The sequence below is a fragment of the Lagenorhynchus albirostris genome, chromosome 8, assembly GCF_949774975.1.
Source record: "Lagenorhynchus albirostris chromosome 8, mLagAlb1.1, whole genome shotgun sequence".
NCBI lineage: Eukaryota > Metazoa > Chordata > Mammalia > Artiodactyla > Delphinidae > Lagenorhynchus > Lagenorhynchus albirostris.
Genome location: NC_083102.1, coordinates 26,243,658 through 26,315,746, shown reverse-complemented (window position 1 = coordinate 26,315,746; position 72,089 = coordinate 26,243,658). Strand labels below are relative to the sequence as shown.

Genomic DNA, 72,089 nt, shown 5'->3' with positions numbered 1-72,089 from the left:
AAGTAAATAGGCAATTACAATATAATGTGATACTAAGTGTTGTGAAAAATAAATTAAGGTGCTATGGGAACACATGCAGGATTTAAGATCAGGTAGAGTTTTCCCACTTTTTCTGATTACACTGACCATCATTTAAATTCAAACTCAAGAGTCACCTTCAAGAAGCTTCTTTGGGCTCCCCCAACCCCCTCCCTAGTTTAAGTTAAGCCTTCCCTGCTCTATGTCCTCATTAATTACAGGGGAGCAAGAATGAAGGCAAAGATTCTATTTCAAAAGCTTCTTGAGGGACTTGAATAATCAATTATAAAGGCCAGAACCAAGAATCTGCCAGCATTTTTGGAGAAAAGAAAGGAGATTGGCTGTGAGTAGGCAAAGGGGATTGCCAGATTTGCCATGAACAAGATGCTAAAATGCTCTGAGCTTAGGGTCCTCACTGATGAAAACGAGGAGTTGGTGAAGCAATATTCCTTAAGACTTTTTGCAGACTGAAAATTCTATGACAAGTACAAGACAAATTAAAAATGCACATGTTATGAGTCATTTTGCCGTGACGTATAATACCTTAGCCTTGACAGTCAATTTTTTTATTCTGCTGGGGAAAATCCAAAATCAATTTAGAAATGAATACTTTAAGAGAAATTCCAACTGATTGGAAAGCGTAATTTTGAAAAAAAATTTTAGGGCCTTTAATTTTGGAGGAGACAATGATTGAACAGAAAAACTTCTTGAGTCTATTCTGGAATTGTCTCTATCTACATTACTACCGGTATTCGTAATAGCCATCAGTATAATAATACTTCCTTAAGTAGTATGAGAACAAGGCAATAAGGTGACTTTCAAGAACACAGAAAGAAGAAAAATCAAGTTGCCCTTTGAACTTTAGCAAATTCAAACAACAGATGTGACTATTATGAGAATTAACTAAATAGCTGTCTTTGAAAGTGTCTTAAGAGTTTGGAAACAAGTAAAACTCCAATGAATTTGATCTGAATGTAATTACAGAAAGACAAGTCTGAAATGTGTTTGCAGATACTAGGCAAAAAAGAAAGAAACTGCATTTCATCCTGCCCGGAGAAAGACTGAACAGAAAGAGGGATTGTTAACCTGGAACATGGAAGAGGAAAGCTGAAACAGACAGCAGTTGGCAATGTTTATCCAGTCACCAAATAGTTTCCTACTGTTGGGGAGGTGAAGGGGATTCACTGGGTCTATCATAGCCTGGATAAAATATCTTTTAGAAGAACCACTGCACTGTTTAAGCAACCACTTAAAATTTACCATCACTGCAGCCTGAAAATGGTTCAAGCAAGAATCATGAGTGTATGATAAATAGTGAGGGAAAAGTTTAATGAGGAGCAAAATATGGTCTTAAAGTGTCTCCCCATAGATTGCTTATGAGTGCCAAGGGGACAATAGTATCTCTCCAGTGGAAAAACAAAGTAACAACTTGGCCAGGTGATCAAAATTAGTATCACCAATGAGGGTTACCTCCACATATTATGTCCTGAGGACACTATTATCAGTAATGGCATGTAGATTCATGCCAGACACACATAACCTTAATATAGTCATGAGCAAACATCAGATAAACCCAAATGAAGATCATTCTCTAAAAAAATCAAAAGAAATAAGGAAGAAAAATCTGGCCTGTGTTCATAAAAAATGTCCATGTCAAGAAGGACAAAGAAAGGCTGAAGAACTGTTCCAGATGAAAGGAGACTAAAGAAACATGACAACTAAATGCAATCTGTGATCCTTGACTGAAGGAAAAAAATATATTTAAAAGTTTACTATTGGAACAATTGACAAAATTAGAGTATGAATAGTAAACTATTGTATCAATGTTAAATTTTTTGAATTTGATAACTGTACCAAAGATTATGTCACAGAATATAGTTGTTCTTAGAAAATATACACTAAGTATTAAGGAATAAAAGGTCATGATGTATGTAACCTACGCTCAAATGGTTTAGAAAAAATTTTATATACATATGTATGTGTGTATATAGAGAGAAAATGAATAATAAAAACAAGTAGCAAAAGGGTAGAAAAAAAAAAAACCAACCACACTCTAATGTATTTTATAAGTGAAGAAAGTCATTTTCTCTTTACAAAGTTCCCATGCCTGTATCCTGCCTGACATCAGGAAGCTGATGTGCTGGAGAGGAAGCATGAGAATTCTGGTCATTAAAATTTAGGAATTTTCTTCCTGGTTTATAGATCCGTAGGTTTTGAGTTCAGTCAGTTCACCTGAGTTCAAACCAATCAGAGTTTCTCCCTAGGCAAAGACTGAGAACTAAACCCTCTATCACGGTGAATTTACCTATGTACTGACCCCGAAGTCTCTAGAAAACTGAACACGTATCCTCCCCTGGATACAACCTTACTTGCCGCTATACCTTGCATAAGTCTCCCTCCCAATATCACCATGAAATTGTAAAATATTTTATAATTTAAAGAACATCTTCACATAGGTCATCTCCTTTGATATTCAGAAATCCTGCAAAGAAAGCAAAACCTATACCATCTCCATTTTAGTTATAAACTGAGAGGCAGAAACCTTAAGTTGGCCAACTTAGTTGCAGGGAAGTTAGTTGCATACCGGTCTTTTAAGTCAGCAATCGTTTACCTGAAACAATAATGCTTTTTCATTATACACTATCATTCACATTTAAGAAGATGAATCAGAAGCAGTCAAGATCATGCAACAAAAAGGGTTAAACTGCAACTACTATAATTAGAGTAGAAAAGCAAATTAATGTATATTAAGTGAGTTTCTAGTGTCGAAGATAAATTCTGCTTAACTATGAAATAATTAGGAAACGTTCATAAATATGTTTGTAGCATGTTGGCTTTACAGAATTTCTGCTTGAATGAGGAAATATAGTTTATGTTTCCTACATTTGTAGAACTCACCCTGCTTGAATGGGAGGCAGCATGGAATGGAGCCTAGAGGCCTGGGTATTACGGCACACTCTGTATGTAAGCACCGGGGTTACTAGTACAGATGACAATCCGTCTTCTCCATCATCAGTCCACAAATTATTAATATTAAAAGATTGAACTAGGTGATTTCATGTGCTTTTCGGGTACAACATTCTCCAGCCAAACAGACACACTCTTTTAAACTCTGATTCTGGTCTCCTTGATGACCTGAGGTTTCACTTAAGTGATAACAAAAATTTTTTTATTAAATCTCCTTGTGGTGAACTGTGCCAATAGTGTAGGCACATCAAAAGATAAAATCATCTTTTTTATAAAAGGAAACCAAATGGAAAAATTGTGGAGATAAGAAAACACAAGCTAGCCTGCAGTTTGGGAAAGGGAGCAAAAAATAAACTTTCAAAGAATATCACTTAAAAGGTTAAAGTTCTTTTATAAAAGTGAATTTGGTTCATTACTACTTATTGAAAATAAGTTACTTAAAATAACAGAGAGAGAAAAAATTTCCAGACAGTTGTCTCCACACGAAACTTATTTTATTCCTTATTAAAATTACGTGGCCCCAAAGAGATGCCCATAATAGAAATTTTACAGTTTCCTCTTGAAATGCTAAAACTAGCACATGAATTCATGGGCCAGGAAATCTTGAGAATATAGAGGAGCAAATTTATAGGAAAAAAAACATTAAGGAGTCTGAAAATCTTTTTATAATTCCTTGGCATCATAGTATTTTCTCACAAAATACCCACTCAGGCTTATTGTCTGCAACAGATACTTCATACGATAGTATTTTTTGCAATGAAAGAATATTAAACCTGTTTCTCAAGTCACTAAACACCCTCCTGCCACAGCTATTCCCAAAGCTTGCACAGATATTTTGTTGTACTTTAAAAAATCTTTTTCTACTGTTAATCCCTTTGCCAATGTTTTATCCTTAAAAAGGAGGAAGTGATGTAGAGATCATAGCTTCCAATGAAGAAAAGTATGCCTGGAGAGTAAGGTCATCTGCCTCATCTTCTTTATCGTTCAGCCAATGTTAGTTATGTGTCAGACACTTTTCCGTATATAGTCTAACTTGATGCTCACAATGACCCTCAGAGGTGAGCATACTCATTATCCCCATTTCACAACTTAATATATAAGAGAGAGAAAGGATTTGTGATGGTGGTCCTAGGAGGTGAAGGAGGAGAAGTCTTCGGGTCTGCTGCCATAGGAGGAGGGGTGCCTTTTCTCCCATAAAGAGAGGAAAGAAAAGAGAATATGCTGATGTGGTGAGTCATGGAGGTGAAAGAATAGGATTCAAGGAGTTCCTCTCTGATTAATTTCTCTTTGAAGTAAGAGGCAATTTCATCTGCTTAGAGTAACAGGGTAGGAGGGAGGGCAAGAGGTTTGGGAGCAAAGAGTTGGCTGAGTGAATTGAACACAGAAGTGTTGTAGGATCGGCAGGCAGTACTAAAGGTACATTTGCGTTGGATGACCCTGTCGTGTGCCATTCTTAACGGATTAGGTTGCTTGGGTAGGTAAGTAAACTTGATTCAGTGTTGGTGTTGGGGCATATAATGATCTGTCTTTTACTAACTGTAAGGTCTTAGGCAAGTTATTTACCCTCACCATTTCCTCATTTGTAAAATTGGGAAGAATAAATCCCACACCTATAAGATTATTTTGAGGATAAAATGAGATTATATTTGAAAAAACACTTAAGGTCCCTGGTATGCACTAAGGCTCAAAATTTATAATAGCTGTTATTATTGTCATATTATATACTGATTGAGATATCTTACATATTTGAATATATAGTTATATACATAGTATTATTATATATTATATTATTATTGTTACTGTTTCACTCTTATTATATTTAGGCTTGAGGCTAAACCATACCTGATATCTAGTAGGTATCTGAAAATATTGTTCTACTGAAAGTCACTTGAGGTAAATGATGAAAAAGCCACCATTTACGATGATAGAAATATCTCTAGAGAATCATCAGAAAAACCGTACCTATGAATCTTAAAAAGGAAGCCAATTCCTATCAGTGTCAATCTCAAGAAGCCAGAAGCTATGTGCACTCAAACTCTGATGAAAATAGAACTACATTACATTTTTTCTTTTCCAAAATTGCCATTGGAGTGGATATGTTGAGCATTTGAACATACGTTTCTTCAAAGAGGTAGCGTCAAAGAAAAAAAAAATCTGGCAGTATTTCACGTTGGTGTATTTGATTTCATGTATTTATAATTAATGTTGTTGTCACTTCCTTTTTGTTGTCGAACATTCAAGATGAGTTTATCATGTACAAACATGAAAGTCTTCGCCCCAAGGGCATTCAGTGTAAGCTGACCCCCTGTGATCCTGAGTACCATACACTGCACAGACTTCCTTTCAGTGTTTTTCTTTGTTTTCATGTCCAAGTAGTACATCTTGTGGCACTTTCCACTGGAGCCAAATACGTCTCCTTTTCTCTCTACAGGACAGAGTACTGAATTTCAACAACATCCTTTATCATTCAATTAATTGTGCCATTGTCCCAACTATTACTATATAAAACATTTCAGAGTTACACAATTAATAGCCATCTGAAAAGGGAAAGAAAAACCAGTAAATTCCTATATCATCCTCAGTTTTCGTGTCACGTAAATATATTAATTGTTTACTTGGGTAGCAAATTATGCCTTAAAGGCAGGTAAAAAACATAAAACTAGGTTTTAATTTCAGGAGCATATTTGCGTTTTGTGGTCTTGCACTTCACTCCCTCAGAGCTCTGCTCATCCAACTTGAAAATAGCTGAGGACATAATATTATGATATGTGATTTTTTAAATTAGCATTTAGTCATTGCAATTGAAATGTGTCCATATTCCTACACTTCTCTCTGCCTTTGGCAAAGTTACAAGATCCATGCTTGCAGAAAAGGGCATCCACGTTCTCCACTTAGGTTACTTTTCCTACTCTCTCCATCTTGCTGTATAGGCTACAACACAGATTTTACAAGAGGAAAGAATCTAGTCTTCAAATCTTACCTAACATAATCTTTTTGTTTCTTTGAACCACAGCTTACTCCCAGTTCAAGCAGAGAATATCTAAAATGTAGCCAACAGCTAATATAACACTAAAGAAAAATTTAAGAGACACTCAAGACAGTTGTATCTTAAGTCCTCAGAGAGTAAGCATTGTCATTCCAGGGGTAGAGTCCCATTGTGGACTTTTGAAAGTTCTGTGCCCTACCTCTCGCCTTTTTCCTTGTACCTTTCTCTTTTCCAGCATCTATTATGTAGGAAACAGATGTTAGGAAAGGCTCTCACTGGAAGGCTCAGAATCATCCCATGACCCATCCCATGGCAACCCTGTCTGAAGCAAGAGATAGCCATGAGATATGCCCTTTCTACCCTTTTTCTAAAAATATATACATCACAGAGTATAATTACCAAACAAAACAGACTAATTGTCACTGTCTCAGGTCCAATCATGGTTATAATTAACATAATTATAATTAATCAGACCAGTTTTACTTGCTGCCAACCTTATATTCAGTCATAGTTCCCAGTCTGAATCCTAATTCTCTCTTCCCTAAACTCCTACACCAACTCTAGCTTGGTGGCTGGGGACATTGGAGATCTGCTTTCTTTTTGCAGATTTGGACCTGGAGCCAACAACCTCTAGACACATCTTAAGGACAGTGGTGTGCTAGCTGACTCTTGAGTACCAGCCATTATTTTGCTCCACCTGTCTGACTGGAAGCAAGAACTGAACACACATGGAGGCCTGACTCTCAAGGCTGTGCTTCTACAGTCAGCCTCTGCTGTTGGTCAGTTCCATCAACATTGGTACTCACGCCTCAGTCCAGGCATCCCATGGTGCCCTTTCTTTCCTGCTTCACAAGTCCTGCCTTAGCTACAATGCAAATGAAGCAGCTACAATAAGGGTTCCTTGGAGCCTGGAAGAAAACCTGTATTCCTTCTCCCATGTAAATCATGAGAGAATTGCCTCAAAGTAGACCAAACAAAGAAACCATGTTTAACCTTTGGAGGTTGTTATGAGAACAAGGGTAAAACTTTCTAATCATAATCTATAGCCAACTACTATGATTAAATTGATAGAACTTATTGTTGTCATTATTATCTTTATAAGCAACATCTTGTAGACAGGCTGAAATTGAATTAAAAAGGACTATTTCTCTCATGATTCCCCAAAAATTAATGAACACAGGAAAATAAGAGGGAATATTAAACTACCAAATTGAAAATTTTTAACCTTTATTTCCAGGGGAAAAATATTTTCTTTAACCATATTGTACAAATTACAATTTTAGCTATATGGATGCCATCGGAGGGAAATCTTGCTTTCATATCCTTTTTAACTACAAGGCCATTATTATAAGAGGCTCCCTGCAGAGGCATAAGAGGATTCTTATTTTGTTTTTGAATAATCATACAGAGATGTTGCAATAAACTTCCCTGCAGTTTTCAAACAGAGGTCTTAAAAGCCTACTCAAAATATGGCATGTTTTCCCCCCATTTTCCTAGTGCTTAGTGATTTCTTCCTTAATGCCCCTTTATGAAACTTTGACCTAGCCTTTTGAATAACTTACCGACAGTCAAAAGGCAAGAAGGATTAATTATCCACTCCGACACCTCAGTTTGCATCCAATAAGGAGTCTGCCAATGAGATGTCAGAAATATTTATAGGAAAATCCCAACATTTCTGAGAGCTGTAAAGGAAGGTAATTTGGACTAATATAATCTTGTTGGAGTCTGGTATCATTTGGATACAGGTATTTAATGAAGTGTTGTGAAGGCTGACATTGTGTTCCCACAGCCAGTCATAGCTATAGCCCCCTTTCAGAAAACTTTTTCTATATGCACAAAATGAGTTGTTCACTCCAGTCCAAGACTTAATAGAGAGATATCAAAGACTTTAAGAACTGCCACTGAATTTGCAGTTAAATCATAGCCTGTAGGACTAAGTACACAACACGTTAAAAGTTTATAGGTCTAGGGTGACTGGCCTCCTTCATAAGACCAGGAAAATGTTTACTAGAGGTAGGAGGTATGGAAGTCCAACTAGTCTTTGTATTCAAGAAAAATGACTTTACTGTTCTTGTTTAAAGTAATAAGTATGTAGAAGATGAAATTAATCAGATAAAGGATGTGCAGTTCTTAGTATAGTGTCTAATATAAATGGACACGGCATAACTGCTAATTAACTTTCTGTACCCTAAATTGCTTTTAAGTAATGGTGAATCCACCTCTTTACTGTTCCGCTTTTACAGATTCCAATCTATATGATCACATAACTAACCCAAACAGGGATTAAAATCGGAGCTTCGTTAGTAGATTTTGTATAAATGGACACAAGAATTTCAGACCTCCAAGAAACTAAACCTTTTCTTAAAGGGAGGATGGATAACCTATCTCTTTGAGCAGAATAGGAGAAAACTTGATGTGCTTATATTAATAAACAAGGCCTCAAACAAGGAGTCTGATGAGATTGCGTTTAATAAAGGAAGAACACTTAAGTCTTATGACTCAGTAAATGTGAACACTACCAGGTAAGTCTATTGCTTTTCTAACCACTCTCCTAAGGGGCTAACAATGTGAGGAATGACTTTTCTAGTGGCCTTAGAAGTAAGAAATCATGGGCGATAATGAATGACCTCAGTGGGAGAGACCAATTTTTCCCCAATCATTCATTGTGACTATAGCTGCCCTGGGAGATGACAGGATGACTTCCTTATCACTCACATATGCAGCGCTAAATAGAAGACATTAAACTCAGACAGGCTCGAGCGTCCATAATGCCTTCAGTACTTTCTCTCCTAATAGGAAATTCAAGACCTTTTCGGTGAACAGATAAATCCTAAGGAAGGATTGTTTAAATTATTAAAGTTTTTTCTTTTTCCTGGTGTTTTTAAAGGAAGCTTTACTCGGTGGATCGAATGAACTGGGAGTTATATTCACTCCTACTAATTCTATTATTTCAATTACGAAAAGTAGTGGCTTTCTCTCTGCCTACTATATGAAAGTGTCTAAGACTTTTATTCATAGGGTTCCACATTTAAACCAAGAATTTTGGAATTCAATGTAAAGACATACAAATAGGTGAGACCAAATTTTTCAGTGGTCTCAGTTAAACTTTACGTATTGGTTTTCTACCTGACAGCTAAGATTATAACAGTGAATTGTGGACAGATCTAGCTAATTGCCAAACACAGTAAAATGGCAAGTGATCATTTAGTACCTTCATTTTTATAATATAAATAATTGCTTGTATAACAAGAAGGCACACCTTGGTAGCTGGCCTATAAATTATCTTGCTTCCCAGAAAGAAACAGTATATATGAAACACAGCATTGATGTTGAGTTACAATGCAATTGATGTCTTCATACCACAAAGAGGAAAATGTCATAAGAAGAATTATTGAAGCATTACCATATTCCTAGCACTGTACAATGCTCTTCAGATGTCTTAACTTACTTCATCCTCACAGAACGCTATTGTACCAAATTAAGTTTAAGCACAAATAAATAAAATAATTTATGTGAGGTCACACAGCCAGAAGTTGTAAAGCCAAGATTCAAATCTAGACTTTCTGAATCCAGAGGCTATATATTTTATCCATTCATTCATTCATCCAACCATTTATTTATTTATACATGGATGTAGGTCTTTGTATTGCATTATAATTTACATACAGTGAAATACACGGATATTAAGTATGCAGTTAAATGGGTATTGAAAATGTGTACACCTGGGCCACCACCTGCCCAATCAAGATAAGGAATATTTCCATTACCCCCAGAAAGTTCCTTTGTATCCATTGCTTATTATTTCCATACCACCGCCCCCCACCAGAGGCAATTACTACTCTAATTTCTAACACCATAGATTAGTCTTGCATGTTTGTAATCTTCATGTAAATTGAATGTTATAGTATGTGCTATTTTGTTTCTGGCTTCTGTAACTCAACAGAACCTCTGTGCAATCCATCGTGTAGTAGTCTCCTGTTCTTTCCATTGCTGTATAGTATTCTGTTGCATGATTATATCTCAATTTGTTTGTCTATTTGCTTGTTTCTTTTTATTGCTGAGTAGTGGTCTATTATATAGATATACCTCAGCTTGTTTGTTGATGAAAATTTGGGCTGTTTTCTGGTTTTCTTGTTAAAAAAAAGCTCTCTTAACATTCTTGCACAATTTTTTGGACATATTTTCTTGTATGTTAAGTAAATTTTTGTACGTGGAGTAGAATTGCTGGGTACTATATGTTTAACTCTATGAAGCTATTGTCCGAAGTGGCAGTACCACTTTACACTCCCAGTAGCAGCATATATGAGTTCTAGTTGCTTCATATCCTCAATAATATTTGATGTTGCAGAGATTGCACTGCTGCCAATTGATTCTGCTGAAAACATGAGATGACATTATACATGAACATATAAAAATCATGTCAGGGAATAATCATCTGGTGAAAATCTCTGTGGCCACTTAGGCTTTATTTAATATCCTAATTCCAAACTTTGATATCTATTGCTTAGTCATCCACAAATTAATTTCTTATCCCCATCTATCTTAAAAAACTCTAGACAAAGAATAGAAAAAGAATAAAACTTGGGACCAAGTTATGGAGCACAGTTTAGGAGTTATTTCAAAGCTACTGACTTGAAGCTGTACAGGGAGCATTTCTACATCAACACTTTTTGCACAATTATAAAATGAAGCTCAAAACAACTCGTACTAAATTCCAGAGTAGATAATCGACCAATAGAGCATAAAGATATAGGGGGTAAAAATATACATTTGAAAACTTTTGCTTCAGAAGGAGATATCATATGAATACTGATTATATAAGCAGTTTGGCTAGTAAATATACTTGATATAAGGACAAAACTATGTGGGTGTTCAGATTCCCATGGGGCTTTTGGTCATAGGTAATAAATACAATTGTCTCAAACTAGTGTTCACTTTGAATACACCTAGATAAATTTGGCTAAAACATATACTTTTGCAATTATTTCAGAAAGGAAATAACTAATAAATGAAATTTTTTCCTTAAGTTGACCAAATCTACCCTGAAAGAATGATACATAGGTTGATATAAAAGGTTTTCTAATTATGTCAGAAAACCACTATGACTTTTCATTCCAAGGTTCAAAAGAACATAATTCAGGCTGGCAGCTAAAATTTTGAAGTCAATTTGCAAAAGGCATTTAACTAGCAGTTAATAATCACTGACAGGATCTTTGATTCTTCATAATATCAGTAATAAATTTTTTTGTCTTACTTGACCATATTATAACATCTTCCTTTTTATAGAAAATAGTAACATTTTAATGATCTTGTTAAAAATGATGTTTTAATGTTACACACACCAAAACTTCCACAAGAAATGAACAAGTTTTCATGCATTATATATACTCTCCCTGTCATTTGCTGCAAATTCTTGAGTACTCAGGGAATAAAAATAATAGTTTGCTATAATCTAATATTCTAGAATATGTCAATTTATATGTTCATGTAAATAAGTTTTAGTACTTATTAATGGTGTTTTAACAATCGACAGTTTAATTAGCAAAATAATGCTTCTGATCAGCCAAAAAGAAATCCTATTTTAAGTATCTAACTTGCCTTTTAAATTAGAAAACATTATTATATTTTCAGTATCCTGGGGCACACACTGCATCAACGGCACCCTATGGACCTTGCTAATTAGCCCCTAAAGGTAATAGTGATTGACTCCACAACTGCTTCCTCAGATGGAACTCCAATTCATCATCTTTCTCATTTTCTTTCAACTCTCCATGCTCTACTACGGCCTTATTGATGTTTATAGTTTCTATACAGCCATGTTGAGCATATATCTTGGCATATGAATGCAGAAAGCTTTTCTTTTTAGAATAATCATATCCTATATATGTTTGTGTGAATGAAATACATATTATGAAAGGATGATGACGCAGACATTAACCTACCTTTGTGTTACCTTTCAGTTAAATTGGTCCCTTACAGAGAGTAGCTGCTAAGTGGGTCGGTTATATTTCTATTTAATTGCTGAAGAGTCCTTAAAGAGACTCCACTTTGAGCATTAATGGAGAGTTAAAAGAAAATAAGAGCTATATAATTTTCACCTATCTTTCCCACACTAAAACTTCTACATTTTTAAAAACACACTGAAACAAGTGAGGATTTTGTTGGTTTACTTGCTGGTTTTTCTAGAGACAGGAAAGGATGATGGGCAGGGAATTGCTTTAGCAATCTGTGATAATGGATTGAATGAGCCTAGTGTCCTGTCTCTTCCAGGATGTAACTAGTGGTTCATTGATTAAATTAACCACCTGAAGGTTTTGTGTATAGATAAGTTTCTGAAAGCCCTCTCCCATGATTCTGATTCTGTATGACTGAAGTGAGACCCAGGAGTCTGCATTTTTAACAGTCTCCCGGGTGACTATAATCAGGGTGATTCACAGCCATAATTGAAAACACTGATTTTATCTGTAGTATTGGCACAGACAAGATAGAGTAACTGTACGAACTAACTGGCTAGAGATAGATATAAGGGGATGAGGAGAGAGGTTACTGTGATGTCCAGGACACCATTCTGGATTCTTCCTGCCCTCTATTTCTGGCTCACTTTCCCTTTGCCATTCCTAAAATTCACCCCTCTCTTGTGTCTTAAGTAGGGGGGTGGGAGTAAATGGTAAATGTCTCAGGACAAGCGCTAAGTGGTGAAGTTAGGAAATAGACAAAAGGAAGCACCCATTTTGTGATAAGGAAGTGGTTATGGCTATTGGTGGATACACAGGTACATATGTAGGTTGGGGGAGAGGTGCTGAAGATGAGAGAAAGGGCAGCAAACACCCCCAACCGGGACTGGTCTGAATGGAAAGGGCAGGCAGGCAGGGGGTGTCAGCAAGGGGAATCCAGTAGTTGTGAGTCCTAAAATTGGGTCTCTACTCTGCACAAGTAAACAGAAAAATACCATACAAAAGGGACGAGTTATATTTTTACTTCTTATCACAGTTAGTATTTGACCACAATTTGATTTCTCCCAGAGCTCACCTGAATTTCAGGTCTTGTGATTGCAAAAGGATGTAAATATACACCATTAAAATGGACTAGTAAATTCATAAAGTGACCCTTTGGCCTTCTAGCTGAGTCTGTAACCACCATCCCCTTGATTTTCCTACTCCCAAGTTAATGCCTCTGCCATCCAATTAACACCTCATTTAACTATACACCTGAGGCTTTTGCTTCAGAACTCTATTTTGAAACAATTAGCCATCTACTGCATAGTGTAGTGTGATTATAATTAGGTGGGAGACAAAGAACAGTGTGATTAAGCCTTTGTGAAAATTCCCTTAATGCAAGTGGGGGTCACAATAAAGAGAAACAAATGAAGTTAGGATAAAGGCAACTTGCTTTTAAACTGTGGGATGTTCCGTACACAATATTACTTACCTTACTTATATTATTTTATCAACGCATAGAAAAATAAATCTCCTTATATATCACCTCCAGGCATGAGGACCTTTAATGTGTTGTTTGAAATTATTATCATATATCTTGGTCAAATGAAACCCTGTAAATAGCGTTACCTCTGAATTTCAATTTTCCCTGGAGACAGTTGGGATTATCTGTAATGAAAATACTGTGGTTTTTATAAAACGGAGCGATTTTTACATGTAAACATAAATCTAATGTCCCTGTAAGTTTTGGAAATTAACCAATCAAAAACATGTATTTATATCTTCACACCTATATGGATTTTTTTTTTTTTTTTTTCGGTACGAGGGCCTCTCACTGTTGTGGCCTCTCCTGGAACACAGGCTCGGGACGCGCAGGCTCAGCAGCCATGGCTCACGGGCCTAGCCGCTCCGCGGCATGTGGGATCTTCCCGGACCGGGGCACGAACCCGTGTCCCCTGCATCGGCAGGCGGACTCTCAACTACTGCGCCACCAGGGAAGCCCTATATGGATATTTTATTCTAGTCTTTTTTCATATTAATCCTTTTTACAGCAGAGTTTCTCAAACTTTAGTGTGCATAAGAATTGTTTGGGGATGTTTTTAAAATGCAGAAGCTGATTTATTAGCCTTTAACTTTGCATTTCTAACAAGCTCCTGGATGATGCCCATGTTGCTAGTTCAAGGACCACACTGAGTAGCAAGGCTTTGTCTGGAATATACCTCTTAAGTAGCCAAGATAGGTTTTCATCGAAGAGAAATATTTTAGTTTAAATTTTATATTTATGAATTATGAATTATCATTGCAACAGAATTGACGTTACATTAACATAGAAGAAATAGATACATTAGAGACCTTTGAAAGTATCTAAACTTTACAACACATGGTATCATCAAACTGAGTTCAAATTTTTCTCATACTGTACATGAAAAAGCTTATCACTCTTGCTATTTCAGATGATATGCTTAATTAGAATTAAAGAAATACAAATAACTTGACCATTCATCCTCTCACTTCCAAGCTGTAATCATCTTAACAGCAAAACCCATAAAATATTTATTTGGTCACTGAGATGTAGAAACGAGTGCGGAAAGACCCTTTTTATGCCCTTAAATTTGCTAGTAGTCATTACACAAATATGTCTTCTCTAGGAAAGAAACGGCTCAAATGTGCTGATTTGTAAAGGGTAAGACACTTGGTTAACTGGCCAATACAGAAAATGAATAGCAAGAGAGAGAAAAGAGAGAAATAACCCACACATGGTCATAAAAATGCAGGAGGAAAAAAAAAAAAGAGGAAGAGTGAACAAGAGGAAGCCAAAAGTGAGAGCCAGTGAAACAGAAAACACTGGGGGTTTCTAATCCCATGGGGCCCGCATAGGTGTATGTGTAGGAAGTGTGGGAATTTAAGAACTTACTTATTCTACTTTCTCTACCCTGGAGAAATAAAAAACCAAGGGGACGAAAACTGGTTTTTTCGGTGACCAGGAGAGTTTAGGGGAAGAGCTTAAATCTGGTTTGGAGGTAAAACAAAGAGGCTCTGAGAAAACATAGTTCAAAGAAAACCAAGAAAACACGGGACTTCAGCTGGGGAGAGGCAAGACTGCAGCGTCTGGACAGAGACTTCCCAAGCCTAAGAATAAGAAGGAGGAATGACTCTGTGCTGGCCATCCCTGGACCATGTCGACCCCGTATCAGTGTGTGTTACATAATCAATTCCTGGAAAATTACGTCACTGTTTATTTATGCTTTTATAGTGTGGACACTTTGTGCAGGAAGAGACATTCAGAATCACCCAGTCCAGTTCTTCCAGGCTGTAATTTAGTGAATTAGTTCCCCAAAAGGCTAGATGACTGGTCCAAGGTCATATTTAAGGCAGAGCTAATTTTGAAACCCAGTTTTCCACACTGTTAGTCTTGGCTTGTGCTGCAACATCAGAAAACTCTGAACTGTGCTCCACTCAAGCATGAGATGAGGCAGAGGAAAGATGAAGAAGAGAGAACCACATTTGCAGGAAACCCCTCAAATTCCCACCCCCGTCCCCCCCTTTGTCTTAGAAATGGACCATATAAGATGGCATGAGCTGGCTTGTCATCTTAGTATGGCCTTCAGTGCTTACAAGGAAACTGTAATTAAAGAGATAGAGATACAACAGTTAAGACGAGCTTCTATCATTCTCTTTTTCACTGAGATCTCAGTCAGATTTTAAATCATTTTACATACTTGCAAGAGTTAGATGTGAATATGTACATGTAAACATTTGCTATTAGTGAGGGTACATTTTTCCTTTACAAAGACTTTTTCTTAACAGTATGATCAACACTTTCAGTAGTAAAGATATATGTTTCATTTCACAGAACATTCTTATTTTCAGAACACATCTTAATATATGTGCAATTTAGGAGAGTTCTAGTCAACAATTCAAAAAGCAAAGCTTTGTTCCAGTATGATGTAAGACATCGTGTATTAATGACGGGCATATTTGTTGGTTCCAATACTTGCTTCCCCCAAACAATACAAAGCTGTATTCATTTTGAACACAATTATAATAAATGAGAAGAGCTAAATTACAGATGAGGAAAACTTGTGGCATTTTTTTTTCCAAAAGACAAAAGTAATTGTTCCACCAATAGCAATTAATGAAGAGCATATAAATTCATATATTAAACTTTACATCATAGGCTACATTTTCTATTCAATTTATGGGATAACTGACTAGGCTTAAAGAAACTTCAGACTTTAAATCTGCTATTATTTAACATATTAAGGGTTTAACAGAAAAGTACCTAAATCTCTCCATTTAGGTACTTAATATGTGCACCTCTTCTTTTTATAAAATCATTTCATATACTTTTTCCTCCAGTAAATCCTCTAAAGAGCGAAACCCTCTGAGGCAGAGATGATTCATCAACATTTAGCCTTAGAAAGTTCAAGTGGCCCAAGATGACAGAATTATCCTGGACATCTCCTCACTATACATCTTTTGTGAAAACTGATAAATATACCAGGATATTCAGAACAGCTGACTCTCACAAATGTCAAGTTTTCTTTCCTGTATTAACAGGCAGAAATCTAACATTTAGATTTTTCCATGGAATAGCCAGTTTTTTGGAAAGGTAAAAGAAAGACGCCAATGTTAACAGGTAGGAGAGTATTTATAAAAACTAGAAAAAAACCACACAACTTTAAAAGGAACCAGATATATTGAACATCACCCACAAGAACACAGAAGAATCCCATCAGTTATATTAACCATATTCTGATGCAGAGTTCAATAGGGCATCAGCATTGGAAAAGAAATAGTTATCGATTTATGAAAATCTAGAACTATGAGACATAACCCAGCTTAAGGGGTAAAGATGTGCATTCTGGAATCAGACCTCTAGTTTAAATCCTGGTGTTGTCACTCTCTATGTGACTGTGAACAAGTTACTATGCAGAAAATAATGGCACATACCTTGATGGCAGAATAATGTCTCTCTAGAAGATGGGAAGATGGAAGCAGAGGTCAGAGTGATGCAGGTTCATGAGCCTAGAAATGTGGCTTATGAGACAGGAAAAAAAGTCAAGCCTCCAGAAACAGAAAAAAGGCAAGGAAATGGATTCTCCCCTAGGGCTTCTAGAAGATACACAGCCCTGTTGACACCTTGATTTTAGCCTAGTGAAACTGATTCTGACCTCCAAAACTGTAAGATAATAAGCTGTGTTTGTTTTTTATCATCTTTATTGGAGTATAATTGCTTTACATTGTTGTGTTAGTTTCTGCTGTATCACAAAGTGAATCAGCTATACATATACATATATCCCCATATCTCCTCCCTCTTGCGTCTCCCTCCCACCCTCCCTATCCCACCCCTCTAGATGGTCACAAAGCACCGAGCTGATCTCCCTGTGCTATGCGGCTGCTTCCCACTAGCTATCTATCTTACATTTGGTAGTATATATAAGTCCATGCCACTCTCTCACTTCGGCCCAGCTTACCCTTCCTCCTCTCTGTGTCCTCAAGTCCATTCTCTACATCTGCGTCTTTATTCCTGTCCTGCCCCTAGGTTCTTCAGAACCTTTTTTTTTTTTAATTCCATATATATGTGTTAGCATACGGGATTTGTTTTTCTCTTTCTGACTTACCTCACTCTGCAGACAGTCTCTAGGTCCATCCACCTCACTACAAATAACTCAGTTTTGTTTCTTTTTATGGCCGAGTAATATTCCATTATATATATGTGCCACATCTTCTTTATCCTTTCATCTGTCGACGGATACTTAGGTTGCTTCCATGTCCTGGCTATTGTAAATAGAGCTGCAATGAACATTGTGGTACATGACTCTTTTTGAATTATGGTTTTCTCGGGGCATATGCCCAGCAGTGGGATTGCTGCATCATATGGTACTTCTATTTTTAGTTTTTTAAGGAACCTCCACATACCGTTCTCCATAGTGGCTGTATCAATTTAGTAATTTGTTACAGCAGCAATTGGAAAATAATATACTACCTTATAGGGTTATGGATGTAGTAAATATATATAAACATTAAGCACTTAGAATGGTGCCTAGAATATGCTAGGTGCTAAGTAGCATCAGCTATTTTTAACATAAATCAGATGTTTAACTTCTCTGCTTAAAAACCTGCTCTCTTCCCTATACCCTGTGAATGAAATTAATTTGCTGAATTATGTCCTCTGAAGTGTTTGTATGCTTTAGTTTTTGCTGATCTCTCGAAACCTTTCACTGCCACCTTCCACCTCACTCACTACTGGCTAGCCACACTAACCTTCTTTCAGTTCCTCCAAAAACCAAGTGCCTTTGAACCTCAGGATCTTTGTAACAGCTGTGCTCCCAGCATGAGGAGTTCTTTCTGTCATCCTCATTCCAGCTAAATCCTACTTACATTTCATATTTATTAAAATAACTTGTCCTCAGAAAGGCCTTCCCTGAAAATAAATATTCTCAGAATAGACTATTCTTAATGGCCAATAAGCAAATGAAGAGATGCTCAATATTATTAGTCACCAGGGAAATGCAAACCAAAACCACGATTAGACCCCACTGTATACCAACTGGGAAGGTTAAAATATAAAACAGACAATAACAAGTGACAGCGAGGATGTAGAGAAGCTGGAACCCTTATATACTGTTGGTGGGATTGCATACGGTGCAGCCACTGTGGAAAACAGTTTGGCGGTTTTTCAAAATGCTAAACTTAGAGTTATCATACGATCTAGCAATTCCACTCCTAGGTATAAACACAAGAGAAATGAAAGATATATGTCCACACAAAAACCGGTACATGAGTGTTCACAGCAGCATTATTCACAACAGCCAAAAGTTGTTAACAACCCAAATGTGTATCAACTGATGAATGGTTAAACGAAATGTGGTATATCCATACAATGGAATATTATTCAGCAATAAGAAGGAATAAAGTACCGATACATGCTACAATGTAAATTAACCTTGAAAACACCATACTAAATGAGAAAAGCCAGCCACAAAGGCCACATATAGTATGGTTCCATTTATATGAAACGTCTAGAGTAGACAAATCCATAGAAGCACAAAGAGGATTAGTGGTTGCCTGGGGATAAGGGGAGTAAGGACTGAGTGACTAGGTGCTGGAGTGTTTTGGGGTTGTCAAAAATAGTCTCAAATTCTGGAAATGGTTGCATAACTCTGCGACTATACTAGAAAACGCTGAAATGTATACTTCAAAACGGTCAACTTCATAGTATGGGAATTATGTCTCAACAAAGCTGGGTTTTTTTTTAAAGATTAAAAAAATGCCCCATTTTGTATCATAGTAGCAATTTGTAATCACTTGTAAGGTCCAAAAGGCCAGGACCATGTCTAATTTTTCTTCATTGCTGTGTTGTATTGCCTCTGCCTCTTATCATGCCAAATGTGTAGTAAATGCTCAATGTTTGCTAAAGAAATCGAAAGGGTTCTGATTGGTATGTGTAAATGACAATGATGATGATTATGATGTTAGGAAAGCAGCCATTAGCAGTTTGTGACTAAGTGAGGAAAGTAAAGGTAACCTTGAAAGCCAACTCTGTTTCTACTTGTTTTAAAATCTAATTCATTTGGCGTTATCTGACTCCTATCCACAATGTTCATTTCTGAACTAGTTTCAGAGAAGCATAGAATGTTCTCTACGGTCAGAGAGTAATTTCAGGCATCATCATCCTCATGACCCTATTGACAAAGATGTTTAGAGCCTCAATCTTCAGGCAGGGTTTTGGCTTACAGAACAGACCCAGAATAGCTGGGTCTTTGCTGTCCATCAAAGTATTCTTTGTTCTTTCACATATTTATTCATTCAACATTTATTGCATACACCCTTTTCCCAGGTGATAAAAATATGAAAATTAAAATCACCATATGTGCCCTCAAGAAACCAAAACATGTCCTAGGAAGACAGATAAAGGATAGAGATCAGTTTTGTAATAGAGTTTCCTGTGCAAGGGTAGAGGGAAACACTTTTAAAGAAATGTCTTAGTAGTTTTGCCACATCTGCCACGTACTTCCAACCAAGCATAGTATGAAGTATCATTCATTTATGATTTAAGGCATTTTATTAAAGGCCTACCATGTGACAGCCACTGTCCTGCTGGGGCTACAGCAACAAAGGAAAATGACCGAAATTCCTGCCCCCGTTGAGCTAACACTGCAGTGGTGGAGAGTGAGTCCAAAAGCTAATAAGGGAAAATACGTAGTATTCCAGATCATGATAAAAGTTGAGAAAGTTAAGCAGGAGAGGGAGGTAGGGAGAGTGGCAGGGGGTGCAGGCAAATTTACACGATGGTCAGGGAAGCCTTTAATGAGAAGGAGATATTTGATCAAAGACCTGAAGAAAGTGAGCTAGCGAGCCTGGTGAACTACATAGGGGAACACATTCCAGGAAGAAAGCAAGAGAACAAGGGCAAAACCTCAGAGGCAGAAGTGTTCTGGAATGTTCAAGGAACATCAGGGAGGCTGGTGTAAAATGAACAAGGGAGAGATTAGTAGGAGAAAAGGATCAAAAAGTTAAGGAGGGGCATCCAATCCCACAGGCCATTATATGGACACTGGCTTTTACTTTGAAGAAGACAGGAAGCACTGGAACATTTTAATCCGTGATTAGCTTCGTCTTACTTTTTAAAAAAATCACTTTGTTGTATTGAAAATAGGTGTTGTAGGGAGGGGCTGTGATGGGAGGTTGAAGCAGGGAGACATGTTAGGAGGCTATTGCAGTAATCCAGGTGACCTGACCAGGGTGATAGCAATAGAAGTGATATAAAGTCATGAGATTTCGGATACACTGTGAGGCTGGATCCAACGGGATTTGCTCACTGAGTGGATGAGGAGGTTATTGGTGATCATAACAAGAAAATTTTTAGTGCATGGAAGGAACAAATGCCTATTTATAGTGGGTTTAAGAGAACTGGGGAGGAAATGAATTAGACACATTACAGACAACACTTCTGAAAATTTTTGCTTTAAAAACACAGTAGAGGGCTTCCCTGGTGGTGCAGTGGTTGAGAGTCCGCCTGCCGATGCAGGGAACACGGGTTCGTGCCCCGGTCCGGGAGGATCCCACGTGCCGCGGAGCGGCTGGGCCCGTGAGCCATGGCCGCTGAGCCTGCGTGTCCGGAGCCTGTGCTCCGCAACGGGAAAAGCCACAGCGGTGAGAGGCCCGCGAACGGCAAAAAAACCAAACCAAAACAAAAAAAACACAGTAGATGGAGACGAAGTGAGGTCAAGAGAAGGTTGTTTGTTTTACCAAGGAGAAATAACATTTTTTATATTTATGGGAATGATATAGCAAAGAGGGGAAACTGATGGGAGAGAGAGGACATGATAGCAAAAGCAACTGACTAGATGAGAGAGGATGGGAGCTAGTGCTCAACAAAAACAGCTGTTCAATTAGGAGCCAAGACAGTGGATCCATAGTGATGATGGGAAGACAAAGGATGTAGGCTGTGATGCTGCAGATGAACAGAAGGAGTCGTGTAGTTTTGGAAAATTGTCTTCATGTTAACTCATGACATAGGAATCAAGGTTTTCATTGGAGAGTGAGGGTAGTGGAAACAGAGTTGACCATGTGAAGAAAGAGGTTAGGGTAAGAAGTAGTTATCTACGGAAGAGAGAGAGAGAGAGAGAGAGAGAGAGAGAGAGAGAGAGAGAGAGAGAGAGAGAGGGAACTCAATATCCAGGTGTAAGTATGGGAGTAGGTGACTGAGGTTGTTTGAAGGACATTATTGATAGATAGTCAAGGAAATTAGAGTCCAGAATATCATGTCCGGTTATATTGAAATCAGTCAACAAGCATCATAATACTATTATTAAAGACAGTAGGCCAGAGCTAAAATCTTCAAGTTTTGCTATAACTGTTTGATTTGATTTTAAACTTCTGTTTTTATTTTTATTGAACACTCGATCACAATTTCGAAAATGTTTATCTTTTTCCAGTTATTGTCTCGCTTTCTTTTATAGTCCTTTAAACAATTAAGAATGGGGCTTTACTGGGACGAAGTGAGAGAGTGGCATGGACATATATACACTACCGAATGTAAAACAGATAGCTCGTGGGAAGCAGCCGCATAGCACAGGGAGATCAGCTCGGTGCTTTGTGTCCACCTAGAGGGGTGGGATAGGGAGGGTGGGACGGAGATGCAAGAGGGAGGAGAAATGGGGATATACGTATCTGTATAGCTGATACACTTCGTTATAAAGCAGAAATTAACACATCATTGTAAAGTAATTATACTCCAATAAAGATGTTAAAAAAAAAAAAGAACGGGGCTTTATGGCTAGCCTGTGCCTAGTATGTTAGATGAATTTGTTGAATTATAAAGCATACCCTAGAATGAATCTAAACTTGAAACTGTCACCAGCAATTTACACCTGCAAAAGAACAATTTCCATAGGCTAGATGAGAAAAAACAAAACAAAACAGTTTTATTTCTTTGATTCACAGTTTTAGAGGAAAGAAAGTTTTAAAAAGATATGGCGGTAAATGTGTACAAATTTAAAATGTTGCATTGAATGAGTTCAGTGACTCCAGCTGGTGAATTTCCAGCTAGAGAAGAATGTTATGTGAAATAGTCAAAAACCAGTCATAAGTGAAATCCATCACACACCCACCATTTCACATTGGGCCATTAATCTTCAGCAAGATGCCAACTGTGAATCACATGAATATTTGGATGGGAGAGGGCATCATCTATAACACCCAGTGTTAATAGAAAACTGTCAGGCCTACGCTCAATTGCCCTCTGGTGATGGTCATTGATCTGCTCTTATGGCAAGACAAAGACTTATGAATTCTGGACACCGTTCTGAAGCTGGTCTCTACTTACTGACCTTTCAGACACCTGCAGGATATTAATCAATTGATAGCTATTTTTAGTTTCAGATGGTTTAGTCCTTTCCAAATTGGATACTGGGGAAGGGATATATAAGATTAATGAGGGGCCTCAGTCGATACTGAAGTGCTGAAAACTAAACAGCAGAACAGAGATAAAATTACTTTGGGCTCTATCTGATGTCTGATCCCTAAAGTGAGAAACCAAGTATAGTAAGATTTATTAATAGTTGAGGACCCCACTGACCAATAGAACGCAAATATCTTCTTTTTGAGGGATCTCAATCTCAACTTAAAGCACGGGGAATTACATATACTGTGAAATTTCTAGAATTAATCTTTAGTCCATACATGGCAATGACTAATTTTGTTTAAAGTAAGCATTTTCATTTGCCATTTTTAGAAAAAGAAATTTAATGTGAAAGAAACTGAGGACAATTTTACAATGTGTGCACGCTAAGAGAATCAAACAAAAATTCTCCACATTAGAGGAAAACATAAGAGATTTGGGGAAAGGGAAATTTGGTGAACACTACAAACATGTTTGCATGGGTGGGGACAGGCATAGAGTGGTTTACAAAGCTTGGAACACATTGCACACCACCCATTATTTCCATCTGCACTGTAGAAAAAACTCCAAAAATAAAATCACCTGTTGTTCTAACAGAATCTTACCACAATTGATATAGTAAATAAAATGACCATCATGAATAGCTTTTCTCCAGTTGTGTGTGAGGAGACTGATATATCTCATGAATATTATATGATGTTATACATTTGTGGTGAAGCAACCTTAGTCAGTTCTGGCTGCCGGAACAAATTATCATAGACTGGGTGGCTTAAACAACAAAGGTTCATTTCTCACAGTTCTGGAGGTTGTAAGTCTGAGATCCCGGTGGCAGCATGGTCAGGTTCCTATGAGAGTGCTCACCTGCATTGCAGATGGCTGACTTCTCATTGTATCCTCACATGGTAGAAAGATGAGTGAGCTAGCTCTTTGGCCTCTTCTTATAAGGGCACTAATTCCATTCATGAGAACTTCATGCTCATGACCTAACCAGCTCTTGAAACTCCTCACCTTCAAACACCATTAGATTAGATTAGATTTCAACATATGGATGTAAATTAGATTCAACATATGGATGTAAATAGTCAGTCTATATCATAGCTGCTGATCCATAAGAGAAAGAGAGATGAAAATGTATTAGAACCAAAGAGAAAATCAGAGGGAAAAATGTGAATTGGAACAAAGCAGCTGGAACAAGAACGTTGATGTTTGTTCCTACATACAGAGGATAAGGACGAATTGAGTCAACCAAGAAGCAGCTGCTAGAGGAATGGCTTCTGGAGTTTGACCCTGGGTTGAAGGACAAGGAGAAAACTGATTGGGAAGGCTCTTCATGTAAACTAGGTGAGGAGTACCTAGTTCAGTTTTGTTTTGTTTTGCTTTTCACTGAAGCTGAGCTTGTAGGTGCAGAAATAATAGTGTTATTTCAGGTTAGTTGTTGCACTGGGAACCCAGTCAGAAAAGGGCCTTTGTTTTCCACCAAACACTGGTAGCTAAGGGAAGCAGACTAGTGGGACAGAGAATTAAATACATAACAACCAAGAATTCAGAAATCTAGTTTAATCTTTGCAACAATACTATCAAGCTATGCTCTTGCCGACCTGCGTATACTTTGAATACCAATATTTTCCCACTTATTCTCCCCTATTCATGAAAAGCTAAGTATATGATATTCCACAAATACTCCTGGGAGTCAGTGAGAGGAGGTTGAGGGTAGATATGGAAAACCACTCTCGTGTTACTTCCCAAGATTTCCTATCTTCATTCTGGATACACAGGGTAATTACACTTCCTTGCCTCCTTAAGGTTACAAACAGCCATATGACTTTTTTTTGAAAATAGAACGTGAGTACAGGTGATGTGTGTCTCCTCTGGGCAGATGCATTTATTTGCCTTTGGAGACTTTTCAGAACTCTCTTCCTGGCTACTGCAATCATGCAAGCATGTACTGACGTGGAGATGCAAAGCTGAGCCATTACATGGAGGACAGGAGCCTGGGGGTAGAGAGCACTCACTAGACGTACAGTACACTTTGAACAAGATTTAAACCTTTGTTTTAAGGCCACCGACATCTGGAAGTTGTTTATTGCTGCACCATAACCTAGTCTATCCTGACTAATATAAGCTCCAACTTTCCTGAAGACTTGGAAGAAACAAAAGAAATGCCTTAATTCTTTGGCATCAAAACTAGGGGACCAATATGTTGACAGGGAGCTCTATGTTAGAATAAAGCAATTTGCAACTTTATCACCAAAGTTTACAATTTTTTATTAGTTCAATATTTTTTAGTAAAGCATAGCGCTCAGTGCAACTATTTACTAAAAGTCGTGTGTCCAGTAAGGTTAGTTAAAAAGCAATGCTCTACTGACTGCATCATGTCATATACTCACCCACCTATACTTACCAGGTTTTCTTTGAATTGCAAGTCCTTCAAAGGAATGTCAATTTAGCCTATGACCCTAGGAAAATTTCTTCACTACCTTTTAATTCAGATGTAAAATAGGACTGCATCTGTATCTTCTGCCTTGAATTCATTTCATAGGACTTCTTTTGAAATACTTTTGCTGTAGATCTAGGGTCAAGAGGAAAAGTGGGCAAGATAGTAAATATTTTCTTTGTGGGTCATATGATCTCTGTTGTGACTCCTCAATTCTTTTGTAGCAGGAAAGCTTCCATAGACGATACACAAACCAATAACTATGTCTCTTTACAAAAATAAGCAGCAGGCTGATTTTGACCCATGGGCCATAGTTTGCCAAATCTTGCTTTAGTCATTATTTCCAGTTTAACTCACAACCATATAATTCCATATTATCAGCTATCATTACAGCATATTTTGGGACTATATTAATTAAATCGGCATTCCATCTGACAATTTATCTAATGCTCTCCACAATCATGAAATAAAATACATACCTTATTTATGCTCTGGGTTTAATATTCTTTTTTAAAAAATAATTTCTCACAATACTAGTTCTGTAGGGCTAGATGTAAAAAAAAAAAAAGAAACTAAAATAAATGTTATATCTTTGTAGGATATTCAAAAGCCCATTTTCCCCTGATCTTATAGTTTAAGTGGACTTTTTAAAAATGGACACATATTTATTTTTGGTTCCTTACAAATACCAAAATATAAAAATCTTAGTGAGGTAAAGGAAAGAAAAAGATGATAGTAGCCACTGCAGAACAGAAATAGATCTTCAAAATTGTTTTTCAGAAAATGAAATCATGACTGACATGATCTAACATCTCTCCACTGGGTAAACCCTAGCCCCCGCCAAATTTGGTCTTTGTTTATTAGTTCAAAATAAAATATCACTAAAATGCCACATATATAGCAGACTGTTGAAAAGAAAAGGAAGAGAAAGGAAAAAAATACACGCATGTATACCTGCATCTCCTAGAAGGAAAACAAAACAATTTTATCTTTTAAATTTCAGTCTCAAATTAATTTCTTTTAATGCGATCTATTTTGAATTACTGGGGCAAAGAAGCAAACAAGGAAGGCAGCTATGGCAAATGGATTCAAGCAAACAGTAAAATAAGGAAATGAATTATGATAATACCGAAGGCTATCTTTGTTTCCTGCTTCAAATAGCATGTGTGGAGGGGGGGATATATGTATCATACAATAGCACAGAGTCTCAGTGAGCACATCTAGCCCACTAATTAAAATCAATTTTATTGGCTTATAAAAGAGGTATGTATGAACTTTGTCTTTTAATGGACTTGGTTAGTTTTTTCCTGTATATACTTCTGAATATACTGGTCAGTTGGTTTCTAAAGAAAGTGGGATAAGTTCTCCTCTAGACTGCTTTATTGCTCACTCGGGATGTGCGAGCCAGGACAAGACCTTCTTGAAAGGGAGGAAAATTGATTGATGCTGACTGGAATGGTTCAGGCATGAAATAGATTGTAGTGTGTCCCTGTGTCCCACCAGAAGGTGGAAGTGCTTCTGTGTTCAAGTGGTTTTGACTGCGGTATAACTGCCTGGTCACTGGAGCTGTCATTGAGACGCTGGACAGAACTGAACACTGAAAGTCAAGTGGCCAAGAGAAGGTGCATGTGGACAGCCTTTAGATTAAAGCTGGCTCTGCCACTACAATCCATATGAGCTTGTACAAGTTATTTAATCTTTCAAAATTTTGCCTTTTTCAACTCCTAGACTGAGCTATATGAAACTGCCAATATTTCACTGTTTTCATCTATGAAATTGACAATTTCATGACTCATCATCTGTGGCTACATCATTCTATGGCTGTGATTAAATGAAATGTTTCTTTAAACTTATAGGTACAGTATGAGTGCATTTATAATTTTTTTACTTCCTCCGAGTAGAATTATTGATTAAAAGGTATTATTTAATGATAGTGGCAATTAATCACTTTAGTTTATCGGTTTATATAGACAAATTAATAACTGATAATTTAACATTTGTCATTAAAGAAATACAAATTCCACTATAGAATAATCTATTCAGTTGTGTGTATGTAGTCTGTGATCCTGGGATCCTAAAGTTTACTTCGTCACTGGTAGAGCATTTGCCCATAGTCATACCATCAGGTTGGACATGTTCTGGCCCAGCAATTATGCTCCACTGATATATACTCTTAGTGCACATATTTGATACCTGTATTATTCCAGGTTACCTTGCATTTGTAAAATTAATTTAATGATACTGGCAAATTCTGTCAAGATGTTCCAACAATCTCCTTGTGACCTCCATCTCTGTGAGCAAGCCTCCAGGTGTAGAGGAGAGCTCCACTATTATTTGGAATGGGATCTGTATCTTACACATGCACGCAGCACCAATAAAACCCAGCAGTGTAGCTCTGAAATACCCAAAAGATGTTTGCTTAAAAAATACACATCCATTTATTTTATTTAACTCTTTAACTGAGTGTGTATTTTTACAATATTATAAAACCTGAGGATTTTGATCAATTATTCATTTGATTTGTCTGAAGACTGAATAAACCCAGGGTGAGAATTGAGTGCTTACATAGGGAGAGGACAGAAGCCTAACAGCAGAAAATGGCCACTGAGTCTCTAAGGTTATTAAGAAACCTCTAATGGGTAGTTTTAGAACTGAAGAAACAAAGCATACTTCATAATTCATAATGAGATGTGACAGATTTGCTGATAACCGTTATAATTACTATTAAGCTACTTAAGCAATCAGCTTCCATGGGAATGTGGCAAGTGTATTTGAGTAAGTGGTTGCAGTGCACCTCCTACTCAGATTTCTCAAAATGTTGTTTAGATACTTTATTAAATTAAGAACACTCAAGAAAACCAGTTAAAGTTGGGAAGTACACTTGACCCTTCTCTTTTATATGTGGAGTTTACCGAAGGTGACATCATTGAGAGAGGCTATAAACCTCAACAGTTTCAATCATACACTGATTACAAGCTAGACCATATGCTATATATTTTATTGCTCTTTCATTCTCATCTGTTCCATAGACTGCAGATTGTCCTCCTGGAAATAACTGGAGATGTAACCTGAACCTTGATAAATTTTCTGAAGCTTTGAGATCCACTGGAAACTATGCCAAGACCAAAAATCTTGACAAACTTTCAAGAGAAGACAAATGTTCATGGACGTAATTTCCCTCCAGACAGCCTCTTCTTGTCTCGTAGGGAGCATCGCCTACCCTTTAGAGTCCCAGTCCCAGTTCTTCCTCGCTCCTTAATCAGCCCTTGTCCTGAATGGGTCTTTGGTATTTTTTTTTTTTTTTTTTTTTTTTTTTTTTTCGGTACACGGGCCTCTCCCTGTCGTGGCCTCTCCCGTTGCGGAGCACAGGCTCCGGACGCGCAGGCTCAGCGGCCATGGCTCACGGGCCCAGCCGCTCCGCGGCATGTGGGATCTTCCCGGACCGGGGCACGAACCCGTGTCCCCTGCATCAGCAGGCGACTCTCAGCCACTGCGCCACCAGGGAAGCCCTCTATTTTTTAATTTTACACATGATTTCACAATTATTTCATTGTTTAAAATAATGGTAGCTAATAGAATAAAGCACACTTCTCTTGGTAGTAATTACATTGTATCTTCAGAAGAAAGTCCAAAGGAGTGACTGATGATGTAAATTTTAAGTACCTTAGTGAACTGACAGGACAAGATATTTACAGGTGGATATCTTGAGGAATTTTCACGGTACCCTATTGACATGGTCCCATACTTCTGCTTTATGTGAGGTCACTCCTCTTATAAATCAGTCAGGAAGCATTTATTCCATGACCAGTACTAAGCTAGGTGCTGGGGAGCATTACAGTATAAGATAAAGCTCTGCTGAAAAAAATATCTAACTTTCTTTGACCCTTCTAGATATCACAGTGTCATCTGGGAATGCCCAGCTGCTGGAAGAAAATTGCCCAGAAGCCAAGACTTGCAGCTTGCAAAAATCTAAGCAGAGTATAGTGGGAGCCTTTGGTGTTTATCACTGTATAAAAATCCAGCAGAGATCTCATTCAAAAAGCAGAAGTAGTCCAGAATAGCTTCACAGAGAGAAGCTCAACAAAGAAGGAAGGAAGTGTCACAGAAGAAAAACCTGAACATAAAAATGTGTGTCTTAGGGCTTCCCTGGTGGTGCAGTGGTTGAGAGTCCGCCTGCCGATGCAGGGGACACGGGTTCGTGCCCCGGTCCGGGAAGATCCCACATGCCGCGGAGCGGCTGAGCCCGTGAGCCATGGCCGCTGAGCCTGCGCGTCCGGAGCCTGTGCTCCGCAACGGGAGAGGCCACAACAGTGAGAGGCCCGCGTACCGCAAAAAAAAAAGTGTCTCTTACCCCAATTCTCAACTCCACAAGTATTTTGTGGAAGGAGCAGTTGAAGAGATTTGGGGGGTGGGGGGAGAATTGTGTTTTCCTCCTTTTCCCAAGAACCACGTGCAGCCACCCTCTTCAGCCTGAGTTTCTGGAGGTAGTTTAGCCTCATGGTCTAAGCCTGAGGAATAGGTACAGCAGTGTGAGTCACTGCCTGAGAAGAATTCTCCCCATTGCTCCTCTCACCTTCTCCCTGACACGCTCCCTCTATAATTAAATTCACGCTAATATGAATAGCAATGAATGGCAGCATGAGGGGGAAAATAATGTAGAAAATGCAGCAACCCGTGGAGTGCACAGCTGTGATCAAAGAGAACTTATTTACCGACAATGAGGTTATGGGCTGATAACATTTCTTGGAACAGAAATGGCAAACAGACCAACATGGGACAAATTGAATCAACAAATGGGTTTTGTTTGGCCTGCACAGTGTTAGATTACAAAGTATTTTTTTAACTTTTTGAATTCACTGCAAACGAACTTCACCTAAAAATCAGGATTTCTAGTTCTTTCAAAAATCAAGTGGTCTGGGCTTCCCTGGTGGCGCAGTGGTTGAGAGCCCGCCTGTCGATGCAGGGGACACGGGTTCGTACCCCGGTCCGGGAAGATCCCACATGCCGCGGAGCGGCTGGGCCCGTGAGCCATGGCCGCTGAGCCTGCGCGTCTGGAGCCTGTGCTCCGCAACGGGAGAGGCCACAGCAGTGAGATGCCCGCGTATCGCAAAAAAAAATAAAGTCTGATATCCTTTAAAAAAAAATAAAAAATCAAGTGGTCTGACCAGCCTAAGCCTGCGTTTCCCCTCCTCACTGCATTGGCTGGAACAGAGTATCAGGTGCCCTCTTGGATCAAGCACATCCTTCCCAAATTGCTGCCAACCCATCCTTCTTATTGGCTCCGTAACCATGCACCACTTTTCTAGCACTTGTAGGTATATGAGATTAAGCCTCCCAATTGGACCCTTATATGCCTTCGAGCATCATCCAGTGAACCAGCTACTGTCTTGCTTGGGTGTCTCCAAAGGAACTCTGGCTCTAAACCTATAGTCACTGCCTACCTAGGCTAGCCTCCCCATTGGTGGAGCTTGTCCTAGTCTAGGCACTGGCTTGGGAAAGAACAAGAGAGACAAGTTTTGGTGTTTCTGCGCTTGAAGTGCTTAGCTGGTTGGCTTACTACCTGACAACTCGGAATGTGCATCGGCCTCCTGTGGGGTAAACCTTTCTCCCATACAGAAAACCTGATTCATGGTATTGATTTTTCTTGAACTGTATGTTTGATGTGTCAGGCACTGACTGCTGAGTTTTACTTAAGTGACGATTATAATAATAACAACTTTTTGAGCACTATTGTCACAGCCATCTCATATGTCTTATCTAATTTAATTTCCCCAGCAAACCTGAAAGGTAACACAGAGAACATCTGTTGTTTTTAGCTGTCCAGGGTCCTTCTGCCTTCTCTTGGTAATAATATCCCTGCTTCCCTTGAGAGAATCTACCACCATTTTCCAAACCCTATTATGGCAATCTTGGGGGGCTGCAATCACACTATTCTCCCATAAGCCACAGGGTGGGCATATGACCCAACCAGGGCCAGCGAAGCTCTGTTGAGATTTGAATATTAGCAGAGTGATGCCAGTGCAGAAAAGAGTTTGGTCAGATTCATCTCCATGGTGCTTCCCAGAAGAGACCATTAGTTCCTAATGTGGATCCCAGAACTACCATGGTTCCTGTATTTTCAGATATAAGCACCCTTATCCTTTCAATAAATTTGTCACTTAAATTAGCTGGAGAATCTTTCCATTGCTGTTAACTCCTTGTGTTATTATGAGATAACTGACTTGAAAAAATCAACTGCATTCTTCAGAAGGGCAAATCCATTACATGGTTAGAAAGGCACACAAAACGGGATTAGAACTGTCAATAGTTGAATCCCAAATTGAGCCACTTACTAGCTGTTTTAATCCCGAACAAGTTATTTCATTTTCCCTGAAGCTCAGTTTTGTTAGTTGTAAAATGGGGATAGTAATACTATAATGCTCACCTTTCATGATTGTTGTAAAAAATCATTCATACAATACACAAATGATAAGTATTTTTAAATGACTGTAGTGTTAGTTGTAGTTATTTTCATTTATGTTCTTATCATTACGTTCATTATTCGAAGATTCATCTAAATAGGGTCAAGTCCTAGCAAGTTTTTCACACAACACAGAGTACTCACAACTATATAATCACGGCAGGCTTTTCGAAAGGATTTAAACTAGTGTTCACTACTCAGTTTTCATTATATATTTTCCTCCTCGAGTGACAGAAAAATTTTTTCTCATTTCTAATTTTCATGGCCATGGATTTTTATATCTTCCATGGATAAAGAACTGAGCCAGTAAGTATATGACCTGAGAGAATGGTTTATTGAGAGTAGGGCGGTGTTATAATTTCATAAAGAAACTGATAGGCTAAATTAGCATAAATTTTGTCCTAAATTTGATTATGAAGAACATTTGGAGGAGAAAATAATACTTGTTCACATTCTAAACTCAGGGAACAATAAATAAAGAGGGAAGAAAGGAAGGAAGGAAGGAGAGGGAGGGAGGGAGGGAGGAAGAAAGGAGAAGAGGAAAAATAATAAAATAGAAAAGAAATTACTCAAACTGGAACTTTCACAACAGAATAAAATATCAGATTTAGTTAGCAACGTACCCAGTTTAAGAGAATAGTGTGATTTACTTTAAAAAGGTAGTTACTTTAGGCTACACCATCTAAGGTATAATACGTGAATAAGAAGGCTCACAATTTATTTTATTCTTTTCTACAACCTGGCCTGAAACATTGGGATATTGTGTTCACTTTGGGATATCACATTTTAAGTACACTGATAAGTCAGAGCGTATCCATAGGGATTTTAAAAGAAAATGAGGGTATTTAAATAAAGAAAAGAAGGATTCAGTGACAGAATTTAAGTGTATAAAGAGCTGTCATGTAATACACTGTTTACACTATTCATGTGCAGAGAGTAAGGTTAGAGCAAATGAATGGGCTGCTTTAAAGCAGATTTAGACTTTCTGTGACAGTGATTCAGTGTTTAGAGCTGCCTTTCTACAGGATGTGAAAGATTGTATTTTCCAAAATGACCAGAGTAATATTAGTATTTGTGGTCCCATATACTCCCCAAACCCATATGCTAGTCCAAAACTGCCACTCCCCATCAGGAGGTGGAGTCTATTTCCCCAATCCTTGAATCTGGGCAGGCTTGTGACTGCTCCAACCCATAAAGTAACACTATATGATTTCTGAGGCTAGATTATAAAAAAGATGTAGCTTCCATCTGGCTCTACTCGGGGTACTGACCCTCAGAACCCAGCCTCCCCACTGTGAGAAGCCCAGGTCACATAAAGAGGTCACAAGTAGGTGTTCAGCCCATAGCCCTAGCTGATGTCTTTGCCAACAGCCAGCATCAACCACCAGATGTGTGAATGAGTGATCCTCCAGGTCACTTCTGCCCCCCACCCTTTGCATCTTCCAACTGAAGCTACAGACATCCTGGCACAGAGACAAGCCATGTTAAAAGAATACAGAGAAAGAAATATCAACGTTACAGTGAGCCCTGATAGTAAGGCTTCAGAAGCATCAAGTTGCTCAGATTTGCAATTCTTTCCTTTTCCTTTTCTGTACCCATTTCAAACATAAATGTACCCTGACACCCTCCATTGCAGTTGCCTGAAGAAATAACAGGAATGCTATAAAATGAATGAAGAATTGGAAACTACACATTGAAGCTCATTGCCTCTATGAGCTCCACATGGGGTTCTGAAGGGCCAGGAGCTTTTTGGGGAGAGATTACTCAAGAAGCAAAATTTTAGGGCATCCAATAAAGAAGTCTCCTTTTGGCTCCCTGACAAGAGTATTTCTAGAGAATTAGGACAAAATGGAACTCTTTTATACAATTTTGATTTGATTTTAAATTTACCCAAACTTAATAAAAATTCTATATTGAGGTTGCCCTGCTGCACCTCTATTTTTTTTAAAAGCAAAACATTGAATTCCAATGAAAAAAATATTTTTATTCAGTTTGAGAGGTTTGGTGTTTATTCTCTTCTATGTAATTGATATTGACTACTGTAGCAAGGTTTACTTTCTTGTTGATAAATCAAAACAATACAAAATTTTTCTCAGACATTTAATTAAAAGTAGACATAGTATTCTAAGAGAACATAAAAAAATGTATCCTCCTGGACAACTGATTCAAGGCTTAAATGCCTGCCTTTGCAGTCATTATTTTCATAATATTTATTTTTAAACCATCGTATCTTTAACTTATTCTTACGAGGGAAAAAGCATGAATTTTAAAATATTAAGTGTTAAAACCTAGTTTACCTCTAAGCATTATATGACTTCAGTCTTTTGAAAATTTTGTTTGAATCACATGGTAAGACTCCTGCCAGTAGAACTTTTGATAATTTTTTTGAATCTTCCTCAGTCAGCTTGGAAAAAAGTCAATATTATATTATAAGTAGTAAAAATAGTTTAAAATTAAGTTTAACATCACAGTCAACAGAAAATTGTTAGGGATCATAGATGAAGAGATAATTTGTGTGAGGAAACAAAAACTACAGAAACTAATGAGTATTTTTTTTGCAACATTTTACTAGTGTGTTTCTGAAATATGTTGGAGATGATTACACACTTTCATTATTAAAGATTTTTAAAATACCTGCACTTCTACTTTACTCTTTTAAATACATGATTACAATTTCTATTCTCTTACTTGATTAAAATCATTTGAAAACCAGTGATCTCTGATGTTAATAATAATCCTGGACTTCCCTGGTGGCTCAGTGGTTAAGAATGGATGCCTGCCAATGCAGGGGACATGGGTTCAATCCCTAGTCCAGGAAGTTTCCACATGCCACGGAGCAACTAAGCCCGTGCTCCACAACTACTAAGCCTGCGCACTAGAGCTCATGCGCCACAACTACTGAGCCTGCGCACTAGAGCCCATGTGCCACAACTACTGAGCCTGCGCTCTACAGCCCATGAGCCACAACTACTGAAGGTCTTATGCACTAGAGCCCGTGCTCCGCAACAAGAGAAGCCACCGCAATGAGAAGCCCGCGCACCACAACCAAGAGTAGCCCCCGTTCGCCGCAACTAGAGAAAGCCTGTGTGCAGCAACGAAGACCCAATGCAGCGAAAAATAAATAAAATTAATTAATTAAAAAAAAAAACAAAGACCTGTTTTCTAACACTTTATGTTTATTTCCACTTCTGGAATACAGTGAGTACTATAAATATTTGCTGTTATTGATGCTATGTTATCTCTATAATGAGTATCTGCTGTATATAAGATGGCTCTGAGTTTCTTCCAGAGCAACCCTGAGGTATAAGGAAGACCTTTCTCCTTCTGAAGATAAAATTAATGTCAACCCTAAATAGGAGGTAACAGATTATTTCTTAGACATGCAGGAACAGTAAACTTGCCTAGAAACAGCATTCGATTTAACAAGTGAAGTGAACACAGAAGTAAATTCCTGCAGCTTCTCTATCACTTTCCAAAGGAAATAATCCGAGAGACATGGGCGTCTCAGTCATGAAAGGACTTTGCCCAGGCATTGCCATGACCTAGAGGGACTAGCCATCCAGACCTGCCCTTTCCCTTCACTCACCAGACACCCGCATGGTAGTTACTAATGTAAAGCCTCAGGTCTTTGATAGCAGGACACAGCACCATGGAGCATGTTGTATACACCCCATGATACACAAACCAATTGATATTCTATCACATCTCTATCAGTGAGTTTGTCAACCCAAGTCACATTGTCCCTGATTATGCTGAAATAGTTCAAGGACATGAAACACACTTTAGACTTTGGCAAATTCATCTCTGTAGGATCTCTCACCGGATGACACTCAAAAACAAGTCTACGATTTGTTAAATAAATTTTGGAGATATAGCCTAACAGTTTCTATGGAAAAGTGTGTATAAAGTTACAAATAACTAATTAAAAAAATAAAAACCCTCTTGGGATAATATTTTTAAAGTCGGGAGTTATCTGTATGTATTCTGTAATTTTAGGATTCAATGTTTCTTTTTATGTTCTAATTTTCATGAAACATGGTAGACTCTGGAGAGCGGCTCTGCCTCTGTATTTTTCAGAATATTTCAGTAATAATAACACATTACGGAGGTTCGCAATCTGTCGGATCTGGCACCGCTCCATAGCTTCCCTGGGACACTTGGAAATATGGGGGATGGGGATGACAAGAAAGGAGCTTTCTCTAGGACAACTACTCGAAGATATTACTGGTATCTAGGTCCTGGGGGGTCAGGTACACTAAACATGCGGCAATATTAGGAAAGTCACACATAACAAAGAACTGTCTTGTCGTAAATGCCAATTGTATTTCTGTAGGGAAACATTGCTCCTAGTCTCTTATGATGGAAGGATTGCTGGAGACTTTCTGAGATTATCATTTAAAACAGAAAGATGCTGGAGGTTTAAGTGCATTTACCACAGCTAGATCAGGAAATGGTATGACCAGCTTAACTTTCCATTTCTGTATCATTGTACAGCGGTGTGTGTGTGTGTGTGTGTGTGTGTGTGTGTGTGTAGCTGGCTTTGTATGAGTTTCTCTACTCTCCAAAAGACTCTAACATAAAATTTACTGTCTCTCCTTTTTCAGTGGCTGGAACCTGATGACATAGTCCTTGGGTCTGGAGGAAATGAAATAAAGATTCTGTAAACTTTCTAGTTAATTTGAAAAATCGAAGTGGCCGAGTCAGATAGCTCATCTTGGCCACAGGAAGTCGCAGCACTGGAAACAAAGTCACGGTCCTAACTCAACTTCATCTGATCATTCTGTGTTCTTCATTATTCACATAACACTTCTTTCTACTAGATTTAATCACCCAAAGGTAACAGTATAGGGGAAACCTCTGAACACCCATGCATTTTCTCAACCAGATTACAAAGCCCAGCATTATATGCATACTTTGCTGATGTAGAAATAGGTTGCCATGCAAATACGGGCTGATCAAATATCAGAGGGAGCTGACCATTGACACAAAGGCATTCATTCCCGGACTACTGCAGCTGGATCTCACAGGCCTGCCCTAGACAAAGACTCTTCAGCTAAAATCCTTTATGAGTGAGGTTGAAACAATCACACAATCAGTGGGCATTACAGCATCCCATCTTTTTAAACTCGGTGACCAAAGATCAGTCCCAACCAGTGAACTTTCTAATTGTTGCAAATGCCATGTAAATGCCCGGCTTGTCCTGCCCAAAGGTTTTCAGGAGATAAAAGTTAATTCAGAAACAAAGTTTTATGGAAGTCAATGAAGCCTTGTTAAGAAACACTATTGAGATTTTTTAATCTCTTGCCAAAATGAAAATAAAGAAAAAGTTAAATTTCTGTCCAACAATCTCAAAATCAGCAAGACAAAGAAAAATAATCCAACCCCCCAAAGCCAACAAAAGGTCCATTTACTCTCTGACACCCTGGGTGGACTTTCAAGCCACACTTCTCCAACAATCACTGTATTATGCCCATAGAATAATACCAACCTGTTGATGTGGGGTTTGTGCAATCAATTTGGAATTCAAATCAGAGTAATTCAGGACAGAATGCTACCCCAACACCAAGTCACTAAGGCTGAGCCAAACATAGAGAAACAAACCAAAAAAGGTCTTCTTTCTAGGAGTAGCGAAAGCAGGGATAAAACTTAATAGAACAAAACCCTGTCCACAATAGCATAACTATACAGTACAAGAGCATCTTTTCAAAATGAAAGAAAACATGGCACATGTGACTTTCAGGGACTTAAGTGTGATTCTTGATGTCCCTCCTCATATACTGATAATTCACAAAAGAACATATTTGTCTTTATAAACTGTTCTTAAGATCTTGAAACTCAAAATGTCAGTGTGATAGAAGCAAGCTGAAGAGTTTTTAAATGTGTCTATAGGTTTAAAACATGTTCTTAAACAAAAATATGGATGTGTTTTTAGAATGACAAAAGCGCATAGTCATACCTCCCAACATAACTTCCCCATTACCAAAATGCTTCCTGATATAGGTCATTGTTCCATTGCCTTGAAAGCGCTAGTGATCAGAGCCCACTCTTCTTGGTAAACAGAGTTAAAAACAGTTCAGGAACAAAAGTCGTTAGTGAGAGAAGAGGGTATAAGAAAAATATAATTATGTCATTTTTATGAACTCTTTTGAAAGCTTCCCTCACACCATCACAATTTCTTCTAGACACCCCAAATGTCCTCTCCTCTCTTCTCTCTCTCTTTCTCTCACTCTCTCTTTCACTCTTTTTCTCTCTTTCTTTTTCTCCTCAGAGACACTGTTCCCTTAAACTTCCAAATTCTGTCTGTAGCAAACTTTCAAATTTTAGCAAGTTCATCATACTTTATTTGATTAGGGAAAAAAATTCTGGTAGACCTAAGTTTCTAAATACATTATCAATACAAATAAAAGGAATAAAATTACAAAAGATTTTTTTCTCTTAAAACTCAGGAAAATAAATATTAATTAGGAAATTTAAAAATGTCTATGGTTATACTTAAATTTGGTGTATATGTAGAGAGAGAGTAAAACAAACCAGTCACATCCCTGTCTACATAGCAAGGCATTCAACTCAGAAGGTTTCTATGGATTTCACAGAATGTATTGCATATGAATTATTTATATCTCTTAAAAATTGAAGAAAAATATTGAATTCAGTTTGTGGAATTGACAACAGTTGGACTAACAGGAAATGAAAACGTTTCATTTAACAGCCACGCAACTGATTAAAGTATTACTAGTTCAAGAGAATGATCACTTTGAGATTGATTACTATAACTATTTTTTAAATCAATCTTTAACTTCTGAGCACTGGAAGCAAAAGATTGCTAATCCTCTACAAATTTGTAAATGCAACGGACAATTGATTTAGCACCAGAGTTCTAGGAATCTAAGGTCTCATAACTTGGTAGTAAATAATTATCTTCTACTTATATAACAATACAGTCTCTTCAGTTAATGAGTTATTATCCTACTTCATATTGCAATATTTGGGGTGAAAGTGTGGAAACACAATTCAGTGAAATATAATAAAAAATCAAACAATTGTGAGGCTGTTATATTAAAATATAAAAGGAAGTCAGTTTACTAATAACAATGATAAGTAGTCTCCCATGAACCACAGAAGGGCAGTCTAACATTGATGAAGTGAAGTTACTCTACCTATATATAACCGAAACCCTTTGTAGATGAACTGCAATTTGTTTCATACCAACTCTGGTCTATGCTTGCCTTTGCTTTTTGCATGCCAGACTTCTTGGTCCTTCTTGGTTCCTGGACCTGCTCTGTCTCCGTCCACACAGGGCCTTAATACACTCCCTTCCTCTACCTGAGCTCTTTCCCAAGGGAATTTTCACTGACACTACCCCTAGGTCAGGATCCCCTATAACAAACTCTCAGAGCACTTTTCTTCCCGAACTTTTCTTTCTCAGCACTACTCACATTTTCACTAAATACTTGATATAGGGAATAATCTATGAGTAGGGAATAATCTTATGTGTAGGCACTGCACATAATGTAAACTCCAAAAGGGACTGAATTGTATCTAAATCACACACTATTCTGTCCCTCGGATTTAGCACAGTGTTTGGCATGTAGGTGTTTTCAATTAGCAATAACTGTACTTCAGATAAACCTCGTTGGCTACGATGCTGCCACGGCACAAAGCCGGCAATAGGCGTTTAACTGAATGAATGGAGTGAATGATTGAAAGAATAAAATGTGCAAAGGACTAACGTGGCTTTTAGAATACCTGGACTTAATAAATTTGGGATAGAGAGGTTTGAAAAGCGAATTATAGCATCCAGTTTTTATAATTTGTCCAGAACATACATATACCGTGTATATGGCCATAGATAATTACATAATTTGATTAGTGCTGGCCCGCTAATTTTATGGTCTGAACACAGTTACCAAAAAACTATACTTTCTTACTTTTCCTTTTGTCACTCCTTCTTAACTCATAGTCCGGGTTTGCCATCTGTATTTTTGCTAAACTGTGTCTTCTGAGTGTTCTTTCATTTAAAGATTTGTTTATCCTTTCATTGAGCAAGTACTTATTGAACACTTACTATATGTTATCTTAATCAAGATAGTATTTCACAGACTGCTGTGAGCCAACTGATTAAGTAGAAAAGAATTATTATATATAATCCCTAAAAGGAGATCTTCTATTCTTAGAATTTTCATGATAAGTCAGTATTCAACCAGGGTCAAATTATGTGACCTTGGGTAACTCAGTTAACTTCTCAGAAAATCAGTTTTGTACATACAAAAAAAGAGCTGGGTAATTAATACTGGAAGACTTTGAGATCACTTTGAGCTCTGAAGTAATGTAATTCCGATCTATTGTAGGCACCATGCTGAATGCTTTGAATTCAAAAACTAACAATCTAAGTAGCAAAGCAAAACTGGGGTTCAGTAAATACTCCTCAATTGCTTTCACTAAAAGACCAGGGCAAAGAAAATATAGCATATATTTTTCTACTCTCCAGAAAGAAGGAGAGAACACTCATAAAACATGATAGTGAAATTGTAGAAACTTTTAATGTTTTCTCTTCCTCTTTCTTTATGAGAAGGGTTACCATAATCGGATATACTGGGAATATGCTGCCTAGAAAGAGAATAGAGAAAGCCAAACCAACAGAAGGTAATTGAAGAGTATTTAAAAATGCAAGATGAATTCAAATCATCAGGAAGAAACCTCAACCTGTTATCTTGGAGAATCCTTGAAGATCAGGAAAAGTCCATCTAATTTTTAAAATGACAGGGAAGGGTCGGAGAAGAAAATTTCTTGATAGAAGTATTTTAAATATTTCTCAGAGGAATCAAGCTCCCTACAAAACAGTTTTCAGTTCAGGACCAGGTATGAATGTGGGGAGCAGAAGCTGCTATGCCCCACTGCTAATGAACACATTGTATGAGAGTACGGGGGACAGGGAGGGCAGGGCTTCTCATGTGAACACAGAGCATCTGGAATGCCAAAGACATAAAGCCATACCTTTTTATCATATGGTCTCACATATTTTCATCAGTATTCTTCATGAGGCTTCTATTCACACATAGCATAGGAACCAAACTGGACTATTTATTTATTTATTCTTCAGTCACACCCCAGGATGCCTTCTTCTTTTCCTCTGCTTAGTAATCTCTCTCCTCCTGAAGTGTCCACTTCTCGCACTGCCTTTCATCGACTCCTTCTGAAGGTCTGTCCCTCCAGGTACCCCATAAAACCTTTCATGACTTCCTCCCATCTGAGGTGCTCTCCCTGAATTATCACAGAACTTTACACCTTCCCAACCGGTCCCAGCTTACATCATAATTGTTTACACGTGTGTCTTATTCCTTTCTTCTCATCCCACCCCTGTCTGCTTTTGTAAAGTCCGACACTAAGCTCTATTTACCTTTATTTACTGCAGATTATAACACAGAACCTTTTCTATGCCATATGCTCAATCAATTTCTTGATCTATAAAGTTGACTAAATATCATGAGAGACACTGTGGAATTATAATTGTGGATCTGCTCAGCAGCCATCAGTTGGCAGCCATCAGTTAGGCATCCTCAGTTGTTTTCCAAAGACCTATTACAGGGATCTGTAAGAGGACAATGGTGCCTTGTTTTTATTCTTCCTCAAACCCCTTAGAATACAGACAGTAGGGGAAAAAATCCCTTTGAAGAGTACTGGACTGGGAAAAAGGAGGTATTCTGGACACTGTCTTTTAGTTAATCTGGGTTTCATGCAGAAGACCAGTGGTCTGAATTAAGTACCTTTAATTTTTCTAGTACTAAAGTTTAACGATTTAAAGAACATCATGTTATATATAGTCTGGAAGAAAGAAAGTACCAGTTAAGCTGAATAGTACAGAAATTGACAGGCAGAAAACACATAGGGCAGTTTCCAGCCAGAAAATTGGGTTCCCCTATATGATTTTTCTGAAGACAGCAACATTACAACCACACTGTGTCACTCAGGTCACTGCCTCTGCCATCTGATTAGGCATGTGTCCCACATGGAAGGCATCCTACACAACTGCTTTAACTTGAACTCCTTAAGGGGTCCATAGAATTCAAATAGAGAGGGTTAGATTTTTGTTGGGAGTTTATGGAATATCAACTTAAAGGTAGTATTTGAATATTCAAGTGTTCTAATCAAGATGCATAAATATTTTATTATTCCACTACTGTAATTTCTTAGAGAAATTAAGTCACATAGATTTAATCAAGTTCATTTTCTAAAAGGAGAAAAATTAGAATTCAAAGTGCTTCACACAGAATTCATGGTGCTTCAAAGATCAGTGTTTAGATGAAATCAGATGACAAGTGGGTTGCTTTTTAGTCCTTGGTTCTCTTCATAATTCTTCATGGGAAAACCTATAGCTCTACATGCTAGTTCAGAGGTGAATTTCTTTAAAAAAAGATAGTTTCTTCCTACTCTGCTGTCTATTTATTCATATTTTATAAATATTTGGAAGTAATTTTACATCTCTAGCTGAATATTAAAAATACAATTTTTTAAACATACAGTTAGTTTTATGAATCATGCATATAAAATAGTACTGTTAGGAAAATGTCTTTATATCATAGTGATTGCCCACCTTAAAGGAAAATAGAATTATAAAACAATAAGGCTGATTTTAAATTGTGCATAGAATCAGTAATTGTGTATTTAAGGCAATTAAAAGATTTATTGAATCTTGGTTAAAAGTAGATTGACAATGACGTTAAAGAATAAAGTGTAATTTATTTGGTGCTACTTTGTGAATGCTTCTTAACTACAACTCACCTCACGATACCACATACAATATACTTTCAATCACAACTCAAACATAAAATAGCCTACAAAATCACATGGCTATAATCAATATACAGTGATTATATTTTTAAAAGAACAAAAGAAAGTTAGCAATTAATTAAGGTGCAGTCACTTTTTTCAAATAAAATATTAGCACCATACCAGATAAAATGATCTAAAACTACTGGCCTCCTCATACTTCTTAAATAACTAAATATAAATTTTTTTTTCAAAGCACAAATATTAATTTGCAAAATCAGTTCTACAGTAGTTAATATTTCTCTCCTTTTCTGCATGTTTTCCCACTAAGGAAAAATATGAAGTAAAAACTTTCACAGGATATGAAAATGAAACAAATAAAGAAACCTAAGCAAACCAAAGGCTGTGCTTCAGCAATGAGTTCCAACGGACGCGAACGTGGACATCTCCCGGCGTATGGTACTGAAAGGTGAGAGCTCCAGTTCTGTGGTGTATTCGTTGTCATTGTCATCACTGGTCACCGTGGAAGACTTCTGGACGCAGTCGTCACAACAGCAGCAGCAGCATTCCATAAAGGCCCGACTAAAGGGTTTGCAGAGACAGAAAAGTAGGACAGGGGTCACACAGGACTTAAAGAACAAAAGGAACTGGCTGATGATATTAAGAAGGTCCATTGTCTGCTGAGAAACCCCTGTAGCCATGTAAGCAGTAACAATGTTGCAGATATTTTCAGGAATAATGCAAAATCCATATAAAATGGTCAAAGCCACGACTGTACAGTTCATCTGGCTTTCTAGCTGAATCTGCCGCTTATTCCCCCGGGTACAGGCTTTCTCGGCTTTGCGGATTTTCCTTGCAGTCACTAAAGAGCAGGTGATGGTGAAAAGTGTGGGCAAACAGAAGTAACAGCCGAAGTACCACCAGAGTCTGGCGCTGTCGTAGGTGAGGGCTAAAACATAGATGGTGTCGGGGAGATCCGGGGAGATCTTGATGACGCAGCGTTCCGCGGGGGCGCGCCCGCTGAAGCCCGGGTCCTCCTTGCTCAGCTGGCGGAGCACCACTTCCGGCAGTGCCAACAGGAGGGCACCCACCCATATAACAGCAAGTTTGGCGGTTGTGGAAGAACAGTTTTCTATCATTTCGTAGTACATCTGGACGTTGGTGGCCGCACGGAAGCGGTCTATACACAGAGCACATAAGGTGAACGTAGTAACTCCGAGAGAAGCAGCCTGCGGGAGGAACACAGAATATATTTTTCCTGGGTCATCTCTGAAAGATCAAAACATTAGGCAATAGGGCTTCCCTGGTGGCGCAGTGGTTGGGAGTCCACCTGCCGATGCAGGGGACACGGGTTCGTGCCCCGGTCCGGGAAGATCCCACATGCCACGGAGCGGCTGGGCCCGTGAGCCATGGCCGGTGAGCCTGCGCGTCCGGAGCCTGTGCTCCGCAACGGGAGAGGCCAAGACAGTGAGAGGCCCACGTACCGGAAAAAATACAGATGGGCAAAAAGTACGGAAAAAAAGAAAAGAAAAAAAGAAAACGATTTCCTAGAATGAGGCATGAGTAACTGGGTTGGTGACTACAGCTGAATCATTGTAAGGACAACAAATAAAACTAGAAGGAAAAAAAGAAGAAGAAATACAGTGGTTCAGGGTCATGGAGCCAAAAAATATTAAAGCTGGAAGGAGCCATGAAGATCAGCTCAGTCATAGTCAACTTAGCGGGGCAAGGTGGTTGTCAAGTCACAAGATAAACACAGTAATCATCTGGGAGCATCAGATTTACCCCACTGTTTGGGGGGAAATTAAAATAATTTAATGTTTAATAAATAGTCTTTATATATTTAAACAAGGACAATGGATAGGATGTAAAATGTTCATGAGGGTTAAGATAAACCAGGAGACTAAAAGAAAATTCCCTAGGTGGATGGATGCTTTGGGGTATACCCCAAATACCTGCATTCACTCTCCCCTGCCCGCTAAGTGGGAATGTTTAAGAAGCACAGGCAGAAGTCATGCCTTGGCAAAGGGGCAAAGAAATATATACACACATACATATATATATATTATACATTAATGTCTACATTTTTAGAACTCGAAGGGATCATGTTGACAAAAGGAAAACCATTTGTCCTAACAATTTTAGTACTCAAAATGTTAGTTGTTTATTTACTACATTCAAGCTGTCACTCTCCCCAGAGCGATGACAACTTGCCTTGCGGATTCTATAAGAGTTCCAATGTCAAATAATCTCTCTTCTTACACACTACACGTTAGTCAGTGTCTACTAGTCCTCATGTGCGAAATAAGGACACCACATCCACGTCCTGACTATTCTCATAACTTGGTGGGGACAGTCTGAAAATGAGATATAATGAGGGGTTAACTGTTTGAAAAGCAAACATGAAGCAAAATATGACCAACAAAGTCTAGATCAGGGCAAATCAAGAGGTCATGGTTGAACTTATAACCGCAGCTCTTGTATTACAAAATTCATGAAGTTTCCCATAAACACCGGTATAAGAAATATCCATCTAATATGCCTGCCATGAAAAATGAGTCATCTCTACATTCACCTTTTTAAAATTAACTTTCAACTTAGTGAGTTGTTTGACTTGATGGAAATATACTTTGCATCTATGCCAGAGACTCAAAATAATTCTAAAATTGAAGTCCACACTGTGCAACTGTCTTAAAATCAGATTTTGTTTTAATGTCAGTCATCTTTTGAATGTCATAGTCTGAATGGAAATCTGACAAGGATGGGCCATTTTCTAAAGGTCTGCACCGAACAGGATTACTGGGAAATTGCTGTATTTTATTTTACAGATTTTTGAAAGTTTTAATTTATATATTAGCTTTTCGAATGTTTTGATTCATCTCTCTGTAAGACTGTAAAGCAAGGCTTTCTGCACTGTCTTCACTGAGGCAAATCTTGTGCATGTTTCCTTGTCACTCTGTATCCTGAGTCAGTCCACAAATACAAAGCTACAAAGGCTTATGCTGTGCATTCTTTTTAAATTAGGAATAACATTTCTGTTAAAAGGACAGCTTGGTGATTTTGAAAATACGAGACTCTGAAGAGAAGCAATCTCTTAGAGGCTCGGAACATCTATGTGCTTGGTAATTTTCTATCATTCCTTACAAAGAATGCACAACACACAGGAGATGGTGTCTTCTCCCCCATTAACCTCTTTAATTTTAAATCTAGAGATTTAAAATCTGGACCAATTATCACAGGAGCTATCATTTGCATACCTATCTCCAAGTCTGTTACAAAGCATTTCATGAGAGGTACTAGCAAAGAACAAATGAAAGTGGGTAGACAGGTACTAGAACAGGTGTGTTAGATTACCACTCCTTAGATATCATAAATGGTGCTGCACATCCACTCTTAATTAAAAGATGTTCACTGCTTCAAAAAGCAAAAAAAAAGGGGGGGTTCTAGCTTCTGTATAATTCATCTCACAAGATTTAAAAAAAAAACCAACAGGAAAAATTTTAAGCAAGAGTAAGATGTGCCTCAATTTTTCGCTCAGGAATCCTTCTATACTGTATCTCATTTGAAGATGCTCAGTTCTTCAGCCATACTCCCAAGAGCTTTAGTACTGAGGACCTCAAACATATCTGACGAATCATAGATTGAGGGAACCTTCCCACTTGTCATACACAATTTCAGGAAGCTCCTGTGTCCAGCTTCCTATTTTCAAATTGTACTTCTGTCTGATAGGATCCTCTGCAATTAGGATCCAGCTGAAATGGGGCGAACCGTCCAGGAAGGTCACAAGAGCTACAGAGAGAGTTGTTAAAGGAACCGCTGAGGCAAACACCACCCCAAATGCAGATAGCACTTACTACGCAGTTGCCAACAGCAACTACAGCCCAAATGCCAGTCCCACATAGCTACTCCCTCCTGCTGCCACTACCTGCAGTGTTATTACTCCAGATATTTTTCTGTAAATTCACTTATACAATTGATTTTATGATGTGAAAGAGCAGAAAGGGTACATGGTCCCAGCTCAGTACTTTCCCAAATTATTTACAGGAGACCGTAAACCTTTGTAAAGGCTTAACTGCATGCCTCAGAAATTAATTGATAAAAATCATCTGGACAATGGGTGGTGGGCTAATTTCTGCCTACTTAGATATGGAATCTATCCACGTAATTAGAATGCTAAATGCTGGGGTAACATGAAAAGATTTCTATCACAATTTTTAAATGTACTTGTTTACATACAGCTCATTAGAAATTCTACCAAGATGCATGGTGCAATTATACACAATTATAAAACTGTATCATGAAGGCTGGATCTTCTGCATTTAATGACCATATTTGATTGCTAAAATTCAATACCACTAGGAAATATGCTCTTGGGAGTAAAGCAGTTAAGCATTAGCTTAGATGGGTAGTTCTTTGAAGCAATATTCTGAGAGATGGAATGAGTGAGATGCAATCTGTTATTAATTAAACTGCAATGGAAGGAATAATTAACATCAACAAAAGCACAACTGTAAACACTTTGAATAGACAAGACTATTACTTGTGAGAATCAAGATCAGAGGAAAGCTGGAAGCAGAAATCTTTAACTAGTTAGGAAAATAAGGTACTGAGAATTTTGAGGGGATTGGCATCAAAATACAGACACTAGAGAATCGAAATAAACAAAATCTAAAACAAAATCTAAAATCTTTTCTTCCAATGTTCTGCTCTTCTTTGTTTCCTGGAATAACAACAGTAAAGCTACTTCAGCCCCTGTCCAGTCAACATCCAGAGTGGTGAGGCTGTGGGCAGCTGTGGTCGCCTGTGGTCACCTGCAGCGTTGCTTCAAGGCACTGGGCAGGCACAGGGCAAGTGGAGACACTCACGTGGGAAAGGGGCAGCTCCAGTGTCAAAATGTTCTCCCCACTGCTCAAGGTGCTAACTCAATACAAACATCCAGCCTTGAGGAAATCCTGGCCACCACCTTTACCTAGTACTATATTAAGTTCATTCAAAATGAGGTGAAAAAAGAGCACGTGGATACTTTATGAGAAACAGTCGGGACTTCCCTGGCAGTCCAGTGGTTAAGACTCCACGCTCCCAATGCAGGGGGCATGGGTTCGATCCCTAGTCAGGAAACTAAGATCCTGCATGCCGCATGGCGCGGCCGGAAAAAAAAGAAAGAAAAACAGTCATCTGTGGAACTCCTGTTGTAGCTATTGCTCCATTTCTCAGAAGCTTACTGCAGACAGACAAATATGAAACCTTTATGAATGAGGTTAAGCTATGAAGGTACAACTCATACCAAATAAACAGTGTCTTTTGCTAAACCCTCTGATATACATCAGTGATAACACTGATGGGGAAAGAAAAGACCGATGTACTTCCAAGCAAAAATTCTTTCATATGAAATCGAATCTACATGCTTAAGTACAGTGAAGCAGCTGGAATACACTGATTTTTATAAAACAGGAAAATTTCTAACCAAAGTCATGACAACTTACTCTAGCCTAACTTATATTTTACCTCAAAAAGATGTTTAAGTGCATCTATTTATGTGCTGTCCTTTGTATACAAGTAACTCTCGAAACAAGGGCGTTATTGTTAACAAAACCCATTCATTTGAGCCATGAATGATAACCTATTATAAGTCCATGGTTAGAGACCTAACAATCAGTCAGGAAAAAAGCACGAGGAGCACAGGGTAGAGTTTCCTTTGAAACTCTAAATGGCTTGAGCTTGTGTGCCCTGGCTTCCTGTTGCATTTTCCATAATCCTTATCCTTGAAACACTTCAGGGCAACTTCTCCACCAGAGACACTTCTTTGAGCAACAGTGGAGACAACATGTTTCTCAGAGCCACTGTTTATCAGACTGCTGTTAATGAGATGGCCTTTATCAAAAGGTCTTCATTTCAGAGCACATGCAAATCATCACACTTGCATTAGTGTTTCCAGGCCAAAATATAGAGTGAGTAGGAGAGATTTGTCTCAACCCTCACAAGGACATACACATCTTTGAAATGAAACAGAGCCCTTCCAGGCCACTCTTCCATCGTCAAAAAGAAGGTTCCTTACCTTTATCAGTATCACTGAGATTTAATCTGACACAGTCACATATCATAAATATCTATCTATTTCTATTATATCCAGGCTATTTCATCTATATGTGATTTCCAATGAAGATATCAACTGTCATTATTGCCTCATTTTCAACTTTCTTCCCTTTTTTTTAAACTTGATAACATGCTCTTACTTATTTAAAAAACAATGGAGACTATTTAAAAGCTACTATATCATCCTAAAATTTGTCTTGACCCTATAAATCTTTCTTTACCTTTATAGTCCCACCTTGATGTTCCTACCAATTACAACTTCTGACTTCTGTAGAAGTACATTCCTTTGCAGTTAAAAAAAATAATCATTTGACTACAACTTATCTAAAATGTTACAATTTAATTACAAATATGCCAACGCTCATTAGTGTAAAAATGCAAATGAAGCAAGATTAACATCATGTGTACTACAATGGGAGCCACCTATTGGAATCAACAGGTCTTAGAGCATTTATATATTCCATATTCATTCTCAATAATTAGAAATTCATTTCAAAATGTAATCTTTTCCACAAGCTCAAAGTCCACATTTCAACGCTTGATATTATTGTGATGTTTCTAATCAATCTTAAAATGAACTGGAATTTCTGTTTTTCACCTAAGGGTTCTGACAAGTTTCCAAAGAACAGTAACAAATTTTCACCTATTTTTTTCTTGTGACTAATGAAATTGATTTGCATGATGGTGAACCTAAACTAAAGACAAAATCAGAGTTGGCCTCATCCATTTGTGCTTGGGTAGTTATGAGAAACCACATTTTAAGACAAAATTCCTCTGTTCTTAACCAAAATTCCATTGTTGGTAGTAGGTTAAGGAAGTACCCTTTCTTTACTCATTCCTCTTCAAAAGGCATGTATCTCTAAATTTCACATCTTACTGTGAATTAGTTAACAGATGCTTTTCCTATATAAGAGAAATCTGAACCTAGGAGAAGACAGTAAAGGTAGGAGGAAAGTTCCCTGAAGGAGGGAGTGACGAGAAGGGAATAAAATAATGGCAGCCCTGAGTACAGTCATACACCTAATTGAAATGACTCATTCTAGGCTAGGATCAAATCAGTGACCTTGGCATCATTCATGCCATCAACCATTCAAGTGTGCTGACACAGCACATTGAAAACCGTCATAAATTCACAAACTGAAAGTATTCTGTCTCAAGAATAAGTCTGGAATTGTGATGATATCCGGTTCTTCTGGAGGTTTTGTGGAAAGTACCTGTACCTACTTTGCAAATAGAAAGGGCCCATATTTGAGATTGTAGCAATTCCGTTCTCCACTCAACCTTGAAATTTTAGGTGAGGTCATCTCTTCTGGCACAAAGAATACCATTCTCATAAGGATACTTAAGAGTTAAGTATCCTTGGCAACAAGGCTGAGTTAATTATGGGACCTTGGCAGGTCAATTTGTGGTTAAAAAAAAAAAGACAGAGGCTCCCTGGAGGATGGGCACAGAAATGCAGTGCCAGAGACAAACCTCACTGCATAGCAGTCTGCCCGCCCTCTCCCCACACGGTCCACATCCCAGACTCAGATCCCTGTGCTTCTAATGGGACACTGTTAAACCTAGTTGCAGCACATAGGAAGAGCTATTAAACGTGGGATCACTCTCTCAAGGCCCACGCAGTACAAGCGTGAAGGGCAAGGTAGACCCTTACTTCCTCAGCCTTGGGTACACTCCTAAGCTCAGATCCGTTTTGCTTTTGTGGAAATATTTGCTTCTTTTTCACTGTTGAGAGATGTTTTGTTGATATAACCAGATACGCTGGCAGCCCTCAGGAACTGAGGATACGTCCTCACTTTGACTGTGGGCTTGAGAAATGAATCCAGGTCTCAGGAAGGTCCATTCTTTATGCTTCCCTTTCCCCGACTCTATAATAGGTCTAAAGTGTCTCCCTCGTCAGCCTTTCTTCTTATGTTCTCTAAGGTCAAATCAAACAATAGGTATGTTTTAGAGATTTTCAGAAGAAAAGGACTCAATTTAACGTACTGTTATTACATTGCTAATTAAACAATTCATTTAAATAAACTTTAAAAAATTTGATTTACTTAATGTCCTTATGGCTAATAAGGACGACTAATTCCAAAGCAGAAATGGTTATCTCAGGCAGTGTATTCTAAATAATAATTTAATATTTAATAATATTTAGAATAATTCTGTATTCTAAATGAAATCTCTAGGACTGTCCCATCTGCCCAATTGTCTTATAGGCCTCCTATCCCAGGAAAATTTGAGAAAACAAGAATTAAAAGACTTTCATAGTTGTAACTTTTCACCATGGCTCTAGGCTGTATGCATTTATGAAAACTAAGCGTAAGACTATGCTTGAAAAAGAATGAGAGGGAATAGTTTTCACTTGAATTTCTCCATCTTTGGTCATAACTAAGTACAAACGTGAGCTGACCCATTCCAGAGCCATGCCTGAACTTCCATAACACCTTGTTTAAGCCTCTTTTAAAGTATTCATCACACCGTAGCACACGATTTCACCTAATAGCAGTATCATATCTATGTTACTCATCTTTGGAAACTTTTTCCTCTCTTCCCCTTCTTCTTCCACTCCTGTTTCCTCCTAACATAGTATCTAGCATAGCAGAAAAGCCCAGTAAATGTTTAATGAATGAATGGATAGTAAATAAATGAATGAATGATGACATCTATGGAAAAGGACTATAGAAAATAATGAATTATACAAGCTGTTCTTTAATCAGTTATTGGGTGCTGCTGTTTCGTGTATAATCCTTAAAAGCTGAATGCCAACTAATATCTCTAGAAGGCAAGTAAAGAAAAATCCACGTTCCTGTTTATACTTCATTGGCAAGCTTTAAAAAAGGACGACATTCTTATTACAATCAATAGTCAAGGAAATTATTTGAATTTCACATTTGAATATCCTAAAGCTTTTACTTCTTATGTGGAACCCAAATTCAGTAAACTTCACCGTACACTGTTCATGAACGGAGTTATACATAGGAGCACACTTTATACTTGTTTTCTTTTCTGCTGGAGTTATCAGCCAAATACTGTCACTTGCATGGGAATGTGAAAATTATTATAAAGGGATTAATAGGAAGTCATACAATATTTGTTAAGCACCATTCTCACACAGTGTGTCTATTTTCCCTGATAGTATTATTAGTAACTTTCAAGTGGCTCACAAAACTGTGTTTCCACTTAAAAGTCTATCAGAATACCCAATGGCTAATCCACCCCTCAAGCAAATTTACTGTCTGCCGTGATCAATGTGCTAGTACTTGAATCTAGTACTTTTAGGGAAATCTGTGTAGACTCGCTCACAAAACTGTATAGCAATATCATCTTCAGCTTCGGTACCCACCCTTCTTTTCGTATCTGTCAGTGCCAACTACAATCTAAGACAATGAAAAAGTCATTTGCTCACTCAGTTTAAAACCAGTATTTCTAAAGCCATTGGAGAATCTGGCTTTTTTCATCACGAAAGGTTCTAGACCTTCCACAAATCATCCCTGGTCCAGAGGCCCTGGTGAGATGTATTCCCTTTATCCACCCACCACCCTCATGCAGGAATCTTGTATCCCAAGAAAATAAAACTACAGTTAGATCTGGGGTTAACTTAGAACTATTTGAAGCCTTCTTCCTTCCCTACCACTCACCATGAAGGTGTGAGTTCTTTAAACTAAGGAGCTGTCTATATTATTCAAAACGTCCAATTAACATCCAAATGGAAATAGTTAGCAGTGGATCTGGATCAGGTGATACACTGACTCTGGTTGGCATTCATCAAATAATTAGCAGAGAGCTGTTCTAGTGGGTTGCCATATTCAATGCCTGAGTTATTTGGCTTTAACCATTTTTTAGATCCCTAAGAGAATGGTGTGGTAGGGAACCCCTCTGCCATTCTCCTACTGCAATCTACACCCAGACCTCCATATCCAACCCACATCTACACGCTCTCTCTCTGCATACAACTATTCAACTATTGCTTTGAGTATAGTTTTTTCTGGTGACTCTCTGACAGACCAGTTCAAAATGATGTGGCTGTTAGAATGGCCACCATCCACCCAGATTTCCTCCTCTCCTATCCCCCTTTCCTACCATTCCGTCTGCTTTAAGGGACTTATCACTAGGCCACAGAGACATCATAATCCTGGAACAGAAAGAGAGAAATTATCAACTACAAATGTTCCTACTATGTTCCCACTCATAGCAGTATTATACTAAACCTCCCTTTCTAGAGATAGACTCTGGAAGCTGGGTGTTCTCCTTAAGTTTTGGTCAACAAATTGAAATAAAAAGAAGAGTTAAATGCGAATTGCAAAGACATATAATTTCTGCTGAAGAAACACCTATTTTTCTACACAAAGCCAACTCTCCCCCAAATGCTACTTCCTCCTTAAGATTATACTAATACTCAAGCTGTAGAAAAAAGAACTGTGGGAGAGAAGGAAAAGAAGGCAAAGGAGAAGATGGGAGAGAAAAATTGTAAAGATCAATAAAAATTAATTGTGGTTAAAAGTTTTAAGTAACTGAGAAAAATTTAAAAAGAAAAACATTGAAAAAGGCAAAAAAGACTACTAGAAAAATGGTAAATCATACATTACAAATCAATAAGAAGGTGTGTGGTGGGAAGAAAAGGAAGACTACCCAACAAATAAAATAAATATAAGAGATTAGAAAGTAAAGAAAAGGCAAAATCTAGATAATAAAGGAGATAAAATGTCAAATAATTTTCAGAAGTCTTGTGGTCAAGAAGAAAAAGATTTGGAATGAGGGCAAATCAGGGAGAACGTTTTCAAAAAGATTTGTAATGTCCTCCCCTATCTAGAACACTTTGTGATTTTTAAGAACATAAAATATAACCTATGTATCTTTATTTGATTATTAAAATAACAATGTTTGGCACATGAAAAAATGCAATTGTCTCAGATTACTGCAATTTTTAAAAATTTAATGAGCTACGAACTATGGAATTTATGGGAAACGATGAAATTTAAGAATATAAAGAGCTACAAGTTTCATCATATAACAAATGATGTTAACTGGGCTTATTATTTTTCCTGTCTGTTGGATACAAAAATCTTTTTAAAAGATGCCAAGGAGGGCTTCCCTGGTGGCGCAGTGGTTGAGAGTCCGCCTGCTGATGCAGGGGACACAGGTTCGTGCCCCAGTCCGGGAGGAGCCCGTGAGCCATGGCCGCTGAGCCTGCGCGTCCAGAGCCTGTGCTCCACAACGGGAGAGGCCACAACAGTGAGAGGCCCGCGTACGGCAAAAAAAAAAAAAAAAGATGCCAAGGAGCAGAAAGAAAAAGAAAACACTCACTGGACACTGTTTTGCCTCATAGATGTTTGCCTACTAAACAAATATCAACATCAAGTGTTGAGAATAAGGGTCTGGTTGCCATTGACTAAATATGTATACGTAGGATGGTCATTTCTCTTTTCTGAGTGTCATGTGTCATCTTTAAAATGAGGGGGTTGGGTTAGAATGCCATCTGGTTCTAATTTAACGTGGTAATTCAAAAGCCACTGTAGTGGCTGCTGTGGTTCCCCACCCAGATTGCTTCTTCCCCAAAGTCCTTTAGGAATGAAATGCTGATCTCCCCCAGCTGCTGGGACTATGGGTGGTTGACGGCTCTTAGCTGCATCCCTCTCTAGGAATTGCCCTTAACCAAAGAGATCCACCCGGCTCAAGGGTATGCCCCCTTCCTGGGAGCAACTTGCATCCAATGACTGGTCTGTTAGGGGCTATAAAGGCTGGGCCGTCTTGCCTCCATTCAGGACCTCCCTCTAGGACCACCCCAGCCCTGAGCTCCCTGTGGTGTCAGTTGAGGTCTTTGTGGCATCTGCATCACAGTTCAACATCCCTCTCTGCTCAGTCCTGCTTCCTTCATTCCCTAACAGGTGTTGAACCTGAGCTCACACCCCAATAAACTTCCTGAAGCAGATCTCCACATTAGCATCTGGTTTTTTTCAGAAACCCAACATGAAATAGGCAGTAGATCCCTCTTACTTCTGTGAAAACAGCAGTGCCTCCTGGAAGCAGAAATGCTTTATTCTGAGAGTTGGATTGTATTTCTTGTCCTCATAATCAGGAAGTATGGAGCTAATACTACTGTCCGATCATCATTTTCACAGAGTATGATGAAACATTATAGAATTATTTCAGAAGACTAGGATTAGGTATGAATATAGAAACACTAAATCTTAAGGCTTTTATTCATTATTCTAACAGTAAAAATGTACATTATAGTTTAATTTTTCAAAAAAATAAAATGAGTGAATCTTTTTCTCCAAGCCTTTGCTTTTCCAAGGGAAAAAAGAGCCTAGTACCAATAATTAAAAAATAGAAAAGGGCTATGAAGAAGGGGGAAATAGAGAGTAAAAAATAATAATTGTTTTTCTTAAGGAGCTGAGAATTAAATTTAAAAAGGAAATACAAATGAAAGTATGCATTTTTTAAAATCCTCAGTATTAGAGGATTTCTCTTTAATTTTCTTTCTCTTTATTTAGAGAAAGAAAATTAAAACACATACATAATAAATACCATCACTCAAAACTCACAGGTCTCACTAAACTAACCGAAGTTTATATATTCTTTTCTGACTTTGAATGGGATTCTTTTCTTTTAAAGTTTTTTTTCAAGAACGTTGGTAATTTTTTTTCTTTCCCCAGTTTCTTTTTTCTGTCCTTTTTATTGTTTTTCCCTTTAATGTATAATGATTTCATCCTGTCCAGTGCATTTAAAACAAGCCAATATGCTTCCCTCTTATTGGAGGTAACTCTCCTATTCACCTTATAGTTTACTTTTGTCTCTTTTTTGCATATGTCAATTTCTTCTGCATTATTCAAACAATCAGAAATCTTAAATTGAAATTGACCTTGAAAAGGCAATTGGTAGACACATATTCTCTTCCAAAAATTTCACTTCCTTCTCTGCAATTCAAAAATGAGCTGTCTACCAAATATTTAGATGTTTCGGAGCTACTTGGAGCTTGGCAACAAGAGAAATTCTAGATGTTGGTAAAGTAGCAACAGCTGATTTAGCAAGCATGGCATGATCCTGCATCTGATCTCTGCCAGGATAACAGAGGGTCTTATTTACAGTCTCTTGCCTTGGCCCTTCTAAGTAGGTACGGTTTTCTGTTTACTTATCCCCTAGCATTAGGCCCTGGAACAATGTTGAACATAATGTCACTGGCCCTGGTGCCAGACAGGATCAGGGGCTCTGGAATATTTACAGTTTCCCTTCTTCTGCTTCCATAAATGAAACGGGCAGTCTGAATGGAGTAAATCAAGGGCCAGCTGGCTGAAAACACAACTGGCAACAAAGCACGTGGGCTCCTTCCAAGAGCTGGTGTTTAAAGAAATTCCAACTACCATAATAACGGTTAAGGACACTAGCTGTAGGATGTTAACAGTCAAATTTTACTCAAAGATTTTCGTTTCCAAAGTTTGGAAGCTATTACGTGTCCCCTTCTTCTTAAGAAATTTTCTAGTCTTGGAAAAATAGCCAATCCCTTATACTCTAACAAATGACAAATATATACTATATACTTTGGGAATGTCAAATAAATTCTGTGCCATGATGTACAAAGTGTTATTTTTGCTTAAGCTCATTCATACAAAATAAATAAAATGGTTACAAAGTTGAGAAGGAAAAAAAGAGGAACAGAAATGACATACGAATTTAGGTGGGATAGCATGGCAGACAGCCAGACAAACTAATTTGGGAGGTTACTAATGTATCCAGGCCAAGTGACAAACAAAGAAAAGCAGATTTCTTTTGTTAAATAAAATATATATTACTCCAATTTTGATATTTAAGAAGAAATGTGATAATATCCTTGGGGAAGAAATCATACTGGAGCACTAGAAACCTAGTAGATGAGTGATGCAGGGTTTTTTTTCTTGCTAGGTTCTAATAATGAATTCACTCTAGAATCTCTGATAGTCTCCAAATCAGAAATCTATATGTATAAAACCATAGTTCAGAGAGAGAAATTTAAAATCTAAACAATTCTATACATTATGAGATGCTAATTATCTCCCAATCCAGGAGCAGATGAGTTTGAAGGTGAGTGGACAAAGCTGCTTAGGTCCGCCCCTGTGCCCAGCATATAAATGCCAATGTCTATAAATGATTGGCAAGAGAAATGAGGGAGGGACCCTGAGAAAAAGTGAAGGGCTTCAGCAGTAGGTGCGTGGAGCAGCCGGTCTGATGCTATAAATCCCGGAAATGAATAAAGCCCGTAGCTTGAGACCCCCTGGAAGGCATTACCTCTACATAGGGCACGACCTTGCAGGAGAAGTCCTCCAGCAGCCACTTCTTGGTCAGCTCATGAAAGATGACGAGCGGAAGGCAGAAGAAGATGATGAGAAAGTCCCAGAAGGCCAGGTTGGCCAAGAGGGAGTTGGAGATGCTCCGCATGTAGTAGTTGTGACACACGATGCACATCACCGCCAGGTTGCCTATGATGCCGGTCCCGAAGATCACCACCGACAAACACATGACCGCATAGGCTCCGTATGACTCCTGGGTCAGTGGGTAGAAAGGGTTCTTCAGTCGCAAGCGCGGGTTCGTGGTGTTCCCTCGCCGAGGACCCCCGCGTTCGTGAACTCCTTCAAGGGAGGACCCGTTCAGAGCCAGAGCCCTGCCAGGGGGTGCAATCGTCCGCCCTTCGTGCCCCGACGGTCCATCGACCGTCTTGGGTTGGGGGTCGTGGTGGGAACCCTGGAGTTTCCCGGCTCTCCTTGGCCAATAATAAAGGTCGCTGGCTCCGGGTTCCTTCCTCACACTCTGCTCCTGACTGCGCCCAGAAATGCCAGAGCCTCTGGGACCCTTTTCCTTCTCCTCTGACGTGTGAAGGAAGAGTTGGAGAGCCGTGGGGTTCCCTCTCCCCAAAGTACCCGGGGGCTTCTGACTCCGGGCACCTTTCCACCTCCAGGCGCCAGGTGGTCTGGCTGGAGGTCCCGAGGGCTCCGCTGCCGACGCCTCCGCCCCTCTGCCCGCGCCTGGGTCACCGCCGCGGGCCGCGGGTGGGTCCCATGAAGGCGCCAAGCGCACCGCTGCCTCCTGAGCCTCCTCCCTGGGCGCACGGGTTGGCAGAAGGTCTCCTGCAGAATTTCCCGGTCCCCAAGCGTCCCTGCTGCGACGCTGGATCAGTGTAGGTGAACAGCTTTCCCCCAGACAATTTTCGTTCCCGGGCGCAGGGGCGGACCCGAGGACGAGAGAAGCGGAAACCTTGAGCAGTAGCAGAAGCAGCAGCCGCGAGGTGCGGGCGAGACGCGCGCCCGCGGCCCGCATGGCTGGGCGAGGGCGCACCCGGCAACGGCGGCTCCTGCTTAGGACGGACACCTGCTGCTAAAGTTGCCGCTGAGAGTTAGACACATGTCACATACTAACCCCCGCCCCTGCAGCGGGGGACGGGAGATTAGGGGGAGGTTGGGGGATGGGTCTTGGGGTCACAGCCCTTCCCCTCTACAATCCTTCCTCGTTTGGTGTCCTGTGCATTTCTCAGCCAAGTCCAACCCGAGCGCTGCGTATCCCCAAGATTCAGAGAGGGAATCGCTGCTGCCGGTGGCTGACCTTGAAAACTTGCAACCAACGCCTGACTGTTGATTAATGTTGCGACTGGGAGAAGCCCAGACGAAGCCCCACGCTCCTCCCTGCCTTTGGGGTGGCTGCCTTCCTGGTAACAGTCGCTCTGCCTATTTACATGCTTTCGATATAGCTTTATCCAGCAGCAAGACGAGGTCGCTTCAAGGGAAAGGAAAGCAAGTTCCCCACCTTCAGATGACTAGTAGCCACACTCCCGCTCCCGCTTGCTGGAGACAGGCTGCCCACAGCCAGACGCCGCGCACATGCGCCGGGGTAACTCTCGCCCCACCTAACCCCAGCGACTCGCGAGGCTCCTGCAGACGAGGAGAAGCGGGATGCGAAGCCCGCGGCCGCGGCCAAAGTTGTCTCTCCTCTTGCTCAAAGTTGACCAGGGGGCGGCGCGGGCTGCTGGGCGGCGCGTCTCCGCGGAGAAGGGAATCGGTGGTGGGGAGGGCTAGCTCTGCTCCTCGGTGGACAGTGCCGGCGGCCGCAGGAGCTTGTGGCGGCGACAGCGGGCGCAGCCCGGGCGGAGAGAGTGGTGCCCGGAACCGCCGCGGGCGAGGCGGTGCATGGCCAGGAAGCCCCTCGCCGCCGCTCCAGCCGCAGCGCGCGCACGCGAAACCCAGCGCTCCGCTCCTTGCCTCCTCCCCCTGCTCAGCCTCCTGCGAGAGACGCGCTGGTTTGTGGGGAGACGGGATCCCCTGGCGGCTTACGAGGTCACTAAACCCACACACGTTTCATTCAAGCCCTTTGTAGCGGCTTCCACGCGTAGGAGCTGGAAGCGGCGAGGGAACGAGGGCGGAGGCGCGGAGCCTGCGCGGCTCGAGGCTAGGAATGGGCGGGACATGTTAATTCCCCAGATGTCTGAACCAGCCTGACGGGTCCCAGAGCCGGGTTGTGGGAAGAGGCGAGGGGCGGGGTGGCGGGGGTGGGGGAGACCCGTGCGTTCGCTTCCAGACCTGGGTCCTCGAGGGAGTCGTAAATTGAGGCGCTCGCCTCCGTAGGTGTTTCCAAGAACTGAGGATGGGAAAGAAAGGAAGCTCAGAGGCTTCCATCGTAGAGAATGAGCAGTTCTGGGAGCGGGACGCAGAGTGGGGATGCGAAGGATACCCTTTCCCTTTAACAAGGGTTTAGGAGGCATCCTACCAGGGGTTACTTTAGAACCACTCAGACCACAATGAAAGTAGTTTTGTTTGATGAAGTAGAAGGAAATGATAGGTAGGGGGAAATTAACATGAACAGAACTTCCAGCCTGGCTGACCAGGCCTTTCCAGCCTTTTATACTGTAAAACCCCACACTCAGGCCACAGCTGTCAGGGTGTAGCTAATACGACAGACAAATATCAGACAAACTGATTAAGAGAGAGCAAGTGATAGAGGAAGAAATAAACACATTTTGAAAAAAGGGAACATGTAGAGAGACAGGAGAAAACACAATGAGAAATAATGCCTATTGTGGTAGGTAGAATAATGGCCTTCCAAAAGATGTCCACATCCTAATTCTTAATACCTGTGAAAATGTTACTTTACATGGCAAAAGGGACTTTGCAGATGTGATTTCTCAAGGGATTCTCATCCCCTTGAGGTGGGGAGAAGATCATGGATTATCCAAGTGGGTCCATTGAAATCACAAGGGTCCGTGCAAGAGGGAGGTAGGAGGGTCTGAGTGAAGTGAGACCCTGAGCTAAAATAATGCTGGAGATCTCTAGAAACTGGAAAAGGCAAGGAATAGGCCGTGCCTGATCGTTTTTAGAGTTCTGACCCCCAGAATGATAAAATAATGAATTTGTGTTTTTTAAGCCACTTTAAGCCACCTATCAATTACAATGGAGTTTCTGGGAAGGGTGCAAAAGCTATTTCCTTGTTGAACTTGAATTTCTCTCTGGGTAGAGGTGGAAATTAGCGACACATTAATGTGATCTAGAGTAAAAAAAAGGATCAAAATAATAGCTCACATGTATAACCGAGACTTAAAATTAATGAGATGGGGGGGGAATATCTCTAGTTTTATGTTGACAACTTTTTTTTCTTGTTCACAACTAACCCAGGTTATCCCCTCCTGAATTTTTTTTAAATAAAGTATTACAGTTAAAGTAGAAGATTTCTCTCACCTTATTCCCATCTCTCTATCACCTGAGGTGACTAATATTCTGAAGTTGATGTGTATTTTTTCATCCACATATTTTGTACTTTTATGCTAGATCATACGAGTTATACTGTTCTGTGTGCTTAAGAGTTACACAAATGGTGGCATAGCATAGTGAAGACACTGAATTTTGCTCTTTTCCTTTTACACTTATAATTCTGAGATTCAGCCTAATTGATACATGTAAGTCTAGTTTGTCCTTTTTATGAATATGCTATAGTTAATTTTTACATTCCTACATTGGTTAACATTTGAGTTGTTTCCATTCTTTTTACTCTTAAAAGTAAGCATAGACGTTTCCTTGTGCCCACATGCAAGAGCTCCTCTAGGGTTTATACTTACGCATGCTATTTCAGGTTCATAGGATATTAACACCATCAGCTTTTTAAGGTATTAACAAATTACTTTCTCCAAGAGCAGGATATGAGAGACCCCCTTTTCTTCCTATCCCCTCAAAGTTTTGTTTGGATATTATCATTGTCATTCATTTTTGCCAGTCTTGGTAAAATAGCGTTTCATTGTTATTATAATTTGTAGTTCTATAATTATTAGTGAGGCTGAGCATCTTTCCACCTTTTATTGGTAAGTTGGGTTTCTTCTTTTGTGACATTCCTGATCCCATCCTAGATAGACACTGGATCTCACTACTTCTGCACCACAGACTGCTTCCAACTTGTGGCTTGATTTTTAGTTTGTTGATGGTGTCCTTATTGGTTCAGAAATGTAAAACTTTTAGAAATACTTATCATTATTGTCCTTTATACTTTTGCTTCTTGAGTTTTGCTTATTAAATCTTCCCTACTCTGATGTCATAATGACATTTTCCTAAAAATTATTCTCAAAGTTTTAAATAGTGTTCATATTGAGGTCTTTAATATGAAATATATTTTATATATAATATGAAGAAATAGATATAATTTTATTTTTACCTATATGGGTTGTCAGTTTTTTTCATCACCATTTATTGACTAGCCCAACCATTCCTACCATTTGTAATGACAGTTCTCTTATTTTATTGAACTCCCACATAAGTTTACGTACGCGTTCCTGTTTTCTGTTCTATTCATTGGTTACACTGGTCTATTTGGCTATCCCTGTACCAACATCATGCTATTTTTATTTCTGCAGTTATATAAGTCTTAATATCTGGTAAGGTACATATGGTAGCTCTCAAATTTGTTAATAACTTTAAATTTTATATGTAGACTTAACTAACCTACAAATAACGCCAAATTTATTTCTTTACAACAACCATTTGTTTTCCTTGTCTTACTTCATTGTTAAGTACTTCCAGTACAGTGCTGACTAAAAGAGGTGAGCCATGTCCTTAAATATCTCAATTTCATAAATTATTTAAGAAATGTTCTGAATGTTAAGCTAGCCTAGCATTCCTAGGGATAAGCCTTATTGTATGCTACAGTATTTTTTTAAAAACAGGTGGTGTTGAATTCAATTTGTCAGGATTTTCTTTGGGATTACTGGATATATGTTTGTAAGTACTCAAAAATCACCTTATTAGAAAGGCTTTCACTGACCATCCTTTTAAAAGGACAACCTTTCCCCATCCATTACTCTCTTCTCTTACTCTCTATTTCCTTACACATTTTGAAATGGAAAAAAAAAAAAGAATATCTAGAGAGACAGGAGAAAATACAATGAAAAATATGTAATTGGCTTGAGTTGGGCATCATTCTCCAAGTGGTAAGCTGAAGCACTGAGGTAGCCAGCTTGGAGAGAGGTTTAGGAAAATCCTGGTGGAGGGGCTGTCCGTGCCTGTCTGAAACAATACCTTCTTATTCATAAGTAGCTCCCTCCTTAACCTGAACAATGATGCCTTCCAGCTTGGATGTGCCATGCTCTGGTTCCTTAAGACTTATTGTGACCATGAATAAAATTGCAGAGACCTCCAGCCACCCTGTTGGAGTCTGGGACAATGTCAACCATTTATCTTTTGGGAAACACAATTTTCTCATCTGTAAGACAAGGCTACCCATATCTCCTCTCAGCTCTGCCCACCCAAGTTGTTATGATGATTACACAGATATGAGAAGACTTTACAAATGTACAATATTTGTGTTGCTGTTTTTAGTAGTTCAACTATTTGTTGCTATTAGCAACATTTAAATGCCATCAAGAACATGAAGGCCTTGAAGGAGATCATGCTTTATACATAAAAGTCTAAAGTGGGCTTATTATATAAGAAAAGTTAGAAAGCATTCACTGCAAAAGAAAAACAAGTCTTTCAAATCTTTTCTCAAAGCTTATCTCATATGTAACTATAATTTTAAAAATTGGAATAGTCACAATTTATCTATTTCTGTAGTTTCTGTTTTAGAAAAATAGATCAGAAAAGATGTTGGCTAATCACTGTCTAGTTTACATCAGAGGTCATTTATCTGTACAAGAACTGATTTGAACATGGATTTTTCTGTGTCAGCATCCCACAGGGTTTATAATATATAATATTGACTTTATATACAAAAGAGAACATGTAAATTGTTACCTGTCTTGGCATTTCTATACAGTCTATTACACTTCATTTAGTGTTTGGTGTGCTGAAATAAGGCGCATGACAAAATAAGAGAAATTACTATTTCAGGTTCTAAGATACATCACTGAAAAAGGGAAGAAGTTTTACTCAGCACCCAATTCACTTTTCAAGTAATTTTTCTTTCCTTTTGTTTGGCTTCATAGAATTCAAAGGGACCACTTTCTAAAAGAAATTGTAACATGCAGCCAACAGATTAGTATGTTCTGAGATTCAAAATACCTCTTTTTACAAACAGTTTGTGGCTGCAAACTCTCTCTGTCCCTAAATTGCAAATTGTTAGTTTAGAAGCCTCTACCGACTACCTGCTTCATCCCCTCCCCATGCCACATATGAGAGCTCAACTAGAATTAATTAATGGGATAATGGTATTGTTTGGGATAAAACACCAACATGATCATGTCGATCTTAAAAATCAAATATCAATGTTAAAGTATTTAAAATTTTTAATGAATCAACAATAATTAAAATAGTCCTTTAACTATGACAGAAGAAAATGTAGCTGTTGGGATACATAAAATGTTTAGAAAACTACACTATATTGCATAATCAAGTCTTTTTTTTTAATTGGAAAGAAATTTGAGGACTTCCCTGGTGGCGCAGTGGTTAAGAATCCTCCTGCCAATGAAGGGGACACGGGTTCGATCCCTGGTCTGGGAAGATCCCACATGCCACGGAGCAACTAAGCTCGTGCACCACAACTACTGAGCCCACGCACTGCAACTACTGAGCCCGCATGCTGCAACTACTGAAGCCTGCGCTCCTAGAGCCCGTGCTCCACAGCAAGAGAAGCCACCGCAATAAGAAGCCCGTGCACCGCAATGAAGAGTAGCCCCCGCTCGCCGCAACTAGAGAAAGCCCACGCGCAGCAACAAAGACCCAACGCAGCCATAAATAAATAAAATTAAAAAAAAAAAAGAAAACTGAATGTAACAAAGGGTAAAATTGAAGATTCACTGACATATGCATAAACATTCTAACCTTTCTCAGCTCTTTAGAGGTAAATTCTCTGTGAAATGCAGCCCCACCTTTTGACGAAAATGCATTGAGAAGCAAAGGTACTTGGTTCGCACTGAGTCAATATGATATACCAGGAGACCAGACCACCTCGGGCTTTTGTCCCTCATAACTTCTCAAATAATACATTTTCCCTAGTAGTTACATCACATTAGTTTCTTTTGTTTTTTTTTTTTTGTTTGTTTGTTTTTGCAGTACGCGGGACTCTCACTGTTGTGGCCTCTCCCGTTGCAGAGCACAGGCTCCGGACGCGCAGGCCCAGTGGCCATGGCTCACGGGCCCAGCCGCTCCGCGGCATGTGGGATCCTCCCAGACCGGGGCACGAACACGTGGCCCCTGTGTCGGCAGGCGGACTCTCAACCACTGCGCCACCAGGGAAGCCCCACATTGGTTTTAAATCCTGTAAATAACCACAGTAGGCAGAACTTTTCAAGTTACCCAAAGAAAATGTGACATTATAAAGGTACTTATTTTACTTCCTTCTTCCATTATTTGGATCCAAGCTGTATTTTGTATCAATGAGACTCCTTCTAAGACTCTCCTAAACAAATCATCCTATTCTACTTTTGCTCCATCTCTGACCAAGCAATATTCTGTGTAATGTTGATACTGAATGATATTCGAGTATAAAAGCCAGTCAAGCTAAACCACAGAAGCATGGTCTTTCTTTAAAATTTTAAAATACTAGTAAATTTGAATTTTTAGCAAATTCACTAGAATGTAATTTTTCTGTACAAAGCCAGTGAGGAAGAGCATGCATTTCTATATGAAAAGTGAAACACTGAGATAGAATTATTTTTAAAAAGAATGCATCATTGATTGGCTCTCTTGGCAAGCTATTAAATTTTAGCTCCAGCAAAGAAATCGATCCAACGGACTCATCTAAGCCTTGAGTCTTGGCACTTTTAGCCATTATTTTCTTGATTAGTATTTGAAATATACATGGTGCCAAAACAATGTTTACTTTGTGAGAGTCATAAAACTCTACCGCAAAGATTGGTCAACGAAGTGGAAACCATGGTCTTTTCCAGTATAAACTTTCTGATTTGTGTTCACTTGTTTTAGAAGGAGATCTGCTTTATATTTATTTTTAACCTAGTGTATGGAGAGGGTGGGACTGGGTATTATTACTACAACAAATTGGTCTGATGACAGAAATTTTGAATGGTCAAGTTAACAAAATGTTAAAATGTGGCTCAAGGTAATCAAATTTGGATACTTGAGACTACTGGTTCTTTAGTGTTTGCATTTTCTGGTTCCCATGCACAGCTACTTCCAGGGCCCCAGCTGGTCCACAGAGTGCTTTTTCAGGACTGGCTTCATGTTCACCCCTTTATGAACTCAATCTCCTTCCCTGAGCATCGCTTTTAGGAGAAGGGAAGGCTTTCATTTCCACTTGCAGATAAGAAAGAAGCTGATTATCTCCTCTTGCATCAGAGAGAGGACGTTTAAGTGATAATATGACCAAGGCCCCTTGCAGTGGTCTACCTTCTGAGAGAGGCACCCTCTGGTGATCACAAGGGTGGCCTCTTTTAGGCAATGTTGGCTGGGGTAGTTCCCATGATTCCAAGATGATTCTTAGCTCACTGGAGAGAAGATACATTCACTCTCTGACAAGACTTCCATTAATGGATAGATTGGACTTCATAAAGGAATTTCATGTATAAACTAAGAGAATTTGGCTGCTAAAAAAGAAATTAAAGATGATTGATCAAGTTCAACCCCTTCATTTTAGAAATAAGGAAACAGGCCGAAGTGTGTGAGTTACTTGCCCTATGTCATGCAGTGCGGTAGAAATCGAATTTGAACTAAAAACCAAGTTCTTTGAGAGTGAAGAGGAAGTTCCACCAGTCAGTGGTTCGGAGAGGCTTCCTGAAGGAGATGGAAGGTAATAGGGCAGGAGGGTGGGTGTTAGTTACTGAAGTGTAGGAGGAAGAAACCATGTTGTAAGCAGAGGGACTGACTCCAGCCAAGATGGGGAGAAGAGAAAAAGAAGGAAGTGTATAGAACAAGTGTTACAGTGTTGCTAGGAATAGTGTATGAGAATTTTAGTTCTTAAAAAAGAGCTTAAGGGCTTCCCTGGTGGTGCAGTGGTTGAGAGTCCGCCTGCCGATGCAGGGGACACAGGTTCGTGCCCCGGTCTGGGAAGATCCCACATGCCGCGGAGCGGCTGGGCCCGTGAGCCATGGCCGCTGAGCCTGCGCGTCCGGAGCCTGTGCTCTGCAACAGGAGAGGCCGCAACGGGAGAGGCCACAACAGTGAGAGGCCCACGTACCGCAAAAAAAAAAAAAAGAGCTTAACACCAATTTTAGTTTTTAAAGAGTGCTCAATCACAATACTTAGGAATATTTGACTTAGAGATCTCCTTACTCTGTGATATTAAAATATATATTAATCTTTTATTTATTCAAAGATACTTTTTGCTTACCTGCTCTGTGCCGGGAACAGTGCTATGTGTGCTAGATGTATAGCGGTGAGAAAAACAAAAACAGTTATGATCTGTATCTTCGAGGAGCTCACACTGTAACAGAGAATCCAGTCAAGTACGTTAGCATTTAATTAGAGTATACGATGACAAAGTTAGCTCTAAAACAGGCAAAGTGAGGGCTGCTTAGGAAGACATAAAAAGGTGTTTTACTCTGACTGGAGGAGGGGTCAAAGTTGATGCCCTTGAAGAAGAAAGTTGTAAACCTGCAGATGAATGTTGGGGAGGTAGGGAAGGCAGGGGAGAAGGGGAGGGTTGGACATCCAGGGAAAACTAGGGCAGAACTAAAACTCAACGTGATAGACTTAAAATATTGTCAGTAGTACAGTGTGGCTGGGAATTGAGTTGAAGGTAGAAATGGGGAGAGACAATAAAGGGAGGTATTATGAATGGATTTGAGAACCAGACATTTTCAAAGGGCACATCCCTGCAAGGAGGCCTTACAGAATGCCCTGAGGACGGGATGCGAGTGAATGGAGGCACAGGGAACTAATCCGAACCTTGATCCATCCTTTGTCTCTGCTTCTTTCTGCCGGTTGCCATTTTTTCTTTCTTCCAGCATTCCAGCTCTTTTGTCACCTCAAAAATACGATAAAATACACCTGCCAACACCTTACACATTTACACATTAAAGAGTTCAATCATTAGAGGGAGAAAGATATTAACTTCCTTTTTCTAGTTCCAATATCTGAGGAAAGGACCCAACATGGTTGGATAATCATACCTGGATCTCTCAGATGCGGTCAGAGAGCATGCACAAAACTGAAATGAACAGCTTCCACAGACACCTGCAAGTTATGTTAGGCAGAGAAGGGAGTTCACAGAAGAATTATGGGGGCATTTCCCGATATGAGAAGGGGTTCTGACCAGGAAAAGTCAGGGGTGATCACTTCGTTGACTTGCAAGGTTGCTGTAATGATTGAAAAGGGAATGTATGTAAATTCAAAGCACACCTTGACCTGCAGCAGGTCCTCGGTAACTGTTGGACCGAGTTGTTTTAGTTGCTTGAATATCAATGAAGAGATTGAAGTTCTTACAAGGGCCACTTGTTTGTCTCACCACCAGTTACACACACTTTTGCAGGAAATACAACCACACGATTTAATTGTCCCAGGCCCTTAGCTCAGGACAACAGTTCTACCTGACTCTGGCACTGAATACGGGAGGTGTGTGGAGAAAGCATTTCTTCTTTCCAGGCTCAAGATGAAGAGAAATAAAATACATACAACATTTTAAAAAGACTTAGAGATTCTATTAAAGAAAAAAAATGACTGGAGGCAGTCAGTCAACCAACAAGTATGCACCATTTTATGTGGCGCTGTGCTAGGTGCGTGATGAAGTGAGCTGAGCCGAGGTAGTTCTTAATTTGGAGTTGTCTGCAGTCTAAAACTGGGCTTCAGAATTATGTACCAGACTTTGGAGCCAGTAACACAGGGCGCTTTTACTTCTAACAAGTTTGAAATTCTTTTAATTTCAGGTACCATTTTGAAAAAGCAGTTCAGAGTTTTGTTTTTTGAAGATATTTTATTGCTGTTCTGTAACTGCTTATAAAATTGCTATAGTTTTTAATTATTAATGGGAAATATAGTTAAAGGTATTAGAAATCTGCCATTTTATTGGAGGAAAGTACATTTAGGAAAATAAATACCCTCAGACCATTACAGCATACTGTTCACCTAGATCATGAAGACTAGACTTTTCACAGGTACCAATAGATACTACAATATGGAGAAGAGATCTGGGTTTTAATTCTGACTCTACCATTAATTACCTAGCAGGGTAATCTTGGGAGTGTCTCTAATGTTACCCATGTATCTTCATTTGTAAATGGTTAAGGCACTGTTTAAAGAATATAATATTCAAAAACGTAATAAGTGTTTTAAATGTTTATATAATTTTCATATTAGTGATTCACATCCTTTATATTGTTTATGAAAAATCTTTCTTTTGTATAGGGTGTTTATGGAAGAGAAGGAAATCCAGAAACTCTGATTTTAAGTCCAACATCACTACTAATATTTATGAGTTATGACAGGCTCATTATAAGTACATATTGTTATATCCTAGGGTATATTCATACATGCACTATTAGCTAAAAACATGGACTATTTTTAAAAACTAATGTATTGTATGTGATCCATGCATAAAAGAACTTTATGGATTTAGAATGACTGAAGAAATGGTGGAAAATATTTATAGTGATTTTCCAAGTGGTGCATTGTGTTTGTGTGGGTTTTATTTTCATATTTTTTAAAATTTCTATAATTAATGTTATCTTTAAAGTAAGGAAAAGTAATTTTTTAAAAGAAAATTGTTGGATTAGAATTAACCAAAGTTGGATTCACTAATGCTCTTCATTCCACCTGTAAAACACAGGCTGCGGATGACCTGTCCAATCGCTGATAGACTATCCTCTAGGTAACCTGGGCTCTTCTGCTCTCTTCTTTTTTTTTTTTTTTTTTGGTACGCGGGCCTCTCACTGTTGTGGCTTCTCCCCGTTGCGGAGCACAGGCTCCGGACACGCAGGCTCAGCGGCCATGGCTCACGGGCCTAGCTGCTCCACGGCATGTGGGATCTTCCCAGACCAGGGCACGAACCCGTGTCCCCTGCATCGGCAAGCGGACTCTCAACCACTGCGCCACCAGGGAAGCCCTGCTCTTTTCTTGCTCCTTGACCTATGTTACTTACCAAAGTCAAAATCAGTCGTGCTTGTTTCTTTCCCTGTGAAAGCCAGTTGTTCTTGTCACTGTAATTACATAAATTAACATTATATAAAAATTGATGAGATGTTTCTATGAAATAAGGATGTTTCTTTGAATATTTTATAAAGAATTGATTAAAATGCTGTTAAATTAAGTGCGAGTGAGACAACTGTAAAATATTATGATAAAAACTTAAAATGCTTACACTTTTAGATTGCTTTACAAGTGTTAACTTCTTTTTCTACTATGATGAAACTCAAACTGGAAATGTGAATGATGCATTATGGGTGTGGTTTGTGTAAAAAAGAAGATGAGGACCTTCAATCAGAAGACACCACTCAAATTCTTGGCCTCATCTCAAAAGATTGGTGACTAAACAATAAATTTGTATGTTTTAGATTAAAATACAATATTTAAGGTATGTATTAATCACTTTTTAATACTTCCTCACATTCACTGCTTTTCAGTGATGTAACCAACAACAGGTTCTACTCATCAGATAAGAGAATTTCTATTATAACTATTTATTTAGATGCCAGTGTATTCAGTAATCATTCTGTGGCTCCTTTCTTACTATGTCTTACACTTGAACCTCTAATGTTTTAATTCCTTTCAAGTCCTTCTTTAATTATCAACGAAGCATAGATACACCCTGAAGTATAATAACCTGAAAGAAAAGATCTTGAAGACAATTATCTCAGAAGTACCCCATCAACAATCTGCTTTTAATCTTGACTATTATTCTCATTACTGTTATTTTCAAGGGAATTCATTCTTGGTCAAATCAGTCCATTCACCCAACTTTGTTGCCCCATACAGAGCAAAGGATTATTACTCTAGTTGATAGTTTTGAATAGTAAAAGACATTTTTGTCTTGACCAAATTAAATGAAATGTTACTGTTTCTCAGAATGATTTGTTAGAGAAGTGTACAGATTATGTCACTATTTTCAGTGCTTACTAATTCAACAAATATTCACTGACGGTTATGCACAAAACAGTGCAGTGTGCTTACACGTACATAAAAAAAAAAGAAAAAAGAGATCTTATCTCAGGAAGCTCTATATGCCTATTGTCCTAGCTTTAGGGAAGGTTTCTTTTGATGATTTTAAAACAAGAAATATGAAATAGACTATGTAAAAAGTGAAGTGAAATAGTAGAGCTAAAATATTCTCTGATGAAAGCATCTTTCCTTAAAAAATATGGGGGCAAATGCATGAATTTTTTTAATTGACAAGAAAAATAAGAAAATAAAAATGACAAGAGGAACTCTCAGGATTTAAGTTAAAGGTTATTGTTGTTTTAATCTGTAATCAATATCCTGAAAATTCTTCATGGTTTTCTGCTAAAACCTGTACGTTGAAACAATGCCTGACATATTTTCTCACTGCATGTCTTCAGCACTGCATGGCTGCTAATGACAGCATTTGCTCAGTCTTCCCTGCAGGAGATCTACAGCCTTTGGGGTGGAGAATTTTCTATAACAGCAGACCTGCCATAGCTGATCTGTCAGGGGGAGTCAGACAGGCATTCCGCTCCCGGAGGACAACAAGAAAACAAACAAAAATTAAGCAAAATGCAAATATTTTCATCAAAGGCACTCGGCAAATGATTCCCTAAGGAATCAAAAGCAGGGGCAGGAACGAATCACACTTCATTCACTGAAATCTTTACATTTCAATACTCCAAACAGATAAATTAAACCATCTATTACGTCTTCTGATGTTCAGTTGCACTAACATATGAGCTGGAAATTTGGCCAACATTACATGCTTTCACACACGGCTCATATTCACCTTTCACCCTTTCTACAAATATTTATCAAGCTTCTCCAAAGCACAGTGCTGGGCTCTGGGGGAATGTAATGGTGAGCAGAAACTGACAAGGACTCTCCCCTACAAACCCCAGGGTCTAATGGGGATGGGGAAGCTGGCACAGAAAGTGCTTGCACAAGCACATGTGAGACTGCAGTGGAGACAAATTTGATGGTGAGCTATGTGATGCTTAGACTCTATGAAAGCCTGAAGGTCAAAGAGAACTTCTGTAAAGAGGTTCTGAAGAATTCTTAGAAGTTAACCACTCAACAGGGGAAGGGAGGATGCACCAGGTAGAAGAACATCCATGTCTTAAAGGTATGGTGGCAGGAGAGGGTATGATCAGTTGAGAGACTGAAAGGAGGTCACTGTGGCTAAAGCAGAGTGCCAAGGAATTGCAGAACGCAGTGGGGCTAAAGAGCAGTGATGGAGCCAGATCATGAAAGACCTCATAGGCATGGTAAAGGGTTTTGCCTCTATCCCGACACATATATAAAGTCAACGGAGTATTTCAGGGGTGTGTGTGTGTACATGATGGTATGTGTTCGCGTGAGGTGTCATGCTATTTGAGTGGTGTGGCATGATGAAGTTTGCATTCATACTCTATACTTTAATCATTTCTTAATTTTACTGACAGACAGCAGTCCCTATTAACAGTTTCTTCATGTTGTAAGAATAATTGGAGTTGAATATAAAGTGGTTTTATATCTAGATTGTGGAAAACATAAATATGGCATCCTATATAAAGAAAGTATTGGGCTTCCCTGGTGGCGCAGTGGTTGGGAGTCCACCTGCCAATGCAGAGGACACGGGTTCTGAGCCCTGGTCTGGGAGGATCCCACATGCCACGGAGCCGCTGGGCCCATGTGCCACAACTACTGGGACTGCGCTCTGGAACCTGCAAGCCACAACTACTGAAGCCTGTGCACCTGGAGCCTGTGCTCTGCAACAAGAGAAGCCACCGCAATGAGAAGCCCGTGCACTGCAAAGAAGAGCGGCCCCCGCTCACCACAACTAGAGAAAGCCCACGCACAGTAACGAAGACCCCATGCAGCCAAAAAATAAAATAAATAAAATAAATTTATTTTTTAAAAAGTATTAAAACTGTATATATAAAAACACAATCACAAGTTTTGCATGTTTTCATTTGTAATGTAAGGCAACTGAATGGCATTTTAAAACATATGATTTGCATTCAAAAATAGTATAGTTTGCTATTCTTAACATGAAGAAAA

At 38.9% G+C, this 72,089-nt stretch overlaps 1 protein-coding gene and 1 non-coding gene across 2 annotated transcripts; both read right to left on the bottom strand.

Annotated features, from left to right (window-relative positions):
• Positions 1-39,226: 39,226 nt before the first annotated feature.
• On the bottom strand, positions 39,227-39,373 carry LOC132524987 (U4 spliceosomal RNA). Its single transcript, XR_009542123.1, has one exon. It is a non-coding gene; the product is annotated as a U4 spliceosomal RNA (small nuclear RNA).
• A 3,071-nt stretch (positions 39,374-42,444) lies between these two features.
• On the bottom strand, positions 42,445-57,849 carry GPR37 (G protein-coupled receptor 37). Its single transcript, XM_060155982.1, has 2 exons — positions 56,824-57,849; positions 42,445-43,706 (listed from the first exon to the last, which is right to left on the bottom strand). Exons 1-2 carry the CDS (start codon positions 57,847-57,849, stop codon positions 42,888-42,890), a joined length of 1,845 nt encoding a protein of 614 aa, XP_060011965.1. The 3' UTR covers positions 42,445-42,887.
• Between the last annotated feature and the right edge of the window lie 14,240 nt (positions 57,850-72,089).

Coding starts and splice junctions, on each gene's coding strand:
- GPR37 (XM_060155982.1), bottom strand. CDS start 57,849: ATGCGGGCCGCGGGCGCGCGTCTCGCCCGCACCTCGCGGCTGCTGCTT. Junction 43,707..56,823: donor AGGTCGTGCCCTATGTAGAG/GTAATGCCTTCC, acceptor TTCCTCCCGCAG/GCTGCTTCTCTCGGAGTTAC.